The sequence below is a fragment of the Salmo salar genome, chromosome 05 (genome assembly GCF_965601325.2).
Source record: "Salmo salar chromosome 05, fSalSal1, whole genome shotgun sequence".
In the NCBI taxonomy this organism is placed as follows: domain Eukaryota; kingdom Metazoa; phylum Chordata; class Actinopteri; order Salmoniformes; family Salmonidae; genus Salmo; species Salmo salar.
In genome coordinates, this window is record NC_138295.1 from 34,598,529 (window position 1) to 34,659,476 (window position 60,948).

Below are 60,948 nucleotides of genomic sequence, written 5' to 3' on the forward strand. Positions count from 1 at the left end.
CCACAGACACAGCTTCAGTCCTGGAAGTACATATCAGATGGGTGTTCATGTACGTGTCAATTCAAATTACACATATAAAGACTTTAGGCCTACTTTGTAATTTGACAAAGAGCATACCACATGGTATAGTTATGTAGGAAACACCCTTTTCTTGTGTGGCACTTGATAATGCGAGTGTTTTCTGTTTTTCCGAGCAGTTATCAGAACGTTAGTCAAATGTGGGGTTGGAGCGCCACCCAGTGCTGAGTAGAGATATAACCTGTATCATTTCTAAAACTGCACGTAAACTGTGGCACACACACAGTGGTTAATCATCTATAAAATATAAAATATCAAAATTGACACACAGTCTAGCAGTTTTAAGTGTGATTTGTGATAGCTGTTATCCATGCAAATATACCCACCACTGAACTACACCCAATCTACTCATATAGAGACGGTAAGCTCTACATTCAGTGGTTACATGCTCAGTTCCTCTTTTTCATACATTTAGGCTAATGTTAGTTGTTATAAGTCAACCAAATTTCTAATAGTAATGTCAGATCACATTCAATGTGTATCAGTCTAAATGGGGAGTCCACTAAATCTCCACTTAAATGACTGAGGGCCCTGTTATGATTAATGAACCAGAAGGTTAGTGTCAGACAAGGGGGCAAGTCAATGGTCGTTGACCATAACTTGCATGTGCGCGCACACACACACACACACACACACACACACACACACACACACACACACACACACACACACACACACACACACACACACACACACACACACACACACACACACACACACACAATAAGCCATTTTTGCTTTAGCAGCATGTCCAAGGCAATGGCTTGGAAAATCATGAGGAAATGCTCTTATGTTAAGCAGGCTAGTACGGGTTGTTCATAAACCACTCACTAGAATCCAAGGTCAAAAACTCTCACTCTGTTTACCATACTGACACTGCCTAACATTTGATGTTAGCTGTTGTCATTTATCAAGCTGAATCTTTCGCTTGTTCAATCGCGTGTTAGGTAGCTACCCTATGCATGTGTGTCTGGTTCTGTACCTACATGCACGACCTCTTTATGAAGATCAATTAGCTCCTTGAATTATTATTATTTTAACCTTTATTTAACTAGGCAAGTCAGTTAAGAACAAATTCTTATTTACAATGACAGCCTAGGAACAGTGGGTTAACTGCCTTGATCAGGGGCAGAAGGACAAATGTTTACTTTGTCAGCTCGGGGATTCGATCAACCAACCTTTCGGTTACTGGCCCAATGCTCTAAACACTAGGCTACCTGCCGCCCCGTAATGTAAATCAAAACCAGATGTAAATCAAAACTAGATATTAAAATGATGTCTGTGCCCAGTGGGGAGGTGATGAGGGGACAGCCATTTTGATACATTACAACCCTATTCTAAAATGTATTAAATAAAATGTTTTCCTCATCAATTATCGGAATCGCTCTCTCTCGCCTCGCCCCCCCCCCCCCCCCCCTCCCCCCGCCTCAACAGTCTTAGTTTTCCAAATTTAGCCTAAGATCTAAAAGCTCATTTGGGATGGAAGAAGAAGAATGAATGCATGTTTCTCGTGTCAAACCGACAAGTAATAATTAACGCAAAGTGCCTGAACCATAATCTCTCTTTTCAAAGGAAACACATTCTTCAAACACCTAACACACATTTTGCGGGTAGCAGGTTTCTCTGATGGAGCCAGTGCTGTGGAGCGTGCTCGTTAGGGTAAGGATCTGCTGTATGCCCTCTAAGTCCTCTTGTTCTCCTACTCAGCACAGCAGCAATCCCTCCCAGACAGGCTTCAAAAAGATACTAATTACAGAAAGCTCTGCTCAGGTACTGTAAGCTGTTAGCATGCTGAGGGGAGCGGAGCTCTGCCTGCTCATCCTGTGATGAGGGAAGGGAAGGTGAGACCGAGGTATAAATCTCACTTACAGCTTGTTCTCGTTTTAGCTGGTTCTCTCCCTAAATCCGCAGGAAAGAATGAAAGAGAGATTGCAGGAGAAAGAGAGGAGGTAGAAGTGAAAGAGAGGTGACCACTGAGCAAAAACTGGTTGATTCAATGTTGTTTCTACATCATTTCAACAACAAAATTAAATGTGATGACGTTAAATCAACGTGGAATACTGATTGGATTTGCAAATGTCAGGGAAATTCATATATTTTTTCACCAAACTTTAAACCTAAATCCAATGACGGTGATATTTTTTGTTGATTTCACATTTAATTCACGTTAGTTGATAACTCAACCAGACGTAAATCAAAACTAGACGTTAAAATGATGTCTGTGCCCAGTGGGGAGGTGATGAGAGGACAGCCATGTGAGGGGTGTGGTCAAACCATGGGTAAACATACAGTGCATTCGGAAAGTATTCAGACCTCTTGACTTTTTCCACATTTTGTTACATTACAGCTCTATTCTAAAATGTATTAAATACACATTTTCCTCATCAATCTACACACAATTCCCCATAATGACAAAGCGAAAACAGGTTTTCAGACCCTTTGCTATGAGACTCGAAATTGAGCTTAGGTGCATCCTGTTTCCATTGATCGTTTCTATAACTTGATTGGAGTCCACCTGTTGTAAATGTAATTGATTTGACATGATTGGAAAGGCACACACCTGTATATATAAGATCCCACAGTTGACAATGCATGTCAGAGCAAAAACCAAACAATGAAGTCAAAGGAATTGTTCATAAAGCTCAGAGACAGGATTGTGGCAAGGCACAGATCTGGGGAAGGGTACCAAAACAATGTCTGCAGCATTGAAGGTCCCCAAGAACACAGTGGCCTCCATCATTCTTAAATGGAAGAAGTTTGGAACCACCAAGACTCTTCCTAGAGCGGGCCACCCGGCCAAACAGAGCAATTGGGGGAGAAGGGTCAAGTGACCAAGAACCCGATGGTCACTCTGGCAGAGCTCCAGAGTTCCTCTGTGGAGATGGGAGAACCTTCCAGAAGGACAACAATCTCTGCTGCACTCCACCAATCAGGCCTTTATGGTAGAAGGACTAAAGCCACTCCTCAGTAAAAAGACCATGACTCTTGGAATTTGCCAAAAGGCACCTAAAGAACTCTCAGACCATTGTCTGGTCTGATGAAACCAAGATTGAACTCTTTGGCCTGAATTCCAAGCATCACATCTGCAAGAAACCTGGCACCATCCCTACGGTGAAGCATGGTGGTGGCAGCATCATGCTGTGGGGATGTTTTTCAGCAGCAGCAACTGGGAGACTAGTCAGGATTGAGGGAAAGATCGAAGCAAAGTAGAGAGAGATCTTTGATGAAAACCAGCTCCAGAGCGCTCAGGACCTCAGACTGGGGCAATGGTTCACCTTCCAAAAGGACAATGGCCCTAAGCACACAGCCAAGACAATCTAAGAGTGGCTTTGGGACAAGTCTCTGAATGTCCTTGAATGGCCCAGACAGAGCCCGGACTTGAACCTGATCTAACATTTCTGGAGAGATCTGAAAATACAGCAGCAAGAAAAAGTATGTGAACCCTTTGGAATTACCTGGATTTTTACATAAATTGGTCACAAAATGTGATCTGATCTTCATCTAAGTCACAACAATAGACAAACACAGTCTGCTTAAACTAATAACACACAAACAATTATACGTTTTCATGTCTTTATTGAACACACTGTGTAAACATTCACAGTGCAGGGTGGAAAAAGTATGTGAACCCTTGGATTTAATAAATGGTTGACCCTCCTTTGGCAGCAATAAACTCAACCAAACGTTTTCTGTAGTTGCGGATCAGACCTGTACAACGATCAGGAGGAATTTTGGACCATTCATCATTACAAAACTGTTTCAGTTCAGCAATATTCTTAGGATGTCTGGTGTGAACCGCTCTCGAGTTCATGCTACAGTATTTTAAATCAGGTTGAGGTTAGGACTCTGACCGGGCCACTCCAGAAGGCGTATTTTCTTCTGTTGAAGCCATTCTGTTGTTGATTTACTTCTGTGTTTTGGGTCGTTGTCCTGTTGCATCACCCAACTTCTGTTGAGTTTCAATTGGCAGACAGATTACATTCTCCTGCAAAATGTCTTGATAAAATTGGGAATTCATTTTTCCGTCGATGATAGCAAGCTGTCCAGTCCCTGAGGCAGCAAAGCAACCCCAAACCATGATGCTCCTTCCACCATACTTTACAGTTGGGATGAGATTTTTTTCCACACATAGTGTTGTGTGTTCCTTCCAAACAACTCAACTTTAGTTTTATCTGTCCACAGAATATTTTACCAGAAGCGCTGTGGAACATCCAGGTGCTCTTTTGTGAACTTCAGACGTGCTACAATGTTTTTTTTGGACAGCAGTGGCTTCTTCCGTCATGTCCTCCCATGAACACATTCTTGTTTAGTGTTTTACTTATCGTAGACTCGTAAACAGAGATGTTAGCATGTTCCAAAGATTTCTGTAAGTCTTTAGCTGACACTCAAGGATTCTTCTTAACCTCATTGAGCATTCTGCACTGTGCTCTTGTAGTCATCTTTGCAGGACGGCCACTCCTAGGGAGAGTAGCAACAGTGCTGAACTTTCTCTATTTGTAGACAATTTATCTTACCGTGGACTGATGAACATCACGGCTTTTAGAAATACTTTTGAAACCCAGTTTTATGCAAGTCAACAATTCTTAATCTTAGGTTTTCTGAGATCTCTTTTGTTCGAGGCATGGTTCACATCAGGCAATGCTTCTTGTGAATAGCAAACTCACATTTTGTGAGTGTTTTTTATAGGGCAGGGCAGCTCTAACCAACATCTCCATCTCGTCTCATTTATTGGACTCCAGGTTAGCTGACTCCAGACTCCAATTAGCTTTTGGAAAAGTCATTAGCCTAGGGGTTCACATACTTTTTCCAACCTACACTATGAATGTTTAAATTATGTATTCAATATAGAAAATAGAAATACAATACTTTGTGTGTCATTAGTTTAAGCACTTTGTGTTTGTCTATTGTTGTGACTAAGATGAAGATCAGATCAAATGTTATAACTAATTTATGCAGAAATCCAGGTAATTCCAAAGGGTTCACATACTTTTTCTTGCCACTGTAGCTGTTCAGCAATGCTCCCATCCAACCTGACATAGCTTGAGAGAAACTATAACGTAACAAAATGTGGAAAAAGTCAAGGGGTCTGAATACTTTCCAAATGCACCGTACATTACAGATGGTACGCTGGTTGGGGCAAAGGTTCACTCATGTTCCATTGAGGGAAGTGTGTGTGTGTGGTGTGTGTGTGTGTGTGTGTGTGTGTGTGTGTGTGTGTGTGTGTGTGTGTGTGTGTGTGTGTGTGTGTGTGTGTCTTAGTTCTCCTCTTTAACCCATTAATTTCATAATTCATAATTGAATAGCCCTGAATGAGAGAGATACTATCGCTGGGGAGATTTTCCTCTCTCTTTCTTTTTCATCTCAGTCTCTTTCTGCCAAGCGGCTGTACTTACAGAGCCATTGTCCCCCTCAATGAAACCAGATTAAAATGTAATCAGTTTTACCACCTGCAGCCCTGTGTTGAGAACGGACAGAGAGAGACATGGGCATGTGTCTTAATTCAGCCGCACACCAGTCAGCATTACACACACACGCAATATATACCGCTCATCCATCTCCTATGTGCCAACGTGTATAGAACTTTTTCTCTACTTTAGCTCCTGTTCTCTACAGCAAAGCGTACTGTACATGTGCAGGCAATAAGAAACCTGTTATTTGTTGTTGTTTGGTCTATTCTGCTGTTCATAACAATGTTACATAAATGGAGATATTTCAAGGCAGGATTGCTGCACTAGAAAACCCCTGTTTGGATGGTGTGTATGTAAATGATCCCCCCCTGATCAATGATTAACTGGAGTAAACTTTGCCTACTGAAGACCCTTGACCCGCCTGGTAAGTTATATAACAACATTTGATAATAAATTATTAATTCCACTTAACCATCATCCAATAGTTGTTGGGGCATATTTACTCCATTTTAGGTCCCACAGGCTGCCCCAACACATAATCATGACATGAAAGCATATTGTAAGAGTCTAAGAGGTCCTTAGTTGACACTAAAAGGTGTCAACCCATTTAAAGAGAAAACTGTTATTCATTTGTTTGATAAGATTAAAGATTTTCTCAAGTCGGCAACATTTCAATTTCAGGGGACCCCACATGGGGTACCGACCACAAGTCTGGAAACCAAAGTCATAGATTATCTGGCATGCCCAACTTTAATGGATATGTTACTGATAGGAAAGGTCTGAATGCAAAAGCCCTAAGTATGCCTTGTAAAACGGTTGTTTTGTTCACTAGGCCTACCTTATTTGATATTGTTTATTTCACTATTTGTATTACAATGCTTGTGTAGGTTATGTTGTGGGTAAAGCTGTTTTTAGAACGCTATTAGCCTAGTCCAAACGTACAGTTGCTGACATAACAGGACATTGCATAAGCATGTGGGCGCGGGAGAAGAGGTGGCGTTTTTTTTTGATAGATTTGCGTCATTATGATGTTTTTCCAACACGCGCACTGGCCTCTGATTAGATCAGAGGTGAGACCACACCCTCTCCCTACCCTTAAACCCGCCCTCTTCCTGTTTGTCATGAAAACTCTACTGTACAGATCAATCCATTGGCAGTTTGAATTAGGGGGGTTCTTTGGGAAAGTTGCTTTAAATCTCTCAATATAATGCGTAATGTCGTTTGATTATGGGTATCTTTAAACTAATACTTACTAAGGATATATTTGTATTGACAAGATATTTTCCAGACTCTGTATTTAGGGTTTTAAAATCCTCCTTCTTCGTTATCCACCCTCGAAACTCTAGTTCAAAGAGCCTGTCGGAAATATGATGAAACATTTGCCGGCTACTTTGTTTCTGATACAAACGTGAAAGAATGCCGCAGTGACCAACATTTTGTGTCCGTAGAATGATATCTCTATTTGTATACAAATAGTTATTATTTGACAGGACTATCGAGTGTTGGGACTGAAGTGAGGCTATTACAGTATCTTCTCACCGCTCTCTCGTTCATTTGGCCACACTAGTTGTAACAGAACCGGCGCGAGGCATGTATCCGGCTCGTCGGTGTTCCTTCTTCCACCGAGACTTGGCAGCGGTTTGTCTCTCTTCCCTGGGGCCGGCAGCTAAGAAACAGCCACCTCCGAAGAAATTATCCCTCCCGGCTCCACGGCACTGTCACACCGGAGGAGAAGACGGCAGACGCTGCAAGCCACAGGTGAAATCACGCGGCTCATCGCCCGCGTCAGTGAACTCTATACCAGGTAGGCATGTTCAGTGTTCAGGAGGCATCTTATTAGACCTTTCTCATGTCTGTTTAAAAATAATGACAATTATATAATACATTTTGTTGGGTTCTGTTTAAATAACATTCTAAACAATATTGCCTACGGTTGGGAGGGGTGTATTTCTCTTGTTTGGCCAGAATTATTATTCAAACCGATTAGGCCTATGTGAAGTCTCATATGCTCTTCTACATCTTCAGACATTCAAAACGTGGAAAATATGAGAGAGAGTTCTTTTATTTTATTGTTTTTAGTTTGTCCCATGTCACTTTCATAACAATGTTATTTCAAGACTTAATTTTTGGCACTTTTTATTTTATTGATGTCCAAAGGTAGAATGGGGGCTAATGAACAGCGATGTAGTCGCGTCACTAAACCTTGGTCCGAATTGAGTCTGCTGTGCTTGAGTCACAAGTCCCTATGGCTCAAGTCTGAGTTATTGGGTCCACATTAACTCAAAATAAAGTTAGTGTAGTGGCAAGAGGAATTTAGTCAAAACATTTTAGCTATCCCTTTTTCTTTCTTTCTGTGCCACCAAATGTTTGCATATAGGCCACTGGTAATTTTACTAGGACCACGATCAGTTGCAAACCATTCTTAAACGTTGCAGATAGAAATTCCATGAGTAGAGACAAAGTTATTCCTTATTCAACATGTCAGAGAGGCATGCTTGTTCTATATAGCTTAAATCTGAACGTTACAAAACACTGCATCCTGCTGAACACGCCCCAGGTTGTTAGCTATAGCTATGTAATGAGGTAACATGGCTGAACAAGATGTAGCCTAAACATGGTTAATAACGGTCCGATCCGCAAGTAGCCTAGTTTTAAAATGGTCCTGGATAAATGTAAAATGCGGCACACCAATTCACGACAGACAGAAAAAACTACGCGCTGGTATTTTGGATCATATCTTTTGAACGGTAAGGAATCAGGCTGTTTTCTCAGAGGAAAAGAGGGAGACTATTGGCCTACATAACCTGGCTATGAAATGCAGTGGAGAATGTAGGAGGGTTGAGTAAGACTACAAATTCAAAGACCGCCTACTTTTCTATACTCAAGAGAGAGAAAAACATAGCTAGACTGTTTAAATTAACTCAATGCTATTATTGTTTTTCATTTCGTAAAGCAGCTTGCGTTTCTTAACCAGGCAAAGTGTAGCTAACTAGAAAGCTGGTGGTGACGGGGATGTATAATCCGGAGTGGAACCTGTCTGCCCACACTCACCACTTGCGTGTGCTGGGTGTGGCAAGTCCCTCCCATTGCTGAACAGAACTGTGCATCTATGCTGCTATTATTTGTGCTTATCTCTCTAAACTCTTGTCCGGTCTATTTAGTAATCATATTTTAGTCAGTGAGAATTTAATCTCGTTTTAGTCAACTGAAATGAAAAATCATTTTTGTTTACTGATAGTTTTTTCTAGGTCTATTTAGTCAGTTATAGTCAATTGCCACTGAAAAATAGGTGTTTGCTGAATATTTTAGTCACTATAATTGTTGACAAAATTGACCAGAACAGCATTACGCAACAACTGTGCCACTGAGAGGCTCAGGGTTGACCTCTTCAGCATCTCAAGGGGGTCTCCTTTCCTGTGGCCTTTCTCCCTCACGCTGCTTGTCCTGGATAGCTTGTTCACCGCAAAGGACTGGACCAGTAAAAACAGTCCGAGGGTATTCCATAGAAATAAAATGAAATTTTGTATGGGTAGGTTATTTCCTCCTAGCGTACAGGTTTGCCTCTGCCTCATTGATTTTGTATATATATATATATATATATATCTCCATCTCCATCTCCAAAAAAATTGTAAATGTATTTATTTCATTGTTGGACATTTTAAAAGGGTAGGTAACATAATCATAACCACCAGGTATTTTTATTTATTTAACTAGGCAAGTCAAATTCTTATTTACAATGACGGCCTACCAAAAGGCCGCCTGCGGGGATGGGGGCTGGAAATAAAAAATAAATTAAATAAAAATATAGGACAAAACACACATCATGGCAAGAGAGACAACACTACATAAAGAGAGACCTAAGATGACAACATAGCATGGCAGCAACACAACATGATAGCAACGCAACATGGCAGCAGCACAAAACAGGGTACAAACATTGTTGGGCACAGACAGCAGCATAAAGGGCAAGAAGGTAGAGACAACAATACATCACGCAAAGCAGCCACAACTGTCAGTAAGAGTGTCCATGATTTGAGTCTTTGAATGAAAAGATTGAGATAAAGAGTGTTTGTTGCACCTCATTCCAGTCAATATGCAGCAGCGAACTGAAAAGATGAGCGACCCAGGGATGTGTATGCTTTGGGGACCTTTAACAGAATGTGACTGGCAGAATGAATGTTGTATGTGGAGGATTAGGGCTGCAGTAGATATCTCAGATAGGGGGGAGTGAGGCCTAAAAGGGTTTTATAAATGAGCAACAACCAGTGGGTCTTGCGACGGGTATACAGAGATGACCAGTTTACAGAAGAGTATAGAGTGCGGTGATGTGATCTAATAGGGAGCATTGGTGGCAAATCTGATGGCCGAATGGTAAAGAACACCTAGCCACTCGAGAGCACCCTTACCTGCTGCTCGAGAGTACCCTTACTTCCGATTTATAAATTACGTCTCCATAATCTAGCATGGGTAGGATGGTCATCTGAATCAGGGTTAGTTTATCAGCTGGGGTGAAAGAGGAGAGATTACGATAGAGGAAACAAAGTCTAGATTTAACTTTAGCCTGTCGCTTTGATATGTGCTGAGAGAAGGACAGTGTACTGTCTAGCCATACTCCCAAGTACTTGTATGAGGTGACTACTTCAAGCTCTAAACCCGCAGAGGTAGTAATCACACCTGTGGGGAGAGGGGCAGTCCTCTTACCAAACCACATGACCTTTTGTTTTGGAGGTGTTGAGAGAAAGGTTAAGGGCAGAGGAAGCTTGTTGGACAATAAGAAAGCTTTGTTGTAGAGCGTTTAACACAAAATCCAGGGAGGGGCCAGTTGAGTATAAGACTGCATATAGATGAGTGACTCATCTGCATATAAATGGATGAGAGAGCTTCCTACTGCCTGAGCTATGTTGTTGATGTAAATTGAGAAGAGCGTGGGGCCTAGGATAGGGCCTTGGTGTACACCCTCGGTGACAGGCAGTAGCTAAGACAGCAGATGTTCTGACTTTATTCCCTGCACTCTTTGAGAGAGGTAGTTAGCAAGCCAGGCCAAAGACACCTCAGAGACACCAATATTCCTTAGCCGGCCCACAAGAATGGAATGGTCTACCGTATCAAGAGCTTTGGCCAAGTCAATTAAAAATAGCAGCACAACATTGCTTAGAATCAAGGGAAATTGTGACATCATTGAGGACCTTTTTAAGGTTGCAGTGAAACATCCATAACCTGAGTGGAAACCAGATTACATACCAGAGCGAATACTATAGACATCAAGAAAGCCAGTCAGTTGATTATTGACAAGTTTTTCTAACACTTTTGATAAACAGGGCAAAATAGAAATATGCCTATAACAGTTAGGATCAGCTTGATCTCCCCTTTAAATAAAGGACTAATGGTGTCTGCCTTCCAAGCAATGGGAACCTCCCCAGAGAGGAGAGACAGGCTTGGTTATTATATGGGAAGCAACCTTAAAGAAGAAAGGGTCTAAACCATCTGACACAGATGTTTTTTGGGGGTCAAGTTTAAGGCGCTCCTTTAGCACCTCAGCCTCAGTGACCGCCTGCAGGGAGAAACTTTGTAGTAGGGCAGGGGAAAAAGAGGGAGGATCATCAGGGCTAGTCGCATTAGAAGGGGTGGGAGATGAGGAAATGTTGGATGGGCAAGGAGGCATGGCTGAGCCAAATAGGAATCCTGACTTAATGAGGTGGTGATTTTAAAGAGCTCAGCCATGTCCTTCTTGTCAGTTACAACCACATCAACTTTAACCTCTATGGGCTAGGTGGTGCACTCCATCAACAGCAGGTGCATTTCAAGAGCGGCAAATTTGAATCCAAATAAATGTCAAAATTCAAATTTTTCAAACATACAACTATTTTACACCCTTTGAAAGATAAACATCTCCTTAATCTAACCACGTTTTACGATTTCAAAAAGGTTTTACGGCGAAAGCATAAATTTAGAGTATGTTAGGACAGTACATTTACAAGAGTTGTGTGTAATGTTGTGCCAATTCAAAGACAGGCGTCACCAAAACCATAAATCAGCTAAAATTATGCACTAACCTTTTACAATCTCCAACAGATGACACTCCTAGGACATTGTGTTAGACAATGCATGCATTTTTAGTTCTATCAAGTTCATATTTATATCCAAAAACAGCGTTTTACTGTGGCGTTGATGTTCAGGAAATCATTTCCCTCCAATAACCGGCATTCAAGTCAGCACCACAAATTAAATAATGAAAATTAGAAAACATTGGTAAAATATTATATTGTCATTTAAAGAATTATAGATTTACATCTCTTGAACGCAATCAACTTGCCAGATTTAAAAATAACCTTACTGGGAAAGCACACTTTGCAATAATCTGAGCACTGCGCCCAGAAAAATACGCGTTGCGATACAGACTAGCCGCCATGTTGGGGAGATCTAAAATCGAAAATACTATGTAAATAATCCATTACCTTTGATTCTCTTCATCAGATGTCACTTCCAGGTATCACGGGTCCATAACGAATGTAGTTTTGTTCAAAAAAGCTCATCATTTATGTCCAAAAATCTCTGTCTTGTTAGCACATGATCTAAGCCCGCCGGACTTCACTTCATGAACGAGGGGAAAAAATATATTTACGTTCGTTCAAACATGTCAAACGTATAGCATAAATCATTAGGGCCTTTTTTAACCAGAACATGAATAATATTCAAGGTGGACGAATGCATTCTCTTTTATAACGTATTGGAACGAGGGTACCCAACATGAACTCGCGCGCCAGGTGTCTAATGGGCCATCATCGTTCCATGGCTCTTGTTCGGTCAGATCTCCCTCCAGAAGACTCAAACCACTTTGTAAAGGCTGGTGACATCTAGTGGAAGCAATAGGAAGTGCCAAAATATTCCTCAGCCCCTGTGTTTTTCAATGGCATAGGTTTAAAGGTAATACAACACATCAGGTATCCACTTCCTGTCAGAAAATGTTATACTCACAGACACCATTCAAACAGTTTTAGAAACTTTAGGGTGTTTTCTATCCATATATAATAAGTATATGCATATTCTAGTTACTGGGTAGGATTAGTAACCAGATTAAATCGGGTACATTTTTTTATCCAGCCGTGCAAATACTGCCCCCTAGCCCCAACAGGTTAAGGGACATGGGTAGCTGTGAAGAGGAGTGTTTTATTCTCCAGGTCTTTAACCATTTTCCAGAGCTTCTTGGTTCTAGACCCACAGAGAGAGAACTGCTCCTTAAAGTAACTAACTTTGCCCTTCCAGATAGCCTGAGTGCACTTATTTCTCATTTGCCTGAACGAGAGCCAGTCAGCCTGAGTATGCATGTGCCGAGCCTTTCGTCAAATGCAATTCTTGAGGTGGAGTAACTCTGCCAGATCATGGTCGAATCAGGGGCTGAACCTGTTTTTAATTCAAATTTTCTTTATGGGGCATGTTTGTTAGCAATATCAAGCTTATTCTATACCAATTTACAGAGGCCAGGTCAAGAGGGAAGGCTTGCTCATTAAAGGTTTTTAGCAAGTGTCTATGACAAATCAGGACAGGACATTTCACTGAGCAGCTATTACGAACACAGGCTGTAAAACAGTGATCACTAAGGTCATTACAGAAAACACCAGACTGATACCTATCATGATTATTTGTGAAGATAACATCGAGGAGAGTAGCATCTGGGTGTTTTGGAGTCACCTTGTGGGATTGGTAATAATCTGAGAAAGATTTAGGGAGTCTCATTGCTTTAGGACTTGGTCAGGTAGTTTAAGCATGTCCCAGTTTAGGTCACCTAGCAGGACAAATTCAGACTTAGTGTAAAAGGCCAGGAGAGAGCTTAGGGCAGGTAGGGTACAGACCGGGGCTGATGAAGGATGATAACACCCCGTAACAGTCAATGAGGAGCTATTTGAAAGTTTAATGCTTAAAACCAGCAAATCAAATTGTTTGGGGACAGACTTGGTGGAGACAACCGAGCATTGACGGTGATCCTTGGTAAAGATTGCCACTACCCCACTTTTGGAAGATCTGAAAAAGGTTATAACCAGAAAGGTTAACATCAGTATTCAAAACACTCTTTCTTAACCATGTCTCAGTAATGACCAACACATCTGGATTGGAGCTGTGAACCCACACTTTCAATTGATCCATTTTAGGTAATAAGCTTCTTGTGTTAACGTGCAGAAAACCCAGGCTTTTACGAGAGCAGAAATCAGTGAAACGGATATCAGAGCACAAGTCAGAATTGGGGCTAGCAACAGTAGATGGGCCAGGCTGTACATGCACATTTCCAGATATCAACAACAGTAAAACAATCAAGGCACGGCAGAGGACTTGGAGAGCTCTGCAGTGTTGATTTCTGACATTTGAATGTGCATTAGATGGCAACAGGATCATAATATACAGCAATTTCATCAGGTTACATGAATACAAAGCCTGCGAGAGGTGATTAGAAAAGGATGGGGGGCCAAAAGTCTGTGTAACCAATAGAGAGTCAGCGTCCTGAGTGTGGGAACAAACAGTCTGTCCCACGGTAGGGTAAACAAGAAAGTTCATAGCCAACAAAGCATGCAGGAGTCATGAGGCAAAATGCACAAGATTTTTTTTTTAAATGGACTTGGAGCTAGCCATTGTAAGTTCAGAGTCACTCGCCCCATACAGTGCCTGTGTGCTGGAGGCGAGCGAAAGCTTGGTAGGGGGGGGGGGGGGAGAGACAAGCCATGGCAGACAGTGAACAGATCGCCAGGTGGAATCCAGGCATCGTGAGTAGGAGTCACACCCATTTGGGAGAAGCTTTATTTCTGGAGGCAGATTTCTTGTAGAAAATGTCAGTGGATGGTCCTGAACAGCAGGAGGGTGCTTCAAGGCCTCTGGATTTGGGAGGGGTATCCTGTGAGACTCCTGCCATGTGTTGGGCTCAAAGGCTTCGATACCTTTCACTTCATGCCTCAGTGCTAATTAAAGTTGTATCTGGTCTGTCCAAAATTAGGTTGTAGGTTTGGCATTTTGATCTGGAGTGAAGGTTATGCTGTGGAGGGTAGCATCCGGTAACAAATGGATTTGCATTAGTATACACATCAAAAGTCCCAATGCAAAGTTACACCTCACTTTTCTGTTTTTGGAGTTATTACATAAAACTGATCAGAATGCCAAAGTCATGTTGGAAAATGTTTTTCATGGGTGTGATGTAAAATGGAGGACCCGGGAAGCCAGCTTATTCCTAAAGAATGTTAGCTATATGCAGTTATCTTAGCCAGCCAGCTAACTTTAGCTTTTTAGCCAACTAGATATTAGCCAGCCTAGCCAACCATCACAGTTATGGTTGGCAAGCCAGGGCCCAACAACTGGAGACCAGCTAGAACACAACTAAACATAACCACAGACCACAAGCAAAGAGAGAGCAGAGACTTGCAGATTGTTGGCTGGGGCCCATCCAATAGTGAAAGAGGGCAGGCTGAGTTAGCTACCAAAGCCAGGGGGAGGCAGGTGCTTCACCGGGCCAAGGGAGAGTCGGTGAGGGAAATCCAATAGCTATATAGTGAGAGAGAACCAAAATAGATTCCAGATGTCAGTCAGCTAGCGCACTAGCACTAAGCCAAGGTGGGAAAGGTTACAGAACTCCCTTAGCCTAATTCAAAGAGAACATGCCAAAAAGTTGGCAAAACAAAATAGATAACAGACAAGGAACTACACAATTGGCGCAAGAAGGCACCAGGGCCTGCCGTGCTAACGAGTTCCCACAAGGTAACACAGCCACACAGGCCATGAAGCGCTTGAGCTAGCTACAGTTAGCATATGAACATGGGAGCACAGAGTAGATTCTCCATATCACGTTGAGAAATGGTGTATAGTGCAAACTCATGCTTCCTACCCTTTTTTAAATACTGTAAAATCACCAGGAAATCAGCTCAGTGATTTTAATTTAGGAAATCTGTTCCCAATGTAAGCATGTTGGAAATCATTGTTTTTGTCATACTATATCTGCTTCTTGCAGTCAACTTGCAGTGTACAAATGATTTATGATGTTCCGACCCTCCGCTCAAGTCCCCTGGTCTAGCCTGTTAACCATTTACTGTAGTATAAAAAAGGCTGGAGATCTGGTATGCTTCCTATGCCATCTCTGTTCAACCACTCCGCTAAATGGCTCCAACAAGACAAAAGGTCAGACCAAAAAATAAAAGCCGACCTCATTACAGTTATGCAACACTAATCTCATTAAAACTGGCAGCACACCTTTTCCTACCCGTGCTGACTGAGGAGGAGATCAGAAGGGTTAAGTTATTTTAGGTTCTGTCATGTCCGTAAAATCAGGTCATGGTGAGAGAAGCCCTTGTACCTCTTAGCTAACAGTACACTGATATATTAATGTCTAGAGTGTGGATGAGGGGGTTTCATCTAAATGAACCCACTAATGGTAAATCCTCAGAGGAATAAATGATTTTATTGGTTTGACTCCACCAGTGGGTTAAACTTATCTAATGATGATGGGGGTATAAAGTATAAACCAAAATAGCTTAATTTGGTTTCTCCCTTGGAGTGCTGCCTGTTTTAATGAGATTAGTGGTGCATAACTGTGTTACGACTCGAGAGGTTTCCTTATTGAAGCTAGAATCCTAAGTTGCTACATCCATTTTGGACTTTGATTCTTGAAGAATATAACTTAAATGTCTCATGAGCTTAGTTCAACTGTCATACCCTATCAGAACCCAAAATATAAGATTGTTATACTCCCAATGTTTGTAAACAAAGTAAATGTAAACAAATACTGTTGCCTCCAAAACATGGTTAAAACTATCATTTTGATATCATAGATGGTCAGTTCTTGCATACATAGCTCTCACTTTGAATATGAGTGCTTACATTTGTCCAGGTTCATCCCTCAGCTGTTTACCAAAACACAGGTGGGTTGACCACTTTATTTCAACTAAGGAGTCCAGCTTTAAGAATGCACACAGTTAGTTTTTTCTTGTCTCATATTTCTTGTGTTTTCTTACCTTTTATTATTAGTTTTATTACTGCATTGATGGTAAAGAGCTTGCAAGTAAGCATTTCACTGTACTGTTTTACACCTGCTGTGTCCTGTGCAAGTGACAAACTTTGAAACAAGCAAACACTCAGGCGCACACACACTCAGAAACACTCTGAAAATGAGGGGACCAGGCTATTTTGCTGTTCCCCTTACATCTCCTTCCTATCCATGGACAGGAGTTCAAGGGGCATTGGGGGCCAGACCCCCTGCTTCCCAAATGTTTTAATTTTAGTCTACCTGGCTACCTAATCTCTTTCATGCTCCCATCCTTCGTTTGATAATTGCCTGGAGCAGTCATGTGATTGTCTCATTCAACGCTGATGTCACCAACATTCCTATGGAGAGATTCTGCTCTCCAGTTGAAATGTAGGCCCGTAGATAGGCCTGGCCTGCTGTGCTGTCAATGCAGTATTTTTATGGAGAACAACAGATTTTAGGTCTACAGTATAATTGAGTAGGCCTACATACCAATTATTGAAACGGTTTCCTTCGTCTCCTTTCTTTTAGCTTTTGTCCTCTAGGGAGATGCTAAGTAAAGTAAGTATAGCCAACTGAAAACACAGAAACAGTCATGTTCTTTCTCAGTTGGGTCAGAAACATAATGTCCACTCCACTGGTGTTTCCAGCTATTTTTAACCTTATGTTTGGGAAACACCTACACTCAGATGCCACATACCGTATGTACATTCAACATAGTGTACATGCAGCAGTTCAATACTCGTGCTGAATGGGGCCCTGAAGCATTCCAGTGTATGTGCTCTATGAGCAGCAGACTGAGTCAGCTTATTGAATCACATTCCACTTAGTTGAGTCTCTCCTCTATCACATAGATTAACTAAGGACAAGCCACACTAATCTCATTTAATTTGGTCATTTATGATGTTTGTGTGCCATATCTCTATGCGAGTGGTTGTATGCCATGTGTGTGACCCTCACGGGACGGTTATAATAAGCCATTGTGGCAGCCAGATGAGCAGTGTGGGGATGAAGAGAGGAGAGTGGGTTTGACACTGGTCTATTCAGGAATGCTCGGTAGCTCGCAGAATCCCCGTCTCTCGAAAACTCTCTCTCTCACACACACACACAGAGCAGTCCAGTCTCTTATACTCTCACACACACCGAGCAGTAGAGTCACAGCCGCTTGCTCCGGAACATTCTTTCACGTCAATACATCAGTTTCAGAAGAGTCCAATCTCTCTCAGGAGAAAGAGAAGGAGAGAGAAACAGAGAGGAGGCGCGAGAGAGAGTGCTCTATGTAGCGCCATGGAGACAACCTGGACACTGGGTCGGGCGTGAATCACAAAGCAAGATTTTTAAAAGAGGGCGTGTGTGATTCTTCTCCATCGACTCTACGTTTTCTTTGTGAGTAACTGTCTATCATCTCTCAACTCAATCGGAAAAACTGAGTGTTCGACTGAGAAAATTGTCTGGACCGTATTTAAGAGCACTCTAAGAAATAGTTGTAAGATGTGAAGATATGTGTTCACATCTGAAATGTGTCTGTAGGTTAAAAAAAAGACGTTTCAGATGAGAAGAATAAGTAAAAACTCCAGAATCCAAACTGCAGCTCCACTAGAGGTCAGCAAATGGTAGCAAGTAAATACTGTGCTCTTCCTCCCTGCTTTTCTCTCTCTCTGGAGAAGTTTATAGTGTGTAAACATGATCCTGCACTGGAACACTGTGTCCTGGGTATTGAGTAACTCGCCAACCCTTGCCCCCATGCACTCCGTGTGTGTGTGTGGGTGTGGGAAACTCAAGTGTGTGGGCAACTCAAGTGTGTTACTGTCCACCTTCCACTCCCCTGTGTGTTTTCCAAGTGTCCGGATGCATCGATCTGTCAGCTCCACCTGACATATGACTAGCCATGGTGATGACCTCATATCCTCCCCCTTCCTTTCCTTTCTCTCCCTTCCCTTCCTTTCTCTCCCTTCCCTTGTCCTCCCATCAGTCTCACACAGACTAACTGTGTCTAAACAGTCACGCTGTCACTAGCTGGAATGTCACACTGACACAAAAACAGAGGGAGGGACTGAGACAGAGGGGGGGGAGAGACTGAGTACAACAAACTGAAAGCAGCAGAGAACTAAAGTGGAAGGAGTCGGATTGTCTGAAAATCGACTGAGTGGGGGAAAAAAATCAGAAGAAACTGAAGTACAAGGAGGAGAAAGACAGTGAAGGAGTCATCAAAACAGCGAGAGGAATAGAGCTAGAGAGTAGTACTGCTGTTCTCAGACACCGAGATAAACGAGACAAAACAGTGGTGAGGATTTCACTAAACCACAGTGACGTACGTAGTCTAAGGACGGAGATGATCGGTTTGACCACAGTTCTATCAAGCTTATTTATGTATGTCTCTCTTTAGATCCACTCTAACTATTCTTTTTCTAGCTACTCTTGCTCACAAAATGGCTTCCAAGGAACGCAGAGGATGAGTCGGAGCCTAATTCACGAGGGAGTGTCTGCCTGTCTGTCGTCCTGTGAATGTGCTAGCCTTTTTAATCTGTGGGCATTGTTTTGGTAAACGGAGCAAAATAATGTATCGCTGTTGACTCGTCCACCTAAGAGCATATTGCATGCCACATATACAAGTGGTTACAGATTATTTATTTAGTCTGATTCAGACATGGTCTTTCGTGTGAGAGCCTGAGAGACAGTCTCTGCTGACTGCAGGGTAACATGACAGGACTCATGTTTTACAATGTCTCGTGTGGGTGTGATTATGTGCGCCCGCTGTATGTGTGCAGTGTTTTGTATTTCTCTAATATGTTGTCTCCTTGTCCTCAGTGTGTCTGATGGGCAGCAGCAGTAGCAGCAGCAGGCTGTTTGGTACCCTGGCCCAGACCCTGAACAGTGCTCCACTGGCCCAGCAGGACTACGACCCAGAGCACCAGGACTCAGACCAGGACCCGGAGGGCCTGGAGCAGGCCGACCCAGACCAGCTGCTCAAGGAGTGCGAGGAGATCCTCCAGAACCGGCCGGCCCGTCCACACCGGGACCTGGTCTACCCTGCAGACCCAAAACACCAGCACCAATACAGGAACAATGAGCAGCAGCAAACGCCATCCATACGGGTCATGACATGGAACATCCTAGCTCAAGGTACATAGACCTCTGATAGATGATATGAGCACCTTCTTAATATTGAGTTGCACCCCCCCCCCCCCCTTATGCCCTTAGAACAGCCCCATTGGGGCATGGACTCTACAAGGTGTCAAAAGCGTTCCACAGGGATGCTGGCCTATGTTGACTCCAATGCCTGCCACAGTTGACACGTTGTATTGAGTTTGGCTGGATGTCCTTTGGGTGGTGGACCATTATTGATACACACAGGAAACTGTTGAGTGTGAAAAACCCAGCAGCATTGCAGTTCTTGACACAAACCGGTGAACCTGGCACCTACCATACCCTGTTCAAAGGCACTTAAATATTTTGTCTTGCCAATTCACCCTCTGAATGGCACACATACACAATCCATGTCTCAATTGTCTCAAGACTTAAAAATCCTTCTTTAACCTGTCTCCTCCCCTTCATCTGCACTGATTTGAAGTGGATTTAACAAATGGTGTCAATAAGGGATCATAGCTTTCACCTGGATTCACCTGGTCAGTCTGTCATGGAAAGAGCAGGTGTTCTTAATGTTTTGTGCACTCTATGAATATCCAAGACTCTAGCTCTCAAGACTTCAGACCATCGTACTGCTCAGTGCTCACAATGGCTTTCGATCAGAAATGGGGTGAAGTGTACAACGCTATACAGTGATGTCTACTGCTAATGTCTGGTAACTGTCCTCTCTCCTCCTCTCAGCTCTAGGGGAGGGTAAGGATGGCTTTGTGCAATGTCCTCTGGATGCTCTGAACTGGGCTGAGAGGAAGTACCTGATCCTGGAAGAGATCCTCACCTACCGCCCTGACATCCTGTGTCTCCAGGAAGTGGACCACTACTACGACACCTTCCAGCCCATCTTGGCCAGCCTGGGCTACCACAGCACATTCCTGCCCAAGCCCTGGTCCCCCTGCCTGGACGTGGCCAGCAACAACGGCCCTGACGGCTGTGCGCTCTTCTACCGCCGCGCCCGCTTCAGCCTCCTCCACACCTCCCACCTGCGCCTCTCTGCCATGATGCTGCCTACCAATCAGGTGGCCATCGTGCAGACGCTGCGTTGCCGGGAGACGGGCCAGAGGCTGTGCGTGGCCGTGACCCACCTGAAGGCAAGGAGCGGCTGGGAGAGGCTGAGGGGGGCCCAAGGGGCTGACCTGCTGCAGAGCCTAAAGGCTATCACCTCGCGGGCGGCTGGGTCAGACCCAGCCAGTAGGGGACCTGGGGGAGGGAGTGGGACAGAGGGGGTGCCTCTGATAGTGTGTGGGGACTTTAACGCTGAGCCCTCGGAGGACGTGTACAGGCGTTTTATGTCCTCCCCCCTGGGTCTGGACTCCGCCTATAAGCTGCTGAGTGCAGACGGGCAGACGGAGCCGGCCTACACTACCTGGAAGATCCGTCCCTCAGGGGAGAGCTGCAGTACCCTGGACTACATCTGGTACTCTCACGGTGCTTTCACTGTGGACACCCTGCTGGACATACCCACTGAGGAACAGATAGGACCTGACCGCCTGCCCTCATACCACTACCCCTCCGACCACCTCTCACTGCTCTGTGATGTCAGCTTCAGGGAGCCCAGGGACCAACCTCATAGGCTGATGTAGGTTGCCTATCAGAGGCATCGGCCAATAGGGTCCCAGTTCAGGACAATGCAGGAAGAATCAACTGGATCAAACAACGTGTGGGAGTGTGATACTGGAGAAGTGAATGCTTATTTTACTTGACCTGGTGCTGAAATTTGATTCTGCAGACTTGACACCAGAGAGTAGTTATTTATTTATTTTTTAAACCAGTACTTGTTTTCTGTCAAGTGAGATATTATCCCTCATGATCGTTTTTCTTCATATGAGGTGTATAACGGGTTTTAAAGGAACTGGAGAATAGGATCATATCAATACTGTAACTGCTATTATTTTCAGTGCTGTGGCAGCAAGAATGCCAATGAGCATGTCAAAATAAAATACTTAGACATTCTGACATCTTGTTTTTTTATTTTTGTTCATGTCATGTTTATGTAATTATTTGAGTTTTAATACTTGGGTAGTTATGTATGTTCATATTTAGTGATGGGGGGTCGATACAGTTACCTATCACAAAACATTTTTGGACGATATTAATGCGATACTTCGACTACAAATATAGTTTTGTAAAAACAACATTTTTATTTGTTTTAGCTAGCGCTGGTCTGCTTTACCTGGGCAAAAACTCTGGTATTTTTCATCCTATAGCTTGTTCTCCATCATCTTGGGCCAGCAACAGAAAGATCGCTGATCCGAATACCCGAGCCAACAAGGTGAAAAATCTGATGTGCTCTTGAGCATGGCACTTAAGTCTAATTTGCTCCAGGGGTGCCGAGAGAGGGTTTATTCCTCCCCAGATCTGTCCACATTAGGCAGATCATTAATTGTTAAGCAAGTTAAGTTTTTGTATGTGGGGGCAATGTGTCGAATTTAGTCAAGATAAAAAATGAATTTCTTATTTGATCTAATAGAAATTTTGCAATCCTTAGGTTGTTACGACTGTCCTGATAAATGTGATGCACGTGACATCCCGGCAACACTTTGTATCTAAGATGAACATATTGTAACTTGAGACAGTCTATGCATATTCAGGAGGGTAGCGTAACATCTCACTCTCCATTGATTACAGGCAGTTGACGTCAACAACCCTCATCAAATATTCAAATAACGAGATGTATCCACCAATCCAAAGAGAAGAATAGGCAGGAGTTTGACAGCGACAACGAATCCGGTTGATAGGGCGGAGACAAGCATCTGGTCATTATATCCAGTAGCTCTGTTATGGCTGACCCTTTAAAACAGTAAAATGTATGTGGCAATTGTTTTTGTTTTGCTTCTTTTTTGTGAGCCAACATGTTTTCAGCACGTATTTCCATGACTGATTTTTAAAACTAGTTTTGTCATGTCTCGCTGCAGCAGACATATAGTGAGCAATCTGTTTGGAACATCAAATCGCAGTATAGAATCGCAATACATATAGAATCGTGAGAATCTCAATACATATCTTATCGGCACCTAAGGATCGTGATGGTATCGTGAGGTTGCTGGAAATTCCCAGCCCTGTTAATATTGTTTGACACAATGTCCTTGATGTCAAATTTGCCCAGTGTATTTACTAAATGCTTAAGCACAAACCACAAACATTCAGAAAAGTCTCTCTCACTCATCCCCCGTCTTTCCGGCTGGTGCATAGGCAAGCAACAATTGTTCTCCACTTCTGACGGTCTCAGGCCATCTTCTCCACTGTGACCCAGCTCTGCTGATGATGTTGTGGCCATCGACAATATAACACGTTTTATATATGGTTGGAGCTCAGTCTCCATTGTTCTGCGCCACGTTGTCTTGGGGCCTCCCCCTCAAATCTCTGTTGAGAATAAAACATGCATGACTTTAGCCTCCCGCCTCACTTCTGCAGCCTTTGGTTGGGCAGCTAGTCTACAGCACCGATCAGGCAACAACAGCACCTATTAACAATACTGCCATGTAGTGTAGAAAGCAGAACTAGCAGCTTGACAGCATACACTGTGTACCAAGCATTAGGAACACCTTCCTAATATTGAATTGACATGCTAATTGAGTGACTGACATAAAGACAATGCACATTTTGAAATTGCACCTTGTGTATTCTACTACAAACTCAACAGTAGGTTGAGACCCCGACTGAATTCCTAAAAAAATGTATATACACTACCGTTCAAAAGTTTGAGGTCACTTAGAAATGTCCTTGTTTTTGAAAGAAAGCACATTTGTTTGTCAATTAAAATAACAACTTGATCAGAAATAGTGTAGATGTTGTAGCTGGAAACGGCAGCTTTTTTTGTAATAGAATATCTACATAGGTGTACAGAGGCCCATTATCAGCAACCATCACTCCTGTGTTCCAATGGCACGTTGTGTTAGCTAATCCAAGTTTATCATTTTAAAAGACTAATTGATCACTAGAAAATCCTTTTGCAATTATGTTAGCACAGCTGGAAACTGTTGCTCTGATTTTAAAGAAGCATAAAACTGGCCTTCTTTAGACTAGTTGACTATCTGGAGCGTCAGCATTTGTGGGTTCGATTACAGGCTCAAAATGGCCAGAAACAAATAACTTTCTTCTGAAACTCGTCAGTCTATTCTTGTTCTGAGAAATGATGGCTATTCCAAGCAAGAAATTGCCAAGAAATTGACGATCTCGTACAACGCTGTGTACTACTCCCTTCACAGAACAGCTCAAACTGGTTCTAAACAGAATAGAAAGAGGAGTGGGAGGCCCCGGTGCACAACTGAGCAAGAAGACAAGTACATTAGAGTGTCTAGTTTGAGAAACAGACGCCTCACAAGTCCTCAACTGGCAGCTTCATTAAATATTACCCGCAAAACACCAGTCTCAACGTCAACAGTGAAGAGGCGACTCCGAGATGCTGGCCTAGGCAGAGTTGCAAAGAAAAAGAGATATCTCAGACTGGCCGATAAAAAGAACAGATTAAGAGGGGCAAAAGAACACACACACTGGACAGAGGAACTCTGAGTAGACCATGTCCAAACTTTTGACTGGTACAATATACATATGTGTGTACAAAACATTAGGAACGCCTTCCTAATATTGAGTTGTACCCCCTTTTGCCCTCAAAACAGCCTCAATTTATAGGGGCATGGACTCTGCAAGGTGTCAAAAGCATTCCGTGATGCTGGCCCATGTTGACTCCAATGCTTCCCACAGTTGTATCAAATTGGCTGGATATCCTTTGGGTGGTGGACCATTCTTGATACACACGGGAAACTGTTGAGCGTGAAAAACCCAGCAGCGTTGCAGTTCTTGACACAAACCGGTGCGCCTTGCACCTACTTCCAAACCCTGTTCAAAGGTACTTAAGTCTTTTGTCTTGCCCATTCAACCTCTGATGGGCACACAGACACAATCCATGTCTAAATTGTCTCAAAGCTTAAAAATCATTATTTAGCCTTTCTCCTCCCCTTCGTCTACACTGATTGAAGTGGATTCAACAAGTGACATCAGTAAGGGATCATAGCTTTCACCTGGTCAGTGTATGTCATGGAAATAGGTGTTCTTAAAGTTTTGTATACTGTTCACAGGGATATTTGTCACTGTGTGAAACGTTGCACTTTCAGAGGGACTTGAGAGCATCACAGCCCTCCAACCAGCACCACAGGGACTGGAGAAAGACCCCCACACCCTGCATAAGTAATCGGGTGTGTGTGGTACCTTTTCCTCTCCAAGTCTCCCCAGGTCAATGTTTCCGTTGGTGTCAGGCTGAGGTTGTTGTGTCTTCGGCTTCCTTCCCCCTGCAAGGAAACCAACCAAATATAACTTACCGGTAGTACACTTCATATAATATACACCTTCATGTTTATTACAGACACACAGGGACAGTGGACAACACAGAGATGGATAATAAAGAAAACATTTAGTTGCATCGGAGGCTGACCATAGGTAAGTGCGTGTGTGGTAATGACCCCTCAGCCGGTTAGCCCTTAAGTCTGCTGCCCTTGAGCATGACTCTGGACACAATGGTGAGTCAGAATAGGATGAGTGTGAGGGAATGTGTGGACAGGAAGTTACATGGGGCTTCTAACCCTGATCTCACCTGATCCCTTCCAATCCCATCAGGCCGTACTGTGAGAGGACATAACACTGGGATATAACAGGTGACGGAGCCCAGAAGGTAAATGAATACCTAATAGCACAGTGTGCAGTGATCCAAGTCCTTAGCATTTCTCCTCCATCTGCAATGATGGGTAAACGACTGCACAGAATGTCTGCACCAATTGGCTCATTCATCCCCTCTCCTCTCCCCTGTAACTATTCCCCAGGTATATACTGAGCACTTGTTGGCTGCTTTTCCTTCACTCTGCAGTCCAACGCATCCCAAACCATCTCAATTGGGTTGAGGTCAGGTGATTGTGGAGGCCAGGTCATCTAATGCAGCACTCCATCACTCTCCTTCTTGGTCAAACAGCCCTTACACGGCGTGGAGGTGTGTTGGATCATTGTCCTGTTGGAAAACAAATGATAGTCCCACTAAGGGCAAACCAGTGTATCGCTACAGAATGCTGTGGTAACCATGCTGGTTAAGTGTGCATTGAATTCTAAATAAATGACTGACAGTGTAACCAGCAAAGCACTCCCACACCTTCATGCTTCATGGTGGGTACTACACATGTGGAGATCATCTGTTCACCTACTCTATGTCTCATAAAAACACGGCGGTTGGAACCAAAAATCTCAAATTTGGACTCTTCAGACCTAAGTACAGATTTCCACCGGTCTAATGTCCATTGCTTGTGTTTCTTGGCCCAAGCAAGTCTCTCTTCTTATTGGTGTCCTTTAGTGGTTTCTTTGCAGCAATTCAACCGTGACGGCCTGATTCAGTCTCCTCTAAACAGTTAATGTTGAGATGCGTCTGTTACTTGAACTCTGGGCTGCAATCTGAGGTGCAGTTAACTCCAACAAACTTATCCCCTACAGCAGAGGTAACTCTGGGTCTTCCTTTCCAGTGGCGGTCCTCATGAGAGCCAGCTTCATCATAGCTCTTGATGATTTTTGTGACTGCACCTGAAGAAATGTACAAAGTTCTTGAAGTTTTCCGGATTGTCTGACCTACATGTCTTAAAGTAATGATGGACTGTCATTTCTCTCTGCTTATTTGAGCTGTTTCATAATATGGACTTGTTCTTTTACCAAATAGATATATTCTGTCAGAATTTTTTTTTAAACATTTCTAAAAACCTGTTTTTGCTTTTGGGGCATTGCGTGTAGATTGAGGAAAATGTTTTATTTAATTAATTTTAGAATAAGGATGTAATAACATGTGGAAAAGGGGAAGGCATCTGAATACTTTAAGTGCACTGTATATTGAATACAAGGTCATTGACAGTAAAAGGTATCCAGCTGAGTTTGAAGACCAACACAAACATCAGCTGTGGGTTGCCATTCTACAGTGGTGTAAAGTACTTAAGTAGTACTTTCAAGTATTTTTACTTAAGTAGTTTTTTGGGGAATCTGTACTTTACTATTTATATTTTTGACAACTTTTACTTCACTACATTCCTAAAGAAAATAATGTACTTTTTACTCCATACATTTTCCATGACAACCAAAAGTTACATTTTGAATCCTTAGCAGGATAGGAAAATTGTCAAATTCAAGCACTTATCAAAAGAACACATGGTCATCCCTACTGACTCTGGCCTGACAGACTCACTAAACACAAATGCATCTTTTGTAAATAATGTTTTAGTGCTGGAGTGTGCCCCTGGCTATTCATACACTTTAAAAACAAAAAAAAATGGTGCTGTCTGCTTTGCTTAATAAGGAATTTTCTATTATTTTTACTTGATACTTAAGTATATTTGAGCAATTTTAATTACTTTTGATACTTAAAACCAAATAATTTTAGACAAGTAGTATTTTACTAGTTGACTTTCACTTGAGTAACTTTCAATTAAAAAGGTATTTATACTTTTACTCAAGTATGACAATTGGGTACTTTTTCCACCACTGCCGGTCTATCGTGACTGACCACAGAACACCGGCTATCATTTTCTGACAATTTTACTTGGTGAAACGTCACCGTTCATTGACACCCAGGTGATCTAGCACACACGGTTTTGATTTGTCTAGTCCTTTACGTTTTTCAACTCCGTCTGAAAGAGATTCAGTGCCAACAAGTATTGACCAAGACAAGATGTTTCAATTCATGTTTGTTTTTTTATAATACATACTTCAGTAAAATCTACATCAATACACTGAGAGTACATGAAAATAGCATATGCTTCAAATGTGGGAATATACCATCTGGATCTGTCTTTTCTTAACACAAACATCCTTTCGCTCCCTTTTCTGAACAGTAAAAAATATTTATAATAACACAAAAAAAAACATTGAGTGTGGAGGGACAGTGCTGTGGAGGACTAGACTACTTTCCATAGCCAGATGATGGGAACCAACCAGTCAGAGGAAAACCCAAAGATTTCAACTACGAGACAAAAGAACTACACTTGCATTGAACTTAGAATACATCATACGTGACCTGCTGCAGAGTATCAAAAAGTTTGCACAAAACTTTCAGGCTTCCTTTATATTATGTTTTGATTAAAAGAAGCATGTCCAATGTACAATCTAAGGCTTGCCCATCGTTTGAGATCCAAAGAGCTTCTAAAGCATGTACATTCTCCTACATATTTATCTGGACGGTGAAGCTAAAACTTTTAATTTGTCTCTATACTCCAGCATTTAAAATTTGAGATCAAATGTTTCATATGAGGGGACCGTTCAGAATGTCACCTGTTATTTGAGGGTATTTTCCTACATATCGGTTTTACCGTTAAATGAAAACACTAGTCCGTTTGAAGGTATCAGTATTTAATATACATAAGTGAATTTGTCTAAAGTAATCAAGTTTAGGTTCCATATTCCTGGCATGCAATGACTACATCAAGCTTGTGACTCTACAAACTTGTTGGATGTATTTGCAGTTTGTTTTGGTCGTGTTTCGGATTACATTGTGCCCAATAGAAATGGTAAATAATGTAGTGTCATTTTGGAGTCACGAAAATGTTTTATGTTATATCTTTCTGAACACTTCTAAATTAAATGTGGATGCTACCATAAATACTGATAATCTTGAATGAACAATGATGAGTTAGAAAGTTAGAGGCATAAAGATCATACCCCCAAGAAAGGCTAACCTCTCATCACTTTTGGGGGGGTATGATATTTATGCCTCTAACTTGCACTCTCTCACTTATTCACCATTATCAGTAATCTTGGTAACATCCACATTCATGTATAAGTGTTTAGAAACATTCTGTAATATTTAAATGAAAAGTGACTCCAAAATGACAACACATTATTTACTATTAATTTCTATTGGACATAAAATTCTGAAACACAGCCAAAGCAAACTGCAAATGCAGAATCACAAGCTTGATGTCATTGCGTGCTAGGAATATGGGACCAAATACTTAACTTTTGACTACTTTAATACACATACTAGTGAATTTGTCCAAATACGTATAACACCTTCAAGTGGGGGGACTAGATACATAAAGTGATTTCATTTCTAAACGGTGAAAATATATGCATGAAAATACCCTCAAATAAAAGAGGTGACATTCTGTACGGTCACCTCACATGAAATAATTAATCAAATCCAAAATGCTGGAGTATAGAGCCAAATTAAAGGTTTTAGCTTCACTGTCCAAATCAATACGTAGGAGAGTGTAGCTATGTATTATGTATACGAAGTCCCTTTATCCTCTCATCTCTTTTCCTGGTTTTCTGATGTGGAGGGAGGGATGGCATTGCAGCTCCAGTTTGAAGACTAGCTCCCTGGTAACTAGGAGCTCCATAGCTGAGGTTCAGTTCAGAGCTCTCCTCCTCTGTATGGTCCTACAGCTCCACTGCCCAGTGATTGGAGGATGGGAAGACTCCACTTCAAAACACAGGGTCAATATGGAGTCAGTAGCTGTCGGGCCCCTTGGCCTCGAGTTCAAGATTCAGGGTCCACTGGGTTCTGTGCCGACTCCGAGTCAGAGGGGTCTTCCGGGCTAGACTGGGGGAGCGCTGTGCTCACTGAAGGGGTGGACTCTGGGAGGGCTGTGTGGGGTGAGATGGCCTCTTTTTCAGGGTGTGTAGAGGGGGTAGGTACAGGGATTGTGATGGTGGTGGAGGGAGGGAGCTGTGGTTTACCTACAGGGGAGGTGGCAGGTGGCTGCTGGGTCACAGTCACAGGCTTTGCCAGTATGAGTGGAGGGGCTGGTTTAGCCTGCACCAGCTGGGTGACTGGTTTAGCCTGCACCAGCTGGGTGACTGGTTTAGCCTGCACCAGCTGGGTGACTGGTTTAGCCTGCACCAGCTGGGTGACTGGTTTAGCCTGCACCAGCTGGGTGACTGGTTTAGCCTGCACCAGCTGGGTGACTGGTTTAGCCTGCACCAGCTGGGTGACTGGTTTAGCCTGTATGAGCTGAGCTAGCTGGCCTGAGAGCTGGGCTGAGAGGTTGCCCTGCGTTAGCTGAGCTAGCTGGGCCGCCGGGATGGTGATGATGGTGATCTTCTCACCGCTCTTGGCCCCAGCGGGCATCATGGCGGGCAGGGTCTGGATCACCAGCTTGGGCCCGCCAGCGTGGGCGTTGCCCAGGGTGATGGGAGCCTGGGTGGTGAAGACGGTGGAGGAGTTGATGGTCATCTGACCCAGTGTCGTCGTCATAACCATGGGCATGGCCAAACGCATGGTCCTGTACATAAGACAGAAACAAAGATGTAACTACTTCACCGTGCATTTGGATGATTTTCACCTGGGGGGGAAAAAAAGCGCTACAAAAATGTATTATAATTATTTCATGACTTCTCCAATCATGCCTCTCACCTGTTGCCGGACGAGGTGGGGATGACAGTGACGTAACTCTGCTGTGTCTGGGTGGAGGTGGCAGGGTCAATAATCAGTGTCTGATGGTGCTCAGAGGCTTCCCCCTCCTCCTCCTCCCCATCATCGTCGAGCACCCTGATGTTCTTGGGCATGTCTTTAAACTGGTAGGCTAGCCTCTGGCCCGCCACCTTGGCTAGGATCCCCCTCTGGTAGTAATACCTGGACAGAAACAACCGTACCAGGCAGACGACTGCACTTACACTGACAATACGGAAATACACTCAGTTTACCTAACGTAAGTGTCATACTGTTGCATGCATTTTAAAAGGGGAACTTAAGGGTTAAATGCATGCATTTTAAACAGACACAAATCAAAAATTGCATTACTCATTCCTTAGCATAAAAATAGTAAAGATATGTTGGGCCAACAGTAAGCCTTACACACTAACTATAGTGAGGAATTGGCTATCCAATATAGTAGAATGGTAGCCCATAGTTACCTGAGTGCCCTGCCCATGGTTTCATAGTTCATGTCAGGTTTGTTCTTGTGTTTGCCCCACAGCTTGGACACGGCCTTGGAGTCGACCAGCTTGAAGATGCCCTTGTCCCGCTGCATCCACTTGATGTACCTGGGACAGGTGTTCTTATCCTGGAGGAGATCCAACAGGAACTCCCATAGGTAGGTGGTGCTCCCTGGAGGATGGAGGGAGAGAGAAGACCAACGTCATTCATACAGAGGATCGCTCACACACAGGCTAACTACTGAAGGGATATGGTCCCATCTTGAGTTGCTTTACGTAGAGAAGAATCCCTTCATGGGCTTGACAAACCCTACCCCTCGCTGTGTGTGTGGTACCTTTTCCCTCTCTGGGTCTCTGCCTGATTCCCAGGTCAATGTTGCCGTTGGTGTCAGGCTGAGGCTGTTGTGTCTTCGGCTTCCGTCCCCCTGCAAGGAAACCAACCAAACATAACTTCGGAAAGTTGTATATTATATAAAATTAACTTTTAATACTGGGTTGCACACAGTGACCAACACAGAGACAGATGGTAAGAACGCATTTGGTTGTGTCTGAGGCAGACCTTTCTTCTTCTTGGCAGACGGAGGCTCATAGTCGGGGGGTATAGGGAAGCTGTCCTCCTCTATGGGCTCACACTCTGTAGACACCTCCACCACCGTCTCCATCATCACGTCCTCCACTGAGACACATACAGACAATAGTTCATTATTACAGCCACAGAGCAGTGTGAAGATTCAACTCAGACTGCCAAATGGTAACAAAAACTTTGTGGTAGAACGAACTTTGCCACATTTTACGCTCATATTTTTCAGCCGACATCATGGCCCGCCACCCACTTATAATGCCTGGCCCCCGGCAAGGCCAATGGAGGAGGGGTTGAGTTGTTACCTGTGTTGTTGCGGTCTCCATGGAAACTGCTGGGGGAGTCCATGTGAAGAAGGGCCTCGGCTGCCTCGAAGGTCTTATCAAAGCACACCATGCCCCCGTGTGACGACACCTCTACTACAACAACACAGGAGACGGGACGGGGGTAGGTTAAAGGAGTGGCGAAAATACATTTGACATTTCATTTCAATGTAATGTTCGTTCAATTACTTTGTTTCAATGAGTATTCAACCGTATCTTCCTATGCCTGGGGCCCTACAGCAGCAGATACCATGGACGTTCACCCTTGGAAGCAGTTAGCTGGGCAAGATGGATGTTTCCTTTCATGAAATAATGAGAGGTTAGGCTAAGTGAAGCTGTACTTTTGGGACACTGATAGTAAACCGTGTAGCCTTTATCCTTGTAGCTCTGGAGAGGAGTGACGCAGCCTGTACCAGCTATCACCCTAAGTCTTTTATTTCCCCGCTCTTTATCTCACTCATTCACAACCCTCCCCCATTCCATGTTTGGTTGTGCATAGTAACTACTGCCTACAGAAGATCTATCTTGAGGATGGTCATTGGTCAACATCCAATATAGCTGTCCCCTCCCTCAAACCTCAATGACTTCTGTCACTCTTCCAATGGGCTCAGTTCATACACCACTAGATGTCCTTCTTGAGGTGGTCCTAGAAGAAAATAATACTCCTGATATATTGGAAAGTCTAAAACCCAATTTATGCTTGTTCAGGCAATGCGATCCAGAGGCTCTGTACGTAGGGTGTAACAATTGCGGAGCCTCCGCGAGCACCGTACTGCATCGCTGTACACCTTCCAAATTTTTTAACAATGCAGAGGGCTCCGTATAGCTCCGTGTGGACATGATTGGTTTGACGATAGGCGAGTGCGGGAGGGCCTGTACAGGGGCTAGAGCCTTTTACACCCACACTCCTCTAAAGCAATCACTCAAAAACACTATCCAAACCCTCTAACTGCAAAAAAAATTATCACAATCCTGCACCACCCTCTCACCTGTCTCCACTACCTCTGTGACCACCTCCTGCTCGTCTCCCACGTCCTGCATCAGGTAGGTCCCGTCATCATAGACCAGCACCTGGGCAGCGTAGCACTGCTCCAACTGGGCACTGGGCACCTCTTCCACCACCACAGCAGGATACTCCTCCCCATCCTCCCCTATTACAGTCTCCACCATCTCCTGCACCACCTCCCCCTCCTCACCGAGGTTCTCCTCACTCTGGAAAAAGAACAGACACACATTGAAGGGAGCGCAAGCTGAAACGTACATCATGTGTTTTGTGTATTTGAACATTTGTTGAATCATTTATAATATCAGGATAACAGAGATACCATGGTCACCAGAAAACATGTTATTCATTGGTTCACTTCACAATATTATTAATGTCAATAAGATATTTATATCAGCCCTGACCCTGGTGCTTTAAGCTTGGAATGGGCTTGTGTGTGGCAGTGGTATTGCAAGTAAAACACCTTTTAAATGTTGCATAGGGAAGGTTAGGGAAGGTTGTCTCTTACCTGCTCAGTCTCTTCCATGACAGTGACGTACTCCACCATATTCCCTCCACCGTCTGCCACCACAACAGAGGTCATCACTCATTCCTATGGAAATAAAACACGGAATCAGAGGCAGCCTCTTCCCCAACCACAATCCATCACACAGACTAGGAACAGTTCTGTATTGGGCCCTGATTCCTGTAGTATGCACTAGCGTAGTCATCACAGCTAACGGATAAACGAAACTAGCTAGCTTACACTGCAACAGTAACAAGAACAAACGTCAATTTAGCTAAAATTGACCATGTTCAGCAATAGGGCTGAGGAAACTCTACACACTCTGTAGAACGCGATAGTTGCTTTTTGCGCATCACGTTCACAAGCACTTCACGTTCACAAGCGTGACCCCAATGTTTACATCATTTGTGCAGTATCTAGGTTGTAGCTACATTAGCCAGCTAGCTAGTAACGTTCGAACTAGCTAACTATAGGTTCTACATTGTAGCTTTAATGTACATTGACTGGTAGATAGGTGTGTTCCAAGTTGTGTTATCAGAGATGACACGTTAAGTTAACTTGCCGAACTAACTACTATACAGGAAATGTTTAATAATATTTTAGTTCGTTTGTTAGCGGCTAACCTAGTTCGCTTGTTAGCTACAGTTAGCAGCGCCAGCTAGCTACGGTTGGCTGTCATATGGCCATCCTTGCCCGTTGAACACCACAGATCCAATCATGTTATTACGTAAAATTTGGCAAAATAACGTTCCTTGCCTCTTATGTTGCTTGTCCTGCAGTCGATAACTTCAAGATAGGTCTAGCTCTGAAAGCTAGCTGGCTAGCCAAATTGACCAGGCCGACGTCGACGCGCTCCTTAATTTGAATACTCTCAAGTGTTTGCAAGCTTGCACAATATTTCAGCCAAATAGCTTGCTATGTGCTCTTAGGTTGATTTTCACCGACAAACAATACTGAAATGCTGTATATTGCATTTGTTTTAAGTTAGTCCTATTTTACAGACTGTTTCGATCTCACTACTTTCCTGCGCGCCGTCTCTTTGCTGAGGGAAGTCGGGCCAACCTTCTGTAGCCCGCTAGCGAATGACACATTGGCCACGATGACGTCAGAGCATCGCGCTACTATCCCCTGGCAGTGGACCCATCCAAAGGTGGCCCTGACGTTACAAAAAAGTTATTTATCGATAAATAAGTTATTTCAGACACACTTCTGTAAATAGAAATGGCTTTGATATTCCAGACACACTTCTGTAAATAGAAATGGCTTTGTGATTGCTGGATAACTGAGCATTTCACAATTTTAACTATATAGATATATGACCCTGGGGATGAGGGTTTTTGGGTTTACTATGACAACGATAGTGAATGCTCATATATAGGACATCATTTGTTATGGTGTATTTTCAATAGCAGAGAGGTTTCAAAGTTGACACACACACACACACACAAAATAAAGCAGTAGACAAAACTGAAATATTCCTTTATTTCAGAAAAACAGCAATGTTTCAAATAGTCACAGTTTGTAGCCCATGCTAGGCCAGATGCACAGCGTGAAGCCATCCACTCACATGACAAGCCACTATATAGCCCATTCAAACCTGCCTGCAAACATTAGGACAGACACACTGAATTATCCCACTCTTTAATTAGGAATTATCCTACATTCACTTCTTATCAACGGTCTCGGTACCGTTTCAAATATGCCTAACACAGCAAAAATAAAATATATGTGAGGAAACTAGTCCTACAACAAATATGTAGAGTATGTCTACAGTGAAAGCCTTGTATGGCCTGCAGATTATTTTAACTGGTTCTGACAAAGTTATGAACATGTATTTATGAATCTAAACTAACTAGTAAGTCATCTAATTTGAAAAGCAGAAAAAAACTTTACAAACACTTAGTGAGCCATATCAAGCGCTGAATTAACGTATGCCACCACACAAGCCTGACTGCAGAGTAAAAAAACTTCTACTTTCATATGATAACAAGCACAACACTCAACTGTTTATACCAGCCTAAGAAAACATGCTATACACTCAAATCATGGCATTCCTATTTCAGATACAGCTTTTCACCACAATAAGCTATAGAGGGTCACTTAAATAAATGGACTATCTAACAGCTGTGTACTCTATAGCCATGGTGCTGAGCAGAGAAAGGCTCTACAACAGAGGGGGAGGGAGAAAGTAAAAAGAGAGATGAAAATGTCTGCCTTATGAAATCTTGAAGAGCGACATCATGGACTACGCAATGGAGTCTAGCTTGAAGAGACATCACCGACTGTAAAAACCTGACTCATTCGTTATCATGCTCATTTCCCAATATGAATCACATGTCTGGCATGCAACTGAGAAGGTTTGTTCAACTGTAACACTGCATTAATAAAAGGTCTGTGGATCACAAGCTGGAGGAATACTGAGGTGGTAAGATAACCTAATTAATACTGGTCTCCCAAAAACAAGTCAGTGACTCAGAAATAGAGTGATTTCCAAAAGCAGTCTGATCAAATTCCCTTTGAGAGTTAAATACTTGTGATGTTCACATTGGAATCAGCCCAAAGAGTTAAAACATGAGGATAGTTAAAGAATGCTGGTCGCATTCCTACCCGGACATGAGGCAATTGCTGGCTGAGCATCAGATGTGTAGTACTGCCTTGGATGGTGAAAATCATAAAACACCATTGGAGTGAGTCTAGTGTGAGGTTTCTTGGGTGAAGTAATCTATGACATACGATGCTGTGAGAGTATCCTTAGCCTTCACAGCTGTAACCATATTGAAAACTAAGAAAATAGAACTCCCATTGAGAGAAATCCTTTTAAAGGTTGTGCAGATGAACCAGTAGTAAACTCCCAGGTGTTTTGTGACTGTGCGCATCTAAAAAGTTGAGAAGAGTAATGTATTGTACTATATGACTGACTATCTGCAGTGTCACATGTTCGGTTGTAAAGCCTATATAGATGGACCATTTCTAAACGGCTCCGATGTGATACAATCGGAAGATGTACCTCTTCTTGGAACAGGTGGAGTACATTAGAATAATATATCAGATGTTTGTTTCCATAAAGCAGGCATTATCAGAACATATACACAGACAATTCCCTGATGCAAGACGGGGAGACAAGTTTTATACTACAGATAAAAATCAAGGGTTAGGGGCCAATGTGTGTGGAAGGGTTAAAGTGTGGGGGAAGGCACATACATCCCTTGTCTTCCTCAGGGTAGATATATCATCCAGGGGCTCCAAGTGCTTACTGTGATGAATAGAATGAGAAGTAAAGTGACATAAAAACACATGGCATCAAGACTGGTGCATGACAGACAAGAGACAGAAAAAGTAATATAAACAAGTATGCATCTAATAACCAAGGAAAAACACTATCGTTTTAGGTTACACAAAAAGGGAAATGTTCCTTGTGTATTGTAATCTAACGTAAACCTGTGTAGTGTTTTACCCTGGTGAATAGATGCCTACTTAGAGAAGTGACTACAGAAGTTCAATACCTGTCAGTTGGTTCAACTGCATCTTCATCCTAAGGACCCGTCGCTTGCCCTGAAGACCAACGTGGTGAGATCACATGAGATCACAATACTCTGACTAACACTGAAATGGCAGTAGCCTGTTAATCTCGGTTTCAAAATGTGAGATACAGAATCTTACATTTGATCACCCGGTTGTTGCAGGTCAAAAAACTGCAAAGCAGGAAATGCAAACGTGTAGTCTATTAAAAGGTTTAAAAAAGGCTTCTGAAGTTTGTAATTTCTTCTTAAACATTTCAGACTTAATTTGCCCCAACTAAAAATGTATCAACCCCTACCAAAAATGTCCATGAATTATAATCCACATAATTCACATTTCCGGTCGCTGCAAGATTATTTTCCTGCTGTGAGAAACGGGTCAAGTTAAGATCCTACCTCTGTACAACTACGAGTACTAGTATGACTGGTCACATCATCGGTTACATTTAGCTCAAATAGATCATTTTCAACAAAATCCTGAATGCCTGTGCATTTATAAACAGTGTCAGTCCTATTTTTGTTTTTAATAATCTACTCATCCAACTGATCAGACATTCTATTTATTTACCTTTATTTAACTTGGCAAGTCAGTTAAGAACAAATTCTTATTTTCAATGACGGCCTAGGAACAGCGGGTTAACTGCCTTGTTCAGGGGCAGAATGACAGATTTTTACCTTGTCAGCTCAGGGATTCGATCTTGCAACCATTCGGTTCCTAGTCCAACGCTCTAACCACTAGGCTACCTGCCGCTAGGCTAGGCTACTTGATCAGTGGGCATCCTGTTTATTTGTCAAATTACCTGTTACCTCAGCAGCAGGGGCCTCATCTTCGTCTGGGATAATCCTGCCGGTCATGGGGCCAACCCCCAGGACTTTGGGCCTCTTGTCTGACTTGCTCGCTCCCTCCAGCACCACTACAATATACTCCTTAGCAGCTGGCTCCTCTTCCACCGCAGCTGGCGCCTCTTCCACCGCAGCTGGCGCCTCTTCCACCGCAGCGTCTGCCTCCACAGGTGCAGCGTCTGCCTCCACAGGTGCAGCGTCTGCCTCCACAGGTGCAGCGTCTGCCTCCACAGGTGCAGCGTCTGCCTCCACAGGTGCAGCGTCTGCCTCCACAGGTGCAGCGTCTGCCTCCACAGGTGCAGCGTCTGCCTCCACAGGTGCAGCGTCTGCCTCCACAATCTCTGCTGCGGCAGCCTCAATTGGAGCTTCTTCGTCTGCAGTTGGAGCCTCTTCTATGGGTGCGGCCTCGACTGAAGCTGCTTCTTCTGCAGCTGGGGCCTCCACTGGGACAGCCTCCTTGACTTCTAAAACTACTTCTGCGACTGTTGCCACCGCCAAAGCAGAGGCTGCTGCCATAGCGACTGGTGCCACTGAAAAACAGAACCAAGCCATCACTCACATCACAAAAAGACTCAATATCTCCAACTCAATCAACATACAGTGCATTCGGAAAGAATTCAGACCGCTCAACCTTTTCCTCACTGTCACGTTACAGCCGAATTCCAAAATGGATTAAATAAATAAAAATCCTCAATCAACACACACAAACACAATGACAAAGCAAAGACAGGTTTTTTGAAATTAGCAAATGTATTAAAAATACAAAACAAATACACAAGTATTCAGACCCTTTGCTATGAGACTCGAAATTAAGCTCAGGTGCATCCTGTTTTCATTGATCATCCTTGAGGTGTTTCTACAATTTGGGGTCCACCTGTGGTAAATTAAATTGATTGGACATGATTTGGAAAGGTACACACCTGTCTATATAAAAGGTCCCACAGTTGACAGTGCATGTCAGAGTAAAAACCAAGCCATGAGGTCGAAGGAATTGTCTGTAGAGCGCCGAGACAGGATTGTGTCGCGTCAAAGATCTGGGTAAGGGTACCAAAACATTTCTGCAGCATTGAAGGTCCCCAAGAACACAGAGGCCTCCATCATTCTTAAATGGAAGTTTGGAACCACCAAGACTCTTCCTAGAGCTGGCCACCCGGCCAAACTGAGCAATCGGGGGAGAAGGGCCTTGGTCAGGGAGGTGACCAAGAACCCGATGGTCACTACCATCCCTACAGTGAAGCATGGTGGCAGTATCATGCTGTGGGGATGTTTTTCAGTGGCAGGGACTGGGAGACTAGTCAGGATCGAGGGAAAGATGAATGGTGTAAAGTACAGAGAGATACTTGATGAAAACCTGCCCCAAAGCGCTCAGACTGGGGCGAAGGTTCACCTTCCAACAGGACAACAACCTTAAGCAAAAAGCCAAGACAAAGCTGGAGAGGCTTCAGGACAAGTCTCTGATTGTCCTTGAGTGGCCCAGCCAGAGCTGGGACTTGAACATCTCTGGAGAGACCTGAAAATAGCTGTGCAGCGATGCAACCTGACAGAGCTTGAGAGGATCTGCAGAGAAGAATGGGAGAAGCTCCTCAAATACAGTTGTGCCAAGCTTGTAGCGTCATACCCAACAAGACAAGGCTGTAATCACTGCCAAAGGTGCATCAACAAAGCACTGAGTCAAGGGTCTAACTACTTACAGTACCAGTCAAAAGTTTGGACATACCTACTCATTTCAGTTTTTTAAATGTTTTATATATTTTCTACATTGAAGAATAATAGTGAAGACATCAAAACTATGAAATAACATATGGCGTCATGTAGAAACCAAAAAAGTGTTAAACAAATCAAAATATATTTTATATTTGAGATTCTTCAAAGTAGCCACCCTTTGCCTTGATGACAGCTTTGCACACTCTTGGCATTCTCTCAACCAACTTCATGAGGAATGCAAGTCTTGAAGGAGTTCTCACATATGCTGAGCACTTGTTGGCTGCTTTTCCTTCACTCTGCGATCCAACTCATCCCAAACCATCCCAATTTGGTTGAAGTCGGGTGATTGTGGAGGCCAGGTCATCTGGTGCAGCAGTCCATCACTCTCCTAGGTCAATTAGACCTTACACAGCCTGGAGGTGTATTTTGGGTCATTGTCGTGTTGAAAAATGAATGATAGTCCCACTAAGCGCACACCAGATGGGATAGCTTATCGCTGCAGAATGCTGTGGTAGCCATGCCGGTTACTAGTGTCACCAGTAAAGCACCCCACACTGCCTCCTCCATGCTTTACGGTGGGAACTACACATGAGGAGATCATCCATTCACTTACTCAAGGCGGTTGGAACCAAAAATCTCAAATTTGGACTCATCAGACCAAAGAACAGATTTCCACCGGTCTAATGCCCATTGCTCGTGTTTCTTGGCCCAAGCAAGTCTCTTCTTCGTAGTGGTTTCTTTGCAGCAATTCGACCATGAAGGCTTGATTCACACAGTCTCCTCTGAACAGTTGATATTGAGATGTGTCTGTTACTTGTGTGAAGCATTTATTTGTGCTGCAATATGAGGTGCAGTTAATTCTAATAAACTTATCCTCTGCAGCAGAGGTAACTCGTCTTCTTTTCCTGTGGCAGTCCTCGTGAGAGCCAGTTTCATCATAAAGCTTGATGGTTTTAGTGACTGCACTTGAAGTCTTGAAATGTTCCGAATTGACTGAACTTCATGTCTTAAAGTAATGATGGACTGTCCTTTCTCTTTTCTTATTTGAGCATTTAAGAAATTCCCCAAATTGTCTTTTAACTAGGCATACCTGTTCATTTAAATGCATTCCAGGTGACTACCTTGTGAAGCTGGTTGAGAGAATGCCAAAAGTGTGCAAAGCTGTCATCAAGGCAAAGGGTGGCTACTTTGAAGAATCTCAAATCTATTTTGATTTGTTTCACACTTTTTGGGTTACAACATGATTCCATGTGTTATTTCATAGTTGATATCTTCACTATTATTCTACAATGTAGGAAATAGGAAAAATAAAGAAAAACCCTGGAATGAGTAGGTGCGTCCAAACTTTTGATTGGTACTGTATGTAAATGTGATATTTCAGTTTATTTTTTAAATTAATTTGCAAACATTTCTAAACCTGTTTTTATCATAGGGTAATGTCTAGATTATTATTTTTTTATCCATTTCAGAATAATGCTGTAACATAACAAAATGTGGACTAAGTCACTGTACCACACTCACCCATTGTGATGCGTAAAAAGGCGACCGAGATAAATAGAAGCAGTTAGCCATGCCATCATGGAAGTTGTAGTATTTTGTGTACAAATCCCAAGAGATGGTGACACATTCTTGTTATAAAAGTGCAGTTTAACCAGAAACGTAACCATCACTTGACTTCATGGGTTAGGGAGAATATGAACAAGAGCAGACAAACACCACTTAGCCATTAGCCAGACAGAAGTCAATGACTTACAGGAAAGCCATGCTAGTTGAAAGACGCAGTGAGACTAAACCGAAGAAGGTAGCTTGTGTTGTACAAAGTTAAATCTTTGCAAAAACGACAGACAGGCGTTAGCTAGTGCTTCTTCAGAGAGAAAATGGCAATCCGAACGGGTTGAGACTATTTTTTTCATTTGCATCAATATTGTCCAGTTCGAGGTAAATATAGACCTTCACCGTGCATTGTGGCATTGACCTCTATTGCATTCCTCACTTGTTTTCCAAAATTCCCACATTTCAACTAAGACATGTACATTTTTGGGGGGGCACATTTTTGGTGAATAATGCAAAGCAGAAATGCATTTGACCAATGCAGGCTAACAGACAATAGAAAGAATGTACCCACCAGAGCACTGAGTGACCGCAGGAGAATGGGTGGTGTTGAGTGGGTTAGGATGGAGCCTACAGGTGCAGAATTTCAACCCCTACACAGTGGAGGCTGGTGGGAGGAGCTATAGGACAGGCTCATTTTAAGGTCCGAATGGCATGAATGGAATGGTTTCAAACATATGGAAACCACGTTTGACTCCATTCCATTGAGCCAGTCCTGCAATAGCACCTCCAACCAGCAGTGGCATAGGTGCAGATAGCAGGCATAGCAAAAAAAGGCATTGCAGTGTACCACTACATCGTTCCCTTGAGCAGATGAGGGTACAGGAAGTGATGAAGGAAGTGTCTGGAATAGCAGTTAACTGAGCATAAAAATTCCACATACAGTGCATGTATGCAGCACCAAATGCCTTGTAAGAATAGAAGTGTGAATGAGTCATTTCTAATGTGAATACAGACATTAAAATAAGTGTATCAGAATATACATGTAAAGACCATATTTTTGCATGTTGTCCACCACCCTTTATAAAAAGAGGCCACCTCAAATAAAATGCCTTCCTGCCAAATATCACAAAGGTACACAAACATACACACACCAAATGGGATAATGGTTTGATTTGAAACACGTTGGTCTTGACATATTTTCACAACTAGGGAGATTCTGATTTGTGTGCTGGTCTAAAGTAAATAATTTGTCGACTCGTGGGGCAACAATGCAGAGAAGAATTAACTTGTGTCAGTGTGGTGGATTTATCCCCAGGTCCTTAATGGTAAAGCTATAATACATTATATCAAAATATATTATAATGTTTGGTTAAAGGTGTTCGATATTTACGCAATTATCACATTTAGAACATTCTGAAGGCAGATTGTCTCATTATTTTTTCCTTGTGATGGAAACTTGTTTTGGAAAGACAATGATATTCTGCAGCAGAAAGCCCTACAAGCGTAGCGTACTAGCGCAAGCAAACCAATTCCAGACAAATTAAACACGGTAGGGGATCTTTCCAGTTTCTCAATACTTTTATTGTTTGGCTCGATGAAATCCCATTACACAACGACTCACTGCGTTAACCAGTTGAAAAAAAAAAAAAGAGCAACATCTGAATGGTTGAGTTCATCAAGTTAACCTTACGAGGTCTTTCCCTCAAAGTTCCAGTTTTACAGTGAAGAATAAAACACACGGCAACAGTTTGTTGTGTTACAGTTACAGAGCTTGCACAGGTAGGGTTCTCTGTACTAGCAGAAGCTATAACATGGCTGCATGAGCTGTGCAGCGGGTTAGGCTAAACAAAGCTTTTATCATTACGTTGGCGTGTACCAACTCGGTGATATCTGGCAGAGAAGCATATTAAAAGAGGCTTAAAAAAAGTACAGTAAATGTAATATCTCCCAAATAAACCCTGAGTATTAGTCATTGGTTAGCCGTGGACTGGGCGTACACATTACAAACAAAATAATCAAATGGCTCATTTGAGGTGTTTTCCTGATTGTGTTCGCATGCGGCGGCGGGCCTCTGAGGCAAGGCAGGTGAGAGCTTAAAGATTGTTGATACGCTAGGTCAGTGGAGATCGTAAACAGAATGGTGAAAGATGAGTGGGCAATGTTTGAGAGGAAGGGAGAAGGGTGAAAAGGTAGTTTGGAGGGAGAAGTGATTTGCAGCTGTGTAGTTTTATCCTTCCTGTAATGATACAAGGTTGAAACCATTACATCCTTAACTGTGCAAGAGATAGCATTGATGACATCACTGACACTTTCTAAAGGGTCACACTGTGGCGATCTGCTGTTCTGATTGGATAGGGAATTCAGGAAAAAACTGCCTCAGCAGTGAAAGCTTTTTAGGGCTTTTACCATCTCCAGGAATCACAACAACTATACTGTACACAGCCAGGAGAGACTGAACTACATAAAGTAATCAAACCCCACAAAGTCTGGAAGCTTCTAGTGTGAAGGGGGGAAATAACAATATTCTACTCAGTCTTCTCACTTTAACTTAATCAGTCATATCATTATTTACACCTCTGCCATCTATATAAACTCTAATAAATAAAATGTGTTCTTTCCAGAGAAAAACCTTTATATCTGAGGTGTCAAGCGCTAAAGTGGTTTTTGGAAAAGGTGGGATCAGTTTTAGGTGGTACTGTATTATATGGTGTGGGTAAATAGTGCACACCTAACCTTCCTCTAGTTGCTTGTCTATCAGTGTGTATGTGTTGGGCTGGTGGTGAAGGACAGTGTACGCGCCTGTTACTCCGCAGTAACAGCAGCCTCGGGAGCTACCTCCTCCTGTGCGGCCGTACCATTGCTCTCTGGCTCTGCCACAGCAACTGCTTCCTCGGCGATGGTGGGCACGGCAATGGCCTCTGCAGCATCCTCCACGGCCTCGGCCACTATGACCACTTCCTCTGCTGCCGCCTCTACTTCCTTAGCCACCTCAACGACCTCCTCAGCGACCTCGGCGATGACTTCAGCAGCCTCAGCGACAGCCTCTGCGATCTCCTCCACCACAGTCTCTGCTTCTACTACAGCCACTTCCTCTACTGCTGCCTCCACAGCAGGTTCTTCAGAGTCTGCCTCGGCCTCTTCAGCAGGTTCTGCTACGTTTTCCGCCTCTACAGCCTCTTCAGCTGCAGCCTCCTCTCCAGCCGCCGCCTCCTCTGCTTCCTCCTCTCCATCGGCTACTGCTTCCTCACCTGAAACAGGGGGGAGGAAAAAATGTATAAATCAGTAAAGATGGCATCGATCTTTGAAGGGCACCAACACCACACTGCCCCGAGTAAGCCATGCTCTACAACACAATACTCAAAGAAATAAGTGGATTTACAGAGCATGTGAATTACCCTACATAACACCTACAATAACAGAATATTCACAAAGTACAATTTCTAAGTTATATCTGATCATGTGTAGCTCTGATCTAGTTCTGTATCCTGAGCTGCCGTGTGCACAACTACACATTCAATCATACACCGCGTCACACATGCCCATGCCACTTCTCTTACCACACCTCCGGCTCATACCACACTCCACCTAGAAGGGGAAAACCCCAGCAAAGCAAATCACTGCAGAGGAGAATTCACTACAGAACCACATGCAAACCCAAAGACAGAAAGAAGAAGAAAAATGACAGAGGGAGGCAGGCAAAATTAAAGTGACATAGTGAAGGTCGACAGGGTCAGGTCAGAGGGTAGAGGGTGAGAGGATAAAGATGGCAAATCTTACCATCCACTCAAAGCTACCAGTACCTGGAAATTCCAACAATAACACAGAGACAACCAAGGTGGTTTGTGCACATTTAATTTTAAAATGTTCTCATTAACATTAATCCATCCTGGAAGAGGCCACATACAAGAGTTCGTCAAATCAAAAATGGGGAAATAAGAGAAGGGAGCATCCAGCAGAGAAACTTTCAGAAACAGACAATAGTTGAATGTATGGGACGTAGCAGGAAAGTAGAAGAGATTTCCCCCTTTTCAGATTCATCCAAACAGTCCAGTAGGCTATAAAGTCCCCTGATGTGTAGGCAATTTACTTTTACACTGAAAAGAGTAAAAATAGGAGAGTTAGCGGAAAGGGAGGAAGAGAACCTTTAACCAAAATAACTTTAAAATCAGATAAAAATAACACCATTATAGAAAATTCAAGTTCAACATCCAAGAATATGATAATCAATTCCCTACGCGATTCTCTTGCTTGCGCAATGCACTGATAATGCTAACAGTGCGTTAGCATTCTAGGTGCATAACCCCCTTAAGGGCGCACTAAGATGACATCACCTGTTGTCTCTGTTTGGTAGCGAATAAAGAGCCTCTAATGAAGAGGTACAGGTTTTAAAGAGGTAAGGGGAGACAGAGGATTAAAAGTGAAAGAGAAGGGGGACACGTGTTTTGGGATGGATCGTCCAATAGGAAAGGAGTAGTGTCAAGGAGGGGGACCCCCTGTTCTGATTAACAGGTATTTCAGACAAAAGGATAGGTTAGGGTCAGATGGGAGAAGCTGGGTGGGATCAGATAGGGAAAAAATGAGTTTACTTTCAGAATCCAAAGGACCACCAATAAAATGTATATATCAAAGTCATCAACAGCATTAGTCTTAAGTTTACAATCTAGAGAAACCAAAATATTTTGTGCAGGCAAACTCATTTCTGAACAGGTCCTTCCAAATATTACCATCAACAGTAGGTTTTACACCAACCAGATGCTTATGGTCCCCTAACAATCTTTTCTGGCATTAACCAGGTTTCCAGCCAAACTTTTTATGCACGTTAAGTACGTGTCAGAATTTTTTTGACAGGCCTGATTGAAACAGCAAGTCTAAACTTTCCAAACGTCGACAAAACACGCTAGACAAGGTGGGATCTTTGTGTGTCTGTAAAATTAATTAGAGAAATGGTGATGAAAATGCTTTTTATGCGCAAATATTGATATAATAACCATCATATCGAAGTAAACTTGGGAGTCACGCTATGACATGTATTCTAATGTGCCCCGAATCCTGCTCCTTTTACTCTCTGTCCAGAACGTACTAGACGACCAGTTCTTATAGCCTTTAGCCGTACCCTTATCCTACTGCTCCTCTGTTCCTCTAGTGATGTAAAAGTTAATCCAGGCCCTGCAGTGCCTAGCTCCACTCCCATTCCCCAGGCGCTCTCATTTGTTGACTTCTGTAACTGTAAAAGCCTTGGTTTCATGCATGTTAACATTAGAAGCCTCCTCCCTAAGTTTGTTTTATTCACTGCTTTAGCACACTCTGCCAACCCGGATGTCCGAGCCATGTCTGAATCCTAGCTTAGAACCTCAAAAACACAGAAATTTCCATCCCTAACTATAACATTTTCTGACAAGATAGAACTGCCAAAGGGGGCGGAGTTGCAATCTACTGCAGAGATAACCTGCAGAGTTCTGTCTTACTATCCAGGTCTGTGCTCAAACAATTTGAGCTTCTACTTTTAAAAAATCCACTTTTCCAGAAACAAGTCTCTCACCGTTGCTGCTTCCAAAAGACCACCTTCTGCCCCCAGCTGTGCCCTGGACACCATATGTGAATTGATTGCCCCTCATCTATCTTCAGAGCTCGTGCTGTTAGGTGACCTAAACTTGGACATGCTTAACACCCCGGCCATCCTACAATCTATGCCTGATGCCCTCAATCTCACACAAATTATCAATGAACCTACCAGGTACAACCCCAAATCCGTAAACACGGGCACCCTCATAGATATCATCCTAACCAACCTGCCCTCCAAATACAACTCTGCTGTCTTCAATCAGGATCTCAGCGATCACTGCCTCATTGCCTGTGTCCGTAATGGGTCTGCGGTCAAACGACCACCCCTCATCACTGTCAAACGCTCCCTAAAACACTTCAGCGAGCATGCCTTTCTAATTGACCTGGCCCAGGTATCCTGGAAGGATATTGACCTCATTCCGTCAGTAGAGGATGCCAGGTTATTCTTTAAAAGTGCTTTCCTCACCATCTTAAATAAGCATGCCCCATTCAAAAAATGTAGAACCAGGAACAGATATAGCCCATGGTTCACTCCAGACCTGACTGCCCTTGACCAGCACAAAAACATACTGTGGCATACTGCATTAGCATCGAATAGCCCCCGCGATATGCAACTTTTCAGGGAAGTTAGGAACCAATATACACAGGCAGTTTGAACAAAAGCTAGCCTTTGCTTTCCTAACAGATACGGCTGGCCATGCTTTCCACCTGGCTAACACATACTTCGGTCAACAGCCCAACAGCACCCCCCCCCACAGAAACTTGCCCAAGCCTCCCCCATTTCTCCTTCACCCAAATCCAGACTGCTGATGTTCTGAAAGAGCTGCAAAATCTGGATCCCTACAAATCAGCCGGGCTAGACAATCTGGACCCTCTCTTTCTAAAATGATCAGTCGAAATTGTTGCAACCCCTATTACTAGCCTGTTCAACCTCTCTTTCGTATCGCCAGAAAATCCCAAAGACTGGAAAGCTGCCGCGGTTATCCCCCTCTACAAAGGGGGAGACACCCTAGACCCAAACTGCTACAGACCTATATCTATCCTACCCTGCCTTTCTAAGGTCTTTGAAAGCCAAGTTAACAAACAGATCACTGACCATTTCTAATACCACCGTACCTTCTCCGCTATGCAATCTGGTTTCCGAGCTGGTCATGTGTGCACCTCAGCCACGCTCAGGTTCCTAAACGATATCATAACCGCCATCGATAAGAGACAATACTGTGCAGCTGTATTCATTGACCTGGCCAAGGCTTTCGACTCTGTCAATCACCACATTCTTATCGGCAGAGTCATCAGCCTTGGTTTCTCAAATGACTGCCTCGCCTGGTTCACCAACTACTTCTCAGACAGAGTTCAGTGTGTCAAGTCGGAGGGCCTGTTGTCCGAACCTCTGGCAGTCTCTATGGGGGTGCCACAGGGTTCAATTCTCGGGCCGACTCTCTTCTCTGTATACATCAATGATGTCGCTCTTGCTGCTGGTGATTCTCTAATCCTCCTTTGGCCGCATTTCCTTCCAGTTCTCTGCTGCCAATGACTGGAACGAACTGCAAAAATCACTGAAGCTGGAGACTCAGATCTCCCTCACTAACTTTAAGCACCAGCTGTCAGAGCAGCTCACAGATCACTGCACCTGTACATAGCCCATCTGTAAATAGCCCATCCAACTACCTCATCCCCATACTGCTATTCATTTATTTTGCTCCTTTGCACCCTAGTATCTCTACTTGCACATTCATCTTGTGCACATCTATCACTCCAGTGTTTAATTGCTACATTGTAATTATTTTGCCACTATGGCCTATTATTGCCTTACCCCCCTTATCCTACCTCATTTGCACACACAGTATATAGACTTTTTCTATTGTATTACTGACTGTATGTTTGTTTATTCCATGTGTAACTCTGTGTTGTTGTTTGTGTCGCACTGCTTTGCTTTATCTTGGCCAGGTCGCAGTTGTAAATGAGAACTTGTTCTCAACTAGCCTACCTGGTTAAATAAAGGTGAAATAAAAAAAGTACAAATATAAGGTCCTCCCACTACGACTCGGGAAAGCATGCAGTTTATTAGGCTACAGATTAAATAAGTTATAAACTTCACAGGGTGGTGAAAGTGGAAGGTGATGACCTTGATGCTCCTTTCCAGTAAATATTGAGGGTCTTATTCTGGTGACATGATGATTGATGCTAGGCTGCAGTTTCACAAATTAAAATAATCTTGCTCTATTGTCCATAATAATCTCATGTAGGCTATACCAGCACTGTATCTGCGAGCGGTTGGCTAGCGCGCACATGCCAATACCAGAGTGGGAACATGTGCTATATATCACCAACAAAAATTCTGAGAATGCGATGGAAACCTATTTAACTTGTTTTCTGTACATGGGAATTTAACCCATGGAAACATCTGTGGTGGGAAAATCCAAATTGTATTTTTGCAGACTGTTGCGAACTGGATGGAAACCTAGCTAATGACAGAAAGCCAAGACCAACTCCAGAAAACTCTAAGAGCAGAACCTGTTCTAGACCCGACATCTTATCTGGGTTTAAATTAAAATAAACATGTTAATCTCAGACAGTTATCCCATTTACACTATGCTTTAACACATTAAAGACTAAAAAGGTTAAAAGCATGTAGAACTCGTTGCTGATCAATTCATTGACTGAAGATTGATCAGATGAGGCAAATGGCTCAGGCAGTTTTTAACCAGAACAGGGAGACCTTCTAGCGTGGGTGTAAGAATCGATGTGATTGGTGCTCTGCAGTGAATAACCAATGAGGATTAAGGAACCCTACGATGAGTGGAGACATCACTAATAACCATAAAGTAGATTATCGTGGCATTTCATAGCATTTGGGGGGGGTTTTATCACTGAAATGCAATACGTGAAGACTCCACCCATTTCTGAATCCACACCTTTTCGCCAGCATTGGTTCTCAGAATGCGTTTTGTGAACGTGTCAAGAGGAAAACCTAGGTTTGTGAGTGTAACTATAGAGAAACAGATACATTTCAAGGCAATCAGTGAGAGAAAGTGAATAAAAATCAAATCCATGCCAAGGTACGCTTAGTCAGTCTAAAAACTACGTTTCATTGGTCATTCAGAAAGAGTTATTTAACAGGCTGTGAGTTATAATAAATGAAGGACATTAGCTATAAAAGCCACACATAGGAACTCACCCTCCTCTTCCTCATCCCTGCCTGGAAACAGACAGAAACGCATTGTCACAGGTTTACATGTGGATTATATGGAGTGTATGATTATAGTGATCTGGCTGATACGTGTATAAATCGTGTACGTATATGAAGGAGGTTGTCTTAGTAGGCATGTCTGATCTGTACCCAGTTATGATATATGATACAGGCATGGTGGGTTTTATCTTTACACACTTGTATGAGCGTGACAGCCGTGCGCTTGTGTGATATCTGTGTAGTTGGGAGTTTATGGTTATGCTGTAGCCTGCCAAAATAAACACCCATTACCACTGGACAACAAAAGGTACTGTACTTATACATCTTATCTCAACTGTTTATACAGCAGAAGTAGTCAATTATGGACCTCTCCCAGTATCAATACCTAACTGCCTGGCCACTGTTGGATGACATAATAGCTGGTCATATAAATAGAACGGTATTGGACACGGAGTGTGTTTGTGTTTGCAGGAAGTGATTATGGCTAAAGTGAGGAGTGATAGTGGGATGACTTGAGAGCGATATGCAGGGCTCCGACAGCTGCCTGGAGAACGTGAGGGGGGGGCTGGCTGGCCCGCTTGGCTAAGAGTCAATGGTGGTCTGGCCAAAACTACTGACCGCTTGTTATTGCCGCCAGAGTTGACTGGGCTGTCCCGTCTGGGTCAACAGTTATTAATACACTATGACAACGACAGGGGGGGGGGGGGGGACAACAACTATCAGCGTGTGTGTGAATTGTAATGAACTCAGCAGGCTGTCTACTGCAGCAGAAAGGCTCTCCCGGGGGGGGACACACACCGAATAGCCAGGCTATAGTTTTAGGTGCGTGGTCACTCAGTGACATTCCTTGGTCATAAGTAGAGGATTATCCAGGCCTGCTGTCCCACAAACCCTAGCTTGGCTCACATCTCTTTCTGCCTCACACAGACAGGATGGCCTTTGAGCTGCACTGCCAACCATGACTCATGAATAGAGAGAGCTGAGGCCACTGAACTGAGGGAAAGGGGGGGGGGGGGGGTCACAGTCGTTAAACCCCAAACCAAACAGGGTCTAATCCAATAACCTGGGAGGTGAATGACACGAGGGGTTAGTTGAGGTTGTGAGGTAAGACGATGGGTGAGGTTGTGAGGTAAGACGATGGGTGAGGTTGTGAGGTAAGACGATGGGTGAGGTTGTGAGGTAAGACGATGGGTGAGGTTGTGAGGTAAGACGATGGGTGAGGTTGTGAGGTAAGACGGTGGGTGAGGTTGTGAGGTAAGACGGTGGGTGAGGTTGTGAGGTAAGACGGTGGGTGAGGTGAGACTTACTCTTGGGGGGCCATGGTTTGGGAACCCACTCAGCCTTGGGACGAGCGTTGATATCCGCCACACGGTCGGTGAATCTGGCGTGGTCTGTGGTCACAGTGCTGTACGTCTGTTAGAAGAAACAAAAGATCATTTCAATGCTCAAAATAGTTACATATTTACCTATACCAATGAAACACATTATAACATTCTTCTGAGGGCAACTTTAGCCATGTAACAGAATAAAAGACCACCTTATAAAGTTAAAAGGTTTATGGAAAAAGGCCAGTCTGGTATTATTTTTCCCCCTATGAGCTACGTCATCTAAACTCAAACAGATCAAAGTATAAATTGACAAGTGTAGACTCACATAGGCGACAGCTCCAGCAAAGGCCCCACCACACAGCAGGGCATAGATGATGTTATCCCCAGTACCACCGGGGAGCGACGACATCTGTCGCCGTGGCAGCACTACAAAACAAAATCAATAAAGGTCACCGGTTAGGTAAAGGTCACCCGGCCTTCAGAGGTAATCAGGAAACACGGTAGATGTCACAGGATATTCAACATTTGATCTTGACCCCACGAGATTGGTTTAAAAAGATTACAATAGGATCGACCTAATGCAGTGAGAGGGAAGCATGAGGACAGAGGATTTGTTGAAGCATGATCCCTGGATTTTTATTGGATTAGGTGGAACGGGTTTAGGTGTCCAGGAATATGCCTGTCAGTGCTCATTTGACTCCAACTGAAAAACAGTGGTCGGCTGGTAGAACTCCAACCAGACTAACACTAGGCAAAAGGAATAAAGCGAAATAGGCTAGTGTAAAATAAAAGTTTAGTCGAATTCTAGCTAATGTAATTTGCCTAGAAGGTCAGTGCAATAGCAATATTCAAAAGCAGGTCAAATAACCCACCACCAATATTCCTCTTTCTCCTGCAGCATATTTTTTATGATAATCAGCACAAGGGGGTGCTTTGTCATTTGACATAGTTCTTTCACTTTGACTGTGCTTTCCCGGAGTGCCATTACATCAGCAGAAAAAAAAACAGTGTAGCCAGGCGCTTTGCTTACTTACGCCAAGACTTGGACCAGAGTCAGCGTTTCCTCCTCAGTGCCCTGCCCTCATGGCAGACAGGCACACAAACGCCATAGACACGGACAACAAAGATGGACAATCTTACACACACTTATAACACCACAAACACGCACTTCTAGACAACTGTCTTTGTGACTGACACACACAACCCACGAAGACAGACGTGCATATACAGCTATCGTGCAGACAGACTTGCACTTGTTACAGTTTTGCCAAGGTGAAAATAAAACGGGTCAAGTAGCTACAGTTGAGGACACAATGTACAGCAAGTCACGCCCCGGTTTCACTCGTACAGCAAACAAGCACACCCCAAACTAACAGGAGAGCCTGCAAGCCTTTCACAATGAGTGAGCATAAGTGGGGGACCAGTTATTTAGGCTCAAATTAAGTTCTGTCTAGAGTTTAGTCAAGACATAACTAGTCCCATTGGAAGAGCACCAGTAGGTTCTCCTTTCAAAAAGGAACACCCCGATGGCAAAATAGGGAGTGTCACTGCAGGGGGATTTTAACCCTCAAAGTTCTCATCCCTGTAATCCAATCACTGTGGCCCTACCTCTGTAACAAGGCTCTAGACCAGCTAATCTGTTCAACCCCCACTGCAGTCCCAGGGTTATAGTGGCGTGGGATTGTGATAACACAAGTGGCCGTGGATCAGTGTCATAGGATTAAGATATGATACCCACTCTGTGCCTAAATACTGGTCAAGAGAGGGGAGTGGGCAGGAAGGGTCCCACTGCGATAACATGAGTCCCTTTTGTGCATGTAGAGTTGTATGCTGTACAAACGCAAATCAGGGGCCAGTGTTGCGTAATCTCCTAAAATTCCACCAATGGTGTTTGGTAGCAGGACATCGGACAAGCTCATATTTGTGTGTGTGTGTCAGTGGGGAGAATGCTGGAGCAAAAGCTCATGTCATGTTGCTATCGTTGCTTAGCCCGTGGGCCATTTCTAAGAGTAGCTAAACCAGTTTCTGCAGGGGCTACAGCAAAGAATGAGCAATGCCATGGTGCCAACAAACAGTGTGTAGATTCCACTGAAAGGTAAAGCACACAGGGAAACTTGGGGGGTTGATCATTTAGTATGTTTTTCTCTCAGAAGCTTAACTGTAAATAACTACCAAAATAAAAAGAAACACTTGATTAATACGAAGTACGTTGAAAACAGGTGTGGTTCCTGAGTTAATTAAGCAATTAACATCCCATCATGCTTAGGGTCACGTATAAAAACGCCCAGTTCTAGCTTGTTTCCGTGATCTTGGCAGTTGCCTGTAGTTGTCAGCACAGCAGATGGTTGTCTGAGTTCTAAAATCGATGCCTAGTGAAAGTATTTTATATTAAGGTTTAAAGCGGCGTCGAAATGCAATGAGTCACCGTTTTCTGTTCAGAAGAATGCAAGTTCATTGGTGCGTGGTCCCGCAGAGGGCGCTGTATGGTGACGCGTGCTTTTGTCCGCAGTCCATACATTGAGACGCCCGTGACACGTTCTCTACCACGTGAGCAAAAGTAGGAACCATATCTATACCGCCTCCGATTTAGTTAAGGTCAAATATTAAGGATGTTTAATAACAAGGTTATGTAACCAGTTAATTGTTGCCTTCCAAGCTCGTGTTTCGTAACTACGGTTAAAATGTATCATATGCACAACTAGACCATGCAATCGTCCTCGACAGAAAAGTGACAAACTGGCACCGACAAGGAAACAAAGTAATTCACGATTGGAGAGGATTAAAGATTTGTTGGCACAGTCCACCACGGACTCTGCATAATTTCGTAACAAAATTACATGGGGCCCATCTCGTTTGGATAATTTGAGGGAGTGGATTGGACATGGGGGAAACCGAGTTTCTCTTTAAAATGTGTAATCTAACAATTTAACGCTCCAATATCAAAATTAACACAACGAAAAGATTTAGAGCATAATTGGCCAACATTCCAATTGACCTTCACGTCCCTTGTCCTGTAAAACAGGTGCCATCTTTCACATTTGGGATGAGACGGTTTTAGTTAAGCCAAACCACATGAGAACAAAATGTTATATTCTGAAATGTACGCATATTCCTCTACCCATAGGCTGCCTATACATAGAGAGGAAAGAAAAGCCAACAGGGATACACAGTTGCCATCTTGTCTCATGTAACGTTACAACTTTAATGTGGTAAGACTTCGCTATCATTTGAACCGATTTTGTCATACTCACCATCTCTAGATAACTGGTAGGCTGACTTCCTTGCCAAATGCCCACATCTTTGCCAGGCCGTTCTGCAGAGAAACATCGCTATGCGCAATCCAAAAACTACCGGAGGAATGCAGCGTGCGCCGAAGCGAGGGAGGGCAGAATGAATGGCTGGAGATGACAGGGTGTGCGAGCCTGTGATGAACGAAGCAGAGCCCTATCTCACTTGCGCTTAGCACTGGATGTGTGGTGGTGACGGTTCGTTCGCGAACGAGTCGGCTCTTAGAGCCGGCTCTTGTAGGTGAATGTTGGGAGCCGGGTCGCATATCAGAAGAGCCGAATCTATTCATAAAAATATAAAACAATTGAGATATGAATAATCAGAGGTTTTAAAAATTATAGCAATAGTCTAAATCCAATGTACACAATTCCAAGCAGGAAAACACTCTCAAAATCACTTATTCCACAACTGTACGAGAGCACACAGGCTTCAATGCGGGAAAGAGTCCAAAAAGCTACTGCAGTTTGCCTTACCACTGACTGCTGAACAGCAAGGGTAACACCAACTTCTTACGTGTCGGTTACATGTCACTTCATTGAAGATATTGATGTCTAGCTGTCTTCTGGACTGCTTTGAGTTCAGCGACAGACACACCAGAGAACTTGGCAGAGGAACTGTTGAGAGTGGCCAGAGAATGGCAAGTATATGTAAAAGTGGTATGTTGTGCTAGCGACAATGCAGCTAACATAACCAAAGCCATGAAAATGTTTAAATGGACCCATCATCCATGTCTTGCCCACACAATCCACCTGATTGTAAGAGATGCTCTGAAGGTGAAGCCCACTGTGGACAAAGTGAAAGCAGCTGTGGAGTACTTCCACAGGACCACAGTAGGTGCTGAAAAACTAAAGTCTACACAAAGCCAGATGGGGATGCCAGAGCTGAGGCCTGAACAAGACTGCACTACAAGGTGGAATTCAACATTTTATATGTTGAAGTGGTTTCTTGAGTCAAAGGATGCCGCCATCTCTACCCTGGCCATTGTCAATGCACCTGTTGATGCTCTGACCCAAAAGGAATGGGAAGTGGTGGAGGAGGTGTGCAGAGTCCTGGAACCCTTTGAGCAGGTCACAGTGGAGAGAGGTAGTAATAACTGCTTACTGTACATCATTTAATCCAGTATTATATATGTAGATGAGTGTAGTATCAGTAGACAAACATAAACCTGAACTAATAAGTTGCTGTTCTCTCTTTTCAGCTATGTGACAGCCTCAAATTATACTCCTGTGTAAGGATCTGCAGCAAATCACAGCCAGCTGCCAGAGAGAAGCAAATGTAACCACTGGACATGTGACAGAGTTGATGGACACCATATGTTCATCAATGGACAGAAAGTTCCACAGAATGGAATATAATCACGTACTATCAGAAACCGCTGCACTTGACCGCAGGTTTAAGAAGTTAGCCTTCAGTGATGCCAGAGCGATTGATGAGGCTCTTCAAAGAATAATCACCGCAGCAGGGAGGGACAGCCCCAGCAGTCCACTGGCTCAGGCACCAGGGAAACGGGAAGAAGAGGGAGCAGAAGCACCAGCAGTAGTGCCACAAATGTCTGCTGTTTGGATGCTGTTTGATGAGAGCAACTGGGGATGCAGCACGAAGGAATCCCTCAGCAGATGCCATAATGGAGGTCCAATCTTATTTGGAGGAGTCCCTCCAAAGATCTGCAGATCCTCTGAGCTGGTGGAAGAACAAGGCCTCGGTCTACCCACGGCTTACTAAAGTCATGACAGGGAGACTCTGCATTGTGGCAAAATCTGTTCCCTTATAGGGTCTTCTCGAAAACGGGACAAATAATTACTGAGAGAAGAAACCGCATCAGCCCCTCTAAAGTGAGGCAGCTTGCATTTCTGAATGCAAAGCTTTCATAAAAGCAAAATATGGTCAGCATTGCTGTGTGCTGCTGGTTATAACATGGCAATAATGAAGAGAGAAAAGTGGGACTAGTTTAATGTTTTAAGTGGGATGCTGTAGTTTGCACATTATTTATTTTTCTTTATGGTGCAATATTCTATTATGTTTTTCAGATTGTATTCGTTTTGAATTGTTACATTTATATGCACTTTGTTTATATACATTAAAGTTATACTTTAAATGCACATGTAATAGCATCCTTTTTTACATTTCAATTTGTGGGATGCTGCAGTTTTGCACGTTATTTATTTTTCTTTGATATGGTGCAATATTCTATTATGCTGTTCATATTGTATTCGTTTTGAATGGTTAGATTTATATTCACTTTGTTTATATACATTCAAAATATTTACACTCAAAAGTACTTTAAATGCAAATGTTTAATAGCATTATTTTTCATAACAAACCAATGCATTTTTAAATACATTGTGGTTAAGGTAGAGCATGATTTCATTTAATTTAATTAGAATTGTTTTAACACCAATCATAGTCAAACTAACGCAAACTTTGACTTGGAAAAAATACAAAACATATTTTTTTTAAAGAGCCGTTTGGGAGCCAAAAGAGCCGGGTCTTTTTGGTGAGCTGAAAAGCGTCGGAATGCCCATCACTAGCGCCTAGTAGAATTGTATTGAACACAGAATAATCGATTGGAAACAGGTATGATTTTATTTAGCGACATGAAAGGCTGCGCTCTTCAAATAAAGTACAACTTTAAACCAATTACTGTAACGTTTTGCAATAAAATAAAAACGTTTATGATGGTCTAGTTGTGTCTGAGTATTGAATGAAAGTGTTAAATGTTTTTGCATGTTAATACATAAGATGCTATTTATTTTACATTTTTTAATTTCACCTTTATTTAACCAGGTAGGCCAGTTGAGAACAAGCTCTCATTTACAACTACAAACCTGGCCAAGATAAAGCAAAGCAGTGCGACAAAAACAACAGTTATACATGGCAATAAATAGGCCATAGTGGCGAAATAATTACAATATAGCATTAACACTGGCGTGATAGATGTGCAAGTAGAGATACTGGGGTGCTAAGGGGCAACAAAAAATATATATATGGGGATGAGGTAGTTGGGTGTGCTATTCACAGATGGGCTGTGTACAGGTACAGTGATTGGTAAGCTGCTCTGACAGCTGATGCTTAAAGTTAGAGAGGGAGATAAGACTCCAGCTTCAGTGATTTTTGCAATTCGTTCCAGTCATTGGCAGCAGAGAACTGGAAGGAAAGGTGGCCAAAGGAGGTGTTGGCTTTGGGGATGACCAGTGAAATATAAATGCTGGAGCGTGTGCTACGGGTGGGTGTTGCTGGTTACCAGTGAGCTGCGATAAGGCGGGGCACTGTGACGGATGGCACTGTGATAGACTACATCCAATTTGCTGAGTAGAGTGTTGAAGGCTATTTTGTAAATGATATCGCCGAAGTCAAGGATCGGTAGGATAGTCAGTTTTCGAGGGTGTTTGGCAGCATGAGTGAAGGAGGCTTTGTTGCGAAATAGGACGCCAATTCTAGATTTAATTTTGGATTGGAGATGTTTAAACTTCTTACGGGCAGGTGGGACGATAGCGTCCCACCTGGCCAACATCCGGTGAAATTGCTGAGCGTGAAATTCAAACTACAGAATTATAAATATTTTACTTTCTTAAAAACACAAGTGTAATACATCAAAATAAAGCTTAACCTCTTGTTAATCCAGCCGCTGTGTCAGATTTCAAAAAGGCTTTACGGCGAAAGCACACCATGCGATTATCTGAGGACAGCGCCCCGCATACAAAAGCATGAAAAACATATTTCAACCAGGCAGGTGCGCCATGAAAGTCAGAAATAGCGATATAATAAATGCCTTACCTTTGATGATCTTCTTCTGTTGGCACTCCAAAAGGTCCCAGATACATCATAAATGGTCCTTTTGTTCAATAATGTCCTTCTTTATATCCATTAAAAACTCAGTTTAGCTGGCGCGCTTCAGTCAATAATCCACCCAGTTTCCCTCCATCAAAATGCATAGAAAATGAATCCCAAACATTACTAATAAACTTTTCCAAACAAGTCAAACAACATTTATAATCAAACCTTAGGTACCCTAATACGTAAATAAACGATCAAATTTAAGATGGAGAATCGTTATTGTCTTTCCCGGAGAAAAATACCAAAGAACGCGTTCTCTTCCACGCACTTGGAAACACTACAGCCAAAATGGGAGCCACCTAGAAAAACTACAATTTCTGGCAAATTTTTCCAAAAACCAGCATGAAACTCTTTCTAAAGATTGTTGACATCTAGTGGAAGCCCTAGGAACTGCAATCTGGGAGGATTTCGCCTTATAATAAAAGTGACAGCCATTGAAAACAGTAGTAGGCTGGATCTTTTTTTTGTGATGGTTTGTCCTCGGGGTTTCACCTGCCATCTCAATTCTGTTATACTCACAGACATAATCTTAACAGTTTTAGAAACTTTAGAGTGTTTTCTATCTTTCTATTATATGCATATCCTAGCTTCTGGGCCTGAGTAACAGGCAGTTTACTTTGGGCACGCTTTTCATCCGGATGTGAGAATACTGCCCCCTACCCAAGAGAGGTTAATGTGAGTCTGGAAGGAGAGTTTACAGTCTAACCAGACACCTAGGTATTTGTAGTTGTCCACATATTCTAAGTCAGAACTGTCCAGAGTAGTGATGCTAGGCGGGCGGGCGGGTGCGGGCAACAATCGGTTGAAGAGCATGCATTTCGTTTTACTAGCATTTAAAAGCAGTTGGAGGCCACGGAAGGAGTGTTGTATGGCATTGAAGCTCGTTTGGAGGTTTGTTAACACAGTGTCCAAAGAAGGGCCAGAAGTATACAGAATGGTGTCGTCTGCGTAGAGGTGGATCAGAGAATCACCAGCAGCAAGAGCGACATCATTGATATATACAGAGAAAAGAGTCGGCCCGAGAATTGAACCCCGTGGCACCCCCATAGAGACTGCCAGAGGTCCGGACAACAGGCCCTCCGATTTGACACACTGAACTCTATCTGAGAAGTACTTGGTGAACCAGGCGAGGCAGATATTTGAGAAACCAAGGCTGTTGAGTCTGCCGATGAGAATGCGGTGATTGACAGAGTCAAAAGCCTTGGCCAGGTCGATGAAGACGGATGCACAGTACTGTCTTTTATCGATGACGGTTATGATATCGTTTAGGACCTTGAGTGTGGCTGAGGTGCACCCATGACCAGCTCGGAAACCAGATTGCATAGGGGAGAAGGTACAGTGGGATTCGAAATGGTCTCCATTTTAAAGTAGTTAATTTTCTAATTCACAATTGGCTGAACCCTCCTGATGACGCGGTTGGACATGACTCCAACAGGGTCACCAGGAGGAATAAGCCAATGATGTTGGGCCTCAATGGCGCTAACCGTTCTAATACAGCCTTTAGGCCACTAGAAGCCTTTCTCTGTGAACTCTTTTTGTCTGGGTGCGGTGCAATGTAGCCAAAACGATTAGACTCTCGTTAATTTATCTTGAGTCGGAACGGTGCTATGCCGGTATGTGGTCAGCCAGACCACATGGTGTTTGGCTGGGAAAATGTACCTTAATAATTCTGGGATGGAATATATTGTTGTACTGCTAATCATCCAGTAAGGATGAAAGGTGAAACGAAAAGATTGAAATACCTGCAAGTTTTTAATTAAACTGCTGTTTTTGTCAGCATGCTAAGCTAGCTAATGGTAAAGCAACCCATTGGATTCAACAACACTTCCAGTAGCTTCTCAACCCTACACTAGGCGTTAAATTACTACACACCTTTATAGGGTTCTGTGTAGTGTTCCCACACAGCCATATCTCCATGTAACAGCACCAGTGGCGAATTTAGCATGTCAATCTTGGTGATGCAAATATCAAAACATGTGGGATGCATGCCAGCAAAGCCAGTACACAACACAACACTAAACAATACATTAATTGCACTATAACGGTGACAAACGTTGCCCACAAACTGTTAGGGCCTACATAAAGCTGTCCCAACAGCAGAGCCCCAACTGCAGTCCCAACACCTTACCACTGCTACACCTGGCTATCAGATGAGCCTTGTCTGGCAGTGAAACAGTTCATTCAGCCTCATTTACTGCCTTTAAAAAAACATAGCTGATGTGGTTGACTTGCTTAAACAAATGTGGTTTCTACTGACAATTGTGATGTACAAACTATGGCATAAGGGGACGACAAGTGGATAAGAGGCAATCCGTAATTTCGTTTAAGACATTAATGAGCGAGCTAGGACGGACGTAGTCAATATAACTATTTGTTCAGCACTTTTGAAATGTACAGCGACAGAATTCAGAACATGGACTGTTCTTACAGTGTTCTCCCTGTACACCAATTCAGAACCGTAGGATAAATAAAGGGGGCATATAAGCAGATAATGAAAGCTCTTACAATATTAGATTATTACATTTCTCAAAAACAGGTTATAGGCTACATGTTCACCACCAAGTCAGAACAATAGGTGAAATTAAGCGTGGTAAATAGACCAAATTATTAGGGTAAGGCACATGGGCTACTAACAGCTTACTACACCACATCCACTTAGAATTACTTTCTTAGCTACAGTATACATATCTCCCTGGCATATTACATAATTTAAGCAGCAGCATACAAATCATTTTTGGACTCACTTGAACAGGAAGGTGGCAGTCCTTCGTGGGCAAATGTTGTCATCAAAGTCTGGCATTCTCTGGTTTTATGGTGCTTTCAAGACAAATGGGAACTCGAAAAAGGTTGAATCGTGATGACGTCAGTGATCTTCAGGTCATAGCTCTAGAAAGAGGCCCGAGCTCCTGATTAACAATTCCGAGTTAGATGAAAGTTCAAAATGTATTTTCTCAGTCGTAGCTCGTTTTCCCCGAGCTCCCAGTTGTCTTGAACTCACTAAAGTCAGATTTTGCAGTTCCGAGTTAAGTTGTTTTGAGCACGGCAGAAATCATGCTTCATTGACAGCATGGCCAATGTTGAATGTTTATAATTTTTAACTAGGAAAAAAGGCCCTTAATCTTAGACTTGGGACTACACAGCCACTCCACTGAATAGCAGGCTAATGATTGCTTTGCAATGTGCAATGCTTACAGTTAGCC

At 43.1% G+C, this 60,948-nt stretch overlaps 3 protein-coding genes across 13 annotated transcripts; 1 reads left to right on the plus strand and 2 right to left on the minus strand.

Annotated features, from left to right (window-relative positions):
* The first annotated feature begins 6,647 nt into the window (after positions 1 to 6,647).
* Positions 6,648 to 21,579, plus strand: nocta (nocturnin a). Of its 5 annotated transcripts, none has more exons than XM_014199594.3 (3): positions 6,648 to 7,290; positions 19,291 to 19,605; positions 20,311 to 21,579. In XM_014199594.3, the coding sequence occupies exons 1-3, from the start codon at positions 7,077 to 7,079 to the stop codon at positions 21,204 to 21,206; spliced, it is 1,425 nt and encodes a 474-aa protein (XP_014055069.1). In that variant the 5' UTR covers positions 6,648 to 7,076; the 3' UTR covers positions 21,207 to 21,579. The 5 variants fall into 5 exon arrangements, with proteins under 5 accessions (XP_014055069.1, XP_014055072.1, XP_045574059.1 ...); XM_014199597.3 differs by lacking the exon at positions 6,648 to 7,290 and adding an exon at positions 17,553 to 17,868; XM_045718103.2 differs by lacking the exon at positions 6,648 to 7,290 and adding an exon at positions 18,299 to 18,852.
* Positions 21,580 to 27,316: 5,737 nt separating this feature from the next.
* On the minus strand, positions 27,317 to 34,016 carry LOC106604688 (ETS-related transcription factor Elf-2). Of its 3 annotated transcripts, none has more exons than XM_014199600.3 (9): positions 33,684 to 34,016; positions 32,931 to 33,014; positions 32,409 to 32,631; positions 31,402 to 31,512; positions 31,076 to 31,192; positions 30,831 to 30,941; positions 30,496 to 30,688; positions 29,996 to 30,214; positions 27,317 to 29,864 (listed from the first exon to the last, which is right to left on the minus strand). In XM_014199600.3, the coding sequence occupies exons 2-9, from the start codon at positions 33,003 to 33,005 to the stop codon at positions 29,120 to 29,122; spliced, it is 1,794 nt and encodes a 597-aa protein (XP_014055075.3). In that variant the 5' UTR covers positions 33,006 to 33,014; positions 33,684 to 34,016; the 3' UTR covers positions 27,317 to 29,119. The 3 variants fall into 3 exon arrangements, with proteins under 3 accessions (XP_014055075.3, XP_014055074.3, XP_014055076.3); XM_014199599.3 differs by having other exon boundaries at positions 31,402 to 31,515; XM_014199601.3 differs by having other exon boundaries at positions 30,852 to 30,941; positions 31,402 to 31,515; positions 33,684 to 34,015.
* A 378-nt stretch (positions 34,017 to 34,394) lies between these two features.
* On the minus strand, positions 34,395 to 60,550 carry LOC106604690 (protein MGARP). Of its 5 annotated transcripts, none has more exons than XM_045718105.2 (8): positions 60,493 to 60,550; positions 50,952 to 51,052; positions 50,606 to 50,711; positions 49,287 to 49,307; positions 43,402 to 43,794; positions 37,253 to 37,818; positions 36,431 to 36,479; positions 34,395 to 36,180 (listed from the first exon to the last, which is right to left on the minus strand). In XM_045718105.2, the coding sequence occupies exons 1-8, from the start codon at positions 60,533 to 60,535 to the stop codon at positions 36,143 to 36,145; spliced, it is 1,317 nt and encodes a 438-aa protein (XP_045574061.2). In that variant the 5' UTR covers positions 60,536 to 60,550; the 3' UTR covers positions 34,395 to 36,142. The 5 variants fall into 5 exon arrangements, with proteins under 5 accessions (XP_045574061.2, XP_014055077.3, XP_014055081.3 ...); XM_014199602.3 differs by lacking the exon at positions 60,493 to 60,550 and adding an exon at positions 53,878 to 54,106; XM_014199606.3 differs by lacking the exon at positions 60,493 to 60,550 and adding an exon at positions 53,878 to 54,106 and having other exon boundaries at positions 37,246 to 37,818.
* Positions 60,551 to 60,948: the final 398 nt, after the last annotated feature.

What these genes read in the sequence shown, in the direction of transcription:
- nocta (XM_014199594.3), top strand. Translation starts at nt 7,077, where the DNA reads ATGTATCCGGCTCGTCGGTGTTCCTTCTTCCACCGAGACTTGGCAGCG. An exon ending in GTCAGTGAACTCTATACCAG is followed by an intron (nt 7,291 to 19,290) that starts GTAGGCATGTTC and finishes CCTTGTCCTCAG; the next exon opens with TGTGTCTGATGGGCAGCAGC. An exon ending in ATGGAACATCCTAGCTCAAG is followed by an intron (nt 19,606 to 20,310) that starts GTACATAGACCT and finishes TCCTCCTCTCAG; the next exon opens with CTCTAGGGGAGGGTAAGGAT.
- LOC106604690 (XM_014199602.3), bottom strand. Translation starts at nt 53,953, where the DNA reads ATGTTTCTCTGCAGAACGGCCTGGCAAAGATGTGGGCATTTGGCAAGG. An exon ending in CTACCAGTTATCTAGAGATG is followed by an intron (nt 51,053 to 53,877) that starts GTGAGTATGACA and finishes TTTGTTTTGTAG; the next exon opens with TGCTGCCACGGCGACAGATG. An exon ending in TTGCTGGAGCTGTCGCCTAT is followed by an intron (nt 50,712 to 50,951) that starts GTGAGTCTACAC and finishes TTCTTCTAACAG; the next exon opens with ACGTACAGCACTGTGACCAC.
- LOC106604688 (XM_014199599.3), bottom strand. Translation starts at nt 33,005, where the DNA reads ATGACCTCTGTTGTGGTGGCAGACGGTGGAGGGAATATGGTGGAGTAC. An exon ending in ACCATGGGCAGGGCACTCAG is followed by an intron (nt 30,215 to 30,495) that starts GTAACTATGGGC and finishes GTTTCTGTCCAG; the next exon opens with GTATTACTACCAGAGGGGGA. An exon ending in CCCACCTCGTCCGGCAACAG is followed by an intron (nt 29,865 to 29,995) that starts GTGAGAGGCATG and finishes TCTTATGTACAG; the next exon opens with GACCATGCGTTTGGCCATGC.